The sequence below is a fragment of the Rutidosis leptorrhynchoides genome, chromosome 9, assembly GCF_046630445.1.
Source record: "Rutidosis leptorrhynchoides isolate AG116_Rl617_1_P2 chromosome 9, CSIRO_AGI_Rlap_v1, whole genome shotgun sequence".
NCBI classification, from domain to species: domain Eukaryota; kingdom Viridiplantae; phylum Streptophyta; class Magnoliopsida; order Asterales; family Asteraceae; genus Rutidosis; species Rutidosis leptorrhynchoides.
In genome coordinates this window covers 355,721,903-355,793,991 of record NC_092341.1, presented here as the reverse complement: position 1 = coordinate 355,793,991, position 72,089 = coordinate 355,721,903, and the positions used below count along the sequence as shown (strand labels likewise).

General features: G+C 35.0%; 1 protein-coding gene and 1 long non-coding RNA gene across 5 annotated transcripts; one reads left to right on the top strand and one right to left on the bottom strand.

Annotated features, from left to right (window-relative positions):
• The first annotated feature begins 15,122 nt into the window (after positions 1-15,122).
• On the top strand, positions 15,123-17,814 carry LOC139866193 (uncharacterized). 2 transcript variants are annotated; one of them, XM_071854347.1, is made up of 4 exons: positions 15,123-15,263; positions 16,288-16,438; positions 16,582-16,863; positions 16,947-17,814. In XM_071854347.1, the coding sequence occupies exons 2-4, from the start codon at positions 16,304-16,306 to the stop codon at positions 17,574-17,576; spliced, it is 1,047 nt and encodes a 348-aa protein (XP_071710448.1). In that variant the 5' UTR covers positions 15,123-15,263; positions 16,288-16,303; the 3' UTR covers positions 17,577-17,814. The 2 variants fall into 2 exon arrangements, with proteins under 2 accessions (XP_071710448.1, XP_071710449.1); XM_071854348.1 differs by having other exon boundaries at positions 15,227-15,332.
• Positions 17,815-18,261: 447 nt separating this feature from the next.
• Positions 18,262-30,930, bottom strand: LOC139866194 (uncharacterized). Of its 3 annotated transcripts, none has more exons than XR_011765293.1 (5): positions 30,750-30,930; positions 28,253-28,722; positions 26,708-28,168; positions 18,926-19,070; positions 18,262-18,793 (listed from the first exon to the last, which is right to left on the bottom strand). It is a non-coding gene; the product is annotated as an uncharacterized lncRNA (long non-coding RNA). The 3 variants fall into 3 exon arrangements; XR_011765294.1 differs by lacking the exon at positions 30,750-30,930 and having other exon boundaries at positions 26,708-27,816; positions 27,914-28,168; positions 28,253-29,030; XR_011765292.1 differs by lacking the exon at positions 30,750-30,930 and having other exon boundaries at positions 28,253-29,030.
• Positions 30,931-72,089: the final 41,159 nt, after the last annotated feature.

Here is a 72,089-nt window from a genome sequence, read left to right as displayed (position 1 = left end):
TATTGTTGAAAGTTATAGAAATTGGTTACTTGATAATTTAAGGGTGCTAGTAATGAAATTGGATTATTATGCACATTGAGGAATAACGAAAGGATTGAAGGAAAGTTGCATGTTATTGCTAAAAGAGATGAACTAGTAATGTACATGATTAAAGTTATGAAGTCTAATTGGTAATATTGTTACCTTAGAATAGATGAAATCAAAAGCTATATGTATGTTTGTTGTGTTTAGGGGGTTAAATGAATGTATAAGTATATGAAGATGTAAAGATTCATGAATGTTGTGATTTTGTTTTGAGTTGTGTGATTAATGGGATTAGCTCATGTATAGGTGCTAATCAAGTTAACGAGGCTCCAAGCGATCAAGGAATTTCGTTTAAGCAAGGTGAGTTTATAGGGGGTAAAATGGGTGGGTTAAGAGTGGCTTAGTGTTCTCGGATTGCATCCGTGCAAGAGAGTAACGATTAAGTGCACTAGTCATGTAGCTTAGATAGAATTATTAGGTTAGCCTAATAATTGTATCTATGGTTGATGTTTAGCTTAGGCAAGGTTATTACATTGCTAGTAATCTTGCCTATGGTTTGTTTTAGCTTAGGCACATTAAGTGTCTATGTATGAAATGATGATGAAATGAAATGATGATAGCTTAGGCATTTTTAGTATGCCTATGGTTAGCTTAGGCATGATTACTAGGGTCGGCCTAGTAAGTCATGCCTATGGTATGAATGAATCGGATCCGAAAGTACGCAAGCAACCGATAGGTTGAAGGATAAGTATTGTGATTTATGCCCATTGATTTATGTTTTAAGTTTTATTACTTGCCTATAACTCACTAAGTGTAAAAGCTTACCCCCTTGATGTTTTATATTTTAGGGACTAAAGTTCATCGCGAAGGTAAAGAGCCCATTTGAAGTGTTAGCGGAGCATTGGCAATATAGTAAGTGGTATTGCAAGTCTTTCTTAAAATCAGGCTCTAAGGTTACCGCTTACCAACGCCGAACGTTTTGTATGTGTCATTGATGTCGTCGTTTAACTTTTGGGACCAAATGTGAATTTGAAAGTAAAAACATGTTTTTGTAGTTTATTTGGTCATTGTAATGTCTGATGATGAATTGAAAGTGGTTTATGAGATTGGGTTATTGAAATGTTCATGATTTGTGGTTTAGATAAAATGTTGCAGGTCAGGCCCTGGGCCCGTTATATGTCGCGCCGCGGCAAGAGGCTCCGCGCCGCGGCAATGGCCTAGTATTGGTAACAGAGACTGAGTTAAGAAGTGCAATTTTTCCTGTTATGTACCGCGCCGCGACAGGGCAAGCCGCGCCGCGGCGATTGCCCTGTCTGGGCAGTAACTTAGTTTTTCAAAAAAAAAAAAAAAAAAAAAAAAAATTTTTACTCGTTCTAAGGCGTTAAAAGTTGGTATCAGAGCTGTGGTTTAAGGGACTTGGATAACCCACGCTAGGGATTATCTAGGCTTAAACCATTGTTGTGAAGGGATAAGCGGTTAGGACTTGCATAAGTGTTAAGGTCGAATAGTTGTGCCATGCTCCATAGGGTAGAGTCGTTGACGAGACTTGTAGTATAATGATTGAGATTATGATTGGTTTATGTAAGGAGTTTAATACTCGTTAGCCATGATGTCGTAGTAGACTAGATGTGTAATGAAATGGTGTAATAACTACAGGCCATTGTTATTACTTCATTTTAGTACACATGAACGTCTACTATGGTCATGGTGAATCGAGTTAGGAATTCTTTCGATTTTTTTGGTTATGATGATGATGATGTAGGTATTTGAACTAACGAGTTGAATGTAATTTTCAGAATGGCTATTGTATCACCGAATAGAGGTAATGAGGAGGACGACGAGTACGTCCACACCCCATCCATGGAGTCTATTGAAGACTCTCAAAATGAACCCGAAGAAGTTAACATGCCAAATGACATTTCGGGGCAAATAGGGCAAGCCTTGATACGTTATACCCCAACCTTGTTAGAAAAGATCAAGACAATGATAAACGATCAATTAGACGAGAAGTTAAAGACTCTTATTGCTAATAACCCTACTTTAAGAGGTGAAGGGGGAAGTGGGGTAAGGCAAGAAGAGGTAGAAGCCCCTAAAAGAAAGGATGATCGTTTTGAATATAAGAACTTTGCAAATTGCCATCCCCCTGAGTTTCATGGTAAGGTTGACCCTATTGTTAGTCAAAGATGGATTGATGAGATTGAAGAAACTTTTATGCTATGTGAATGCCCCGAGCATTTAAAGGTAATTTACGCGGCACATCAAATGAAGGGTAGTGGTTATGAGTGGTGGAATTTTATAGTTAAGTCTCATGGGCGAGACGTGGCTACAAGTTTCTCATGGGACAAGTTCCGTGAAATGTTTATGACTCAATTTGCTCCACCCGCTGAGGTTAGTAGGTTGAAATCCGAGTTTATGAATATAGAGCATGGAAGTAAATCGGTGACCGAGTTTAATGCCGAGTTCAATGATAAGTCTCGTTTTTGTCCGGACCTTGTGTCAAGTCCCAAGTTGATGATGGATCATTATCATGAAAAGTTGAATCCCGAGATAAGTGAATTTATCGACAAGAGCACTTATAAGACCTTAGCCGAAATGATGAATAGAGCACTTGTTAGAGAGCATGAACTTAGGAAGAAGGCGGCGTTTAAGCGAAAGTTAGATCAAGACTCTAAGGCGATGCATAATGTTAGTCCGAAGAAGGGTAAGTTTGGTTCTGAATCCCCGCACAAGTCAAAAGGGAGTTTTGTGTCGGGTAAGAGCGGTGGGAAAGAAGCCAAGTCGTGTACTAGGTGTGGTAAAAATCATACGGGTGAATGTAAAGCGGGTACCTCCGATTGTTACTCTTGTGGAAAGCCGGGACATAGGGCCGCCGAATGTCCTAAGAAAGGTAAGCAATGTTATTATTGTTTTGAGAAAGGTCACTTTCAAGCCGAATGTCCGGAATACAAGAAGGATTTAGCTAGTGGTAGTGTTAAGAAAGAGGTTAAGACGGAACCGAAGACTAGTGATAGCCGACCAAGGGCCCGAGCTCATCAGATTACCGCACTCGAAGCGAAGGAGTCCCAAAATGTGGTGTCAGGTACCTTTATTGTAAACTCTTTACCTGCGCATGTTTTGTTTGATTCCGGTGCTACGCGGTCGTTTGTATCATATTCTTTTTGTAAGCATTTTAATATGACCCCAAGTATGTTAGAACACCCATTAGAGGTTGAAATAGCGGATAATAAGACCGTGATGGTGTATAGTATCATTAAGGGGTGTGAAATTATTTTGGATGATGAAAAGTTTGTCATTGATTTAATACCCATGCAAATGGGGGAATTTCAAGTAATTGTGGGCATGGATTGGCTAGATGACAATGAGGGGATAATTTTGTGTCGTAAGAAAATAGTGTTAGTTCAATCACCAAGTGGAAAAGTTATATGGATTTATGGGGAACGAGCTAGGCGTGCAATTCCTATATGCACATATGCTAAGGCTAAAAGATTTTTGTCTCATGGGTGTTGTGCGTTTTTGGCACATGTTGTTGATGATTCGAAAAAGGTTGTTGAATTAGATGATGTACCAATAGTTAACGAGTTTCCGGATGTGTTTCCAAGTGAATTGCCCGGTGTACCTCCCGAGCGAGAGGTAGAGTTTAGAATAGATTTGATACCCGGGGCCACGCCAATTGCCAAAGCTCCCTATCGATTAGCCCCGTCGGAAATGAGAGAAATGATGACTCAATTACAAGATTTGATAGATAAAGGTTTTATACGTCCTAGTAGTTCACCTTGGGGAGCTCCGGTTTTATTTGTGAAAAAGAAGGATGGAACTATGAGAATGTGTATTGATTATCGAGAATTGAATAAAGTCACTATTAAGAACAAGTACCCGTTGCCAAGGATAGACGATTTGTTTGATCAACTACAAGGTGCTAGTTTCTTTTCAAAGATAGATTTAAGGTCGGGTTACCATCAATTGAAGGTGAGGGAAGAAGATGTCCCTAAAACGGCTTTTCGAACAAGGTATGGTCATTATGAGTTTGTGGTTATGCCGTTTGGATTAACAAATGCTCCGGCCGCGTTTATGGATTTGATGAATAGAGTTTGTCGACCGATGCTTGATAGGTTTGTAATTGTGTTCATTGATGACATTTTGGTATATTCTAAGAGTGAAGAGGAACATACGGTACATTTAAGACAAGTATTAGAGACTTTAAGAAGAGAAAGATTGTTTGCTAAGTTCTCTAAGTGCGAGTTTTGGCTTCGTGAAGTTCAATTTTTGGGCCATGTCATTAACAAGAAGGGTATTTGTGTTGATCCGGTGAAGATAGAGGCAATTATGAGATGGGAACCACCTACGAATCCCACCGAGATTAGAAGTTTTCTAGGCTTAGCGGGGTATTATCGACGGTTTATACAAGATTTTTCTAGAATAGCCACCCCACTCACCAAGTTGACTCGTAAAAGTGTACCATGGAAATGGGAAGAAAAGCAAGAACAAGCGTTTCAACTCCTTAAGGAGAAGCTTGTTCAAGCGCCCATATTGGTTTTACCGGAAGGGAATGAGAACATGACGGTTTATTGTGATGCTTCTAAGAAAGGCTTAGGGTGTGTATTGATGCAAAATGGGAAGGTCATAGCTTATGCTTCCCGACAATTAAAGGAACACGAGAAACGCTATCCTACGCATGATTTAGAATTGACGGCCGTGGTTTTTGCTCTAAAGATTTGGCGTCATTATCTTTATGGTGTTAAGTTTTCCATTTATACCGATCATAAGAACTTAAAGTATTTGTTTGATCAAAGGGATTTGAACGATAGGCAAAGGAGAGGTCTCGATTTGGTGAAAGATTATGATTGTGAGATCTTATATCACCCCGGAAAAGCGAATGTAGTAGCGGATGCTCTTAGTAGGAAGTCAAGTCATCAACCGATTAAGATAACAAGCTTGGCTATGGTAATATCACCTCAAATATTTGATGATATTCGTGTTGCACAAGGTGAAGCATTATCGCCCGAAAACGTGAGAAAAGAAAGAATCAAGGGGCAAGTTGACGATTTTGTGGTAGATTCTCGTGGTTTAAGGCTTAGATATGGGAGAATTTGGGTACCTTTGCAAAGTGATGTTAGAAGTGAGCTCCTTGACTTAGCTCACAAGTCTAAGTATTCGATTCACCCCGGTGCTACGAAAATGTATAGAGATTTAAGGAAAGACTATTGGTGGCCTGGAATGAAGAGGGATATAGTTAAGTATGTGCACAAGTGTCTTACTTGTCTTCAAGTGAAAGCCGATCATCAAATGCCCTACGGTAAAATGCAACCTTTAGAGGTACCGGTGTGGAAATGGGAGCATATTACGATGGATTTAGTGACTAAGTTGCCTAAGACCCCTAGACAACACGATGCAATTTGGGTTATTGTTGATAGATTGACTAAGAGTGCATTATTTTTGGCAATAAGAGAAGCTTCGTCGTCGGAAGCAATGTCAAAGTTATATATGAAAGAAGTTGTTGCAAGGCATGGAGTACCGGTTTCCATAGTTTCGGATCGAGACACTCGATTTACATCTCGATATTGGAGAAAGTTTCAAGAGGAAATGGGTACTAAGTTACATATAAGTACCGCGTTTCACCCACAAACGGATGGTCAAAGTGAACGGACTATACAAACTCTCGAGGATATGTTAAGAGCATGCGTCATCGATTTTGGTGGTAGTTGGGATACTCACTTACCTTTAGTTGAATTTTCGTACAACAATAGTTATCATTCTACAATCGGAATGGCGCCTTATGAGATGTTGTATGGAAGGAGGTGTAGAACCCCGATATGTTGGGGCGAAGTAGGTCAACGGGAATTAGGAAGCACGGAAATAGTGCAACAAACCACCGAGATGATTGATCAAATTCGTGAAAGAATGAAGGCGGCACAAGATCGACAAAAGTCCTATGTGGATAAAAGGAGAAAACCGATAGAATTCCAAGTAGGTGATAAAGTGATGCTAAAAGTTTCTCCATGGAAAGGCATCATCCGTTTTAGAAAGAGGGGAAAATTGGGTCCAAGGTTCGTGGGACCATTCGAGATAGTGGCAAAGGTTGGGAAGGTGGCCTACCGTTTGGCTTTACCCAATGAATTGAGTAATATACATGACACATTTCACGTGTCACAATTGAGAAAGTGTTTGGCGGATGAATCAACCTATGTTCCTTTGAATGAAATTGAGGTCTATAATAAGTTAAGATATGCGGAAAAGCCAATAAAGATTTTGGATCAAAAGGCTAAACACTTGAGAAATAAGTCGGTAATATTATTGAAGGTATTATGGCAATTTAGAAAAGGTTCTGAATGTACATGGGAACCCGAAGAATGGCTTATGAAGTATTATCCGTCGTTGCATCAAGAATGGTTCGCGAGGACGCGAACGATCCAAGAGGGGGAGAGTTGTAACATCCCAATTATTTAAGGTATTATTTTATGTGAATTTTATTGCTAAGAAATTAAATGGTAAAGGTTATTTTATTTTAGAATGGACAAAAGTTAAGTTTATTGGTTAAGTTAAGAAGGACTAATAGTGCAAAGTTAGAATTAAGGACCTCCTTAACTATAGATGTGATGGGGAGGGTAGAAAGTGTAAATAAGCCAAAGTTATTTTAAATAAAAGAAATCAAATGCTGGAAATCTAGTTTTATTCACAAAAAAAAAATAATACAGAAAGCCTCCTGTATATGTGTGTGTGTCGATTTTAGAGGGAGAAGAAGAAGGAAACCATAAATTGATAAAAGTGTGTTCATGCAAGCTCAAATTGGTGAAATTTAAGATATTCTAAGCACACTAGCAAGCCTTAATTCTTCTTATTTCTCTTCTTGTGCACAAATTAGGGTTCTTGAACTCTAGAAGACAAGGTATGAATTTTATGTCTAAGTATTGCTTATATTGTGTGATAATGATGAGTTTTATGATTAAGAAGTTGTTATTTGCTGAATTATGCACATTAGTATGTGTTAGAATGAAATTGCTTATGATTTTGTAAGTAGATACATGTACAAACTTGCATTAAGAATTTATGGCATGAATATGGTGAAGTTGATGATATTCTAGTGCAAATTCTAGTCATGCACACCAAGTGTTTGATAAAATGTCTCAATGAGAAGTCATGTGTTCTAGTTAGTAAATTTGATGAAGGATGTTCATGTATGAGTTATTGTTATTGTTGAAAGTTATAGAAATTGGTTACTTGATAATTTAAGGGTGCTAGTAATGAAATTGGATTATTATGCACATTGAGGAATAACAAAAGGATTGAAGGAAAGTTGCATGTTATTGCTAAAAGAGATGAACTAGTAATGTACATGATTAAAGTTATGAAGTCTAATTGGTAATATTGTTACCTTAGAATAGATGAAATCAAAAGCTATATGTATGTTTGTTGTGTTTAGGGGGTTAAATGAATGTATAAGTATATGAAGATGTAAAGATTCATGAATGTTGTGATTTTGTTTTGAGTTGTGTGATTAATGGGATTAGCTCATGTATAGGTGCTAATCAAGTTAACGAGGCTCCAAGCGATCAAGGAATTTCGTTTAAGCAAGGTGAGTTTATAGGGGGTAAAATGGGTGGGTTAAGAGTGGCTTAGTGTTCTCGGATTGCATCCGTGCAAGAGAGTAACGATTAAGTGCACTAGTCATGTAGCTTAGATAGAATTATTAGGTTAGCCTAATAATTGTATCTATGGTTGATGTTTAGCTTAGGCAAGTTTATTACATTGCTAGTAATCTTGCCTATGGTTTGTTTTAGCTTAGGCACATTAAGTGTCTATGTATGAAATGATGATGAAATGAAATGATGATAGCTTAGGCATTTTTAGTATGCCTATGGTTAGCTTAGGCATGATTACTAGGGTCGGCCTAGTAAGTCATGCCTATGGTATGAATGAATCGGATCCGAAAGTACGCAAGCAACCGATAGGTTGAAGGATAAGTATTGTGATTTATGCCCATTGATTTATGTTTTAAGTTTTATTACTTGCCTATAACTCACTAAGTGTAAAAGCTTACCCCCTTGATGTTTTATATTTTAGGGACTAAAGTTCATCGCGAAGGTAAAGAGCCCATTTGAAGTGTTAGCGGAGCATTGGCAATATAGTAAGTGGTATTGCAAGTCTTTCTTAAAATCAGGCTCTAAGGTTACCGCTTACCAACGCCGAACGTTTTGTATGTGTCATTGATGTCGTCGTTTAACTTTTGGGACCAAATGTGAATTTGAAAGTAAAAACATGTTTTTGTAGTTTATTTGGTCATTGTAATGTCTGATGATGAATTGAAAGTGGTTTATGAGATTGGGTTATTGAAATGTTCATGATTTGTGGTTTAGATAAAATGTTGCAGGTCAGGCCCTGGGCCCGTTATATGTCGCGCCGCGGCAAGAGGCTCCGCGCCGCGGCAATGGCCTAGTATTGGTAACAGAGACTGAGTTAAGAAGTGCAATTTTTCCTGTTATGTACCGCGCCGCGAAAAGGCAAGCCGCGCCGCGGCGATTGCCCTGTCTGGGCAGTAACTTAGTTTTTCAAAAAAAAAAAAAAAAAAAAAAAAAAAAATTTTACTCGTTCTAAGGCGTTAAAGTATTATTTTTTAATTAAATTAATATAAAATAATGACATCATCAAATATGTTTTAAAAATTTTCTTTTTTATTTTGAATTATTTTTATGCTTAGAAAATGCTTATTTATGACATTATCATTTTAGAGATTTAATAGATATTAGTGAAATGATCCGTGGAACCACGAGTTTGTTTAAATGGAACAGTTTAATAATATATTTTAAGTATTAAGTGAATGTAAATATGTTAAAGTCATTTAGTTTAATGACCAGTGAGACCACGAATTTCGACTAAGAAAACTTGTCGTTGTTAACTTAATCAGAATAAATAAACTACATTCATTCTCCCACTACCATCTTCAAATTTTCAATACAATTACTATTTTTCTTGTCATAAATGGTACTTATTTAACATTAAAAGAGGGATTGAAAATATCTTGTTCAACCTCGCGAAAATCATGATTATTTTTTAATTCTTCTATCATACTATATACCTTCATTTTAAATAGTCACAATATGATTTGACGTATGTTATCGGTTTTTAGATTCTTGTTGTTTAATAAACATACAATAATAAAACATTCAAGTTGTGATAAATTTTATCATAAAACAACACATAAAAGAGAATAATTGTTTGAAAATATCATTAACAATGACATGAAGGTTTGTACCTGATTTTTGAAAACAAAAGTTTATTGGATAATATGGTGGAGATTGAGAAAAAGAGTTTCCCAATAAAGCACACCACCTGGTTCAATTCTTGGTTATGTCAAATTGTTCAAAAAGAGAGTGTGACTAGAGGGTGCACATAATGCGTAATTCACCCGGTACCAGGTCTCGCGCTCAGGGGGCTTGATTACCCGAGGTTTTACCTTTTATGGGGGAGCCAATGTGCTCGTTCATAGAAGAGTTTTCTCGCTTACCCAAAAAAAAAAGTTGTAAAGGTTGTACATATTGATAAAACAAGTTGCGATATATATGGTGGAGATGCTCCAAGATATCTATATTTATAAAACAGTAAGGCCGTATTAAATATTAAATGATATTTTTATTAATTATTTTTGTCTTTTAAATTGGCATTCATATATTATCGGCATTTATTTCTTTTTATTTGTATCTTTTTTAATTAAAATTAATATAAAATAATGACATCATCATTATGAAAATTAAATGGTAATTAGTGAAATGATGACATCATCATTTTAGAATTTTATATGAATATATAGATTATAGATTCCTCAAACCGTATTTTAGTCGTGTTATATTTTTTAACAATCCATCGTGTATTTGTATATTTATATATAATATAATATATATAATAGAATAAAATGAATATGAGCTTGCTAAACACCTGATTGGGTGTAGAATTACTATATATATATATATATATATATATATATACACACACACACACACACACTAGGATTCGTGAGCTAAATATGTCAATCGATTTTCTTGTTTTTCGTTCTTCACGATATCCACTCAAACGATCTCACTTGAATTTTATTAAAGGCTACATGAGCATTCAAACAATTATCTTGAAACACCATAAGATTGCGATTTTTTCGAAGCATATATCTACAAATCCATTCCATGACTTGCCATTTTCTTACCGTGGGCTGAATTTGTATGAGGAGAAATGCCTCGAAAATTTTCATTGATACTTAGGTTTGTGAAGTTAACAAGGTTCCACCGTTTGAATATTCGCTCCCATATGTCAAACGTGTGTTTATAAAAAATGAGAGCGTGTTCCACCGTTTCAATTCCGTCATCAGAAAGAGGGCAACGAACACTATGAAGATCAAACTCCCTCTTGTCCAACTCGACAAGTACCGTTAATCTTTGTTTCAATGCTCTCCACACGAACAACTCGATCTTTTTTGGAACAAGGTTATTGTGTAATGTTTCCTGAGTCGAACTATGATCCACTAGAAACTTTATCATCTATAAGAGTAGCTAATCTCTTAACTGTAAACAACCAATCATTTGATAAATTCCAACTCCAAGTATCAAAACCCTCGTGATTGAATTTTAACAAAGAAAACACGTTGGTTAGTTCTTCAAGTTCCCCCTAGTGCATCCCTTAGGTGGTCCGCTGCATGTCCATCGTACACAGATCTAACCAAGGCCGGCTAAGGCTATGGGTGAAGCGAGCGACGGCCAGGGGCATCACGCGGTTAGGTGCATCGTTTTGAAAAAAATTATTAATACCCATAGTTTAAACCTCATAAAGATATATGCGTAACTGTTGGGGGCATTTTATAATCATTTCACCCGGAACCGGCCCTGGATCTAACTATATATAAAATTAGTAATTAGGTAAGCGTATTTAATTAACCGTTATGATTATTTTAAATGATAATCTCACATTTGATTTGAGTAACTATGTCATATTTGTCTCTCTTCTATATTTTAAACTATGGATTTGGATTTTAACCATTAATTGAATTTTCAATTTTGGGAGAGCAAGATAAGCGTAGTGCTTCTAAACGAAGCATATAGTAATTAAGTAACCGTTAGATGATTATTTTAAATAACTAGTAGACAATGCCCGTGCATTGCACGGGTTGTCCCCAAATTTCAAGATTTTGATAATATCAATTGTTTTGGATTATTTTACTTAGTTTAATATATAGCAATTGTCCTGTACATATTCATTTGCGCATTACAATTTAGATTCAGGTGTTATTTATAGGTACACTTTATTATTGGACATATAATACATATAATACAATATATAATCATATAAAAATAAAAATCAACCACGAACAATTTTAACAATGTGTATAAAAAATTTGTATCCCTCAAGGATAAGCAAAATCAAGTGTTATCCATGCAATATTAAGAAAAGACCCCATATTTTTTAATGTGCCACTTTAACATTCTTTTTCTTAATACTAACAATAATTAAAAACACAATTATAATGCAAGAATAAAGGAATATATATATGGAAAAAAATCTTCTATGCGCACAGACTCTATGTTATAAAGAATCAAGAACTCAAAATACATTTCTCGTTAGGTATTTAGATGAAAAATTTAAAGTCGATAGAGACAAATGTATCGTTTGTATGAGTAGATCATCATCATTATCATCCAAATCAAAAAATATAGTAAGATTTAAAAATTAGTGTGTTGAAATCAAAAATAATAATGTTAAACGATTAAACATTATTATTATGTATAAAATTATGAATCTTCAAGATTTTACTATAAGCAAACTGTATTTACTACTACTCAACTCACTATCTTAAAACTCAACTTTAAATTATTTTTATAACTTATAGTTACTATCTTGAGATAAATAAATGAATTTATTTATATTTACAAAATAAATGAATGTAAATAAATAAATAAATGTAATTTCTTGCTTTCATCAATTAGAAAAATAAAGGAATATAAAGAATTACTCTTAACCATTATGTTAAGTGAATATATTTTACTTCGTACATTATTATTATTATTATTATTATTATTATTATTATTATTATTATTATTATTATTATTATTATTATTATTATTATTATTATTATTATTATTATCATCATCATTATTATTATAATAATAATAATAATAATAATAATAATTATTATTATTATTATTATTATTATTATTATTATTATTATTATTATTATTATTATTATTATTATTATACATAATGAGTAGTGCATAATTATTACATTTTCATTTTTTTACTACTTTACTACATCATCACTTATCATTTCGTATATGATAATTAATCACAATTACAATAAGGAGTCAATATTAAGTAATATATATATATATATATATATATATATATATATATATATATATATATATATATATATATATATATATATATATATATATATATATTAACTAATTTATTACTTTTTATCTTTATTTATTATAAATAATTTTTCTTTATTACATTAAATCTAAAAAATAAAAGAATAATAAATAAACCTTATATTCTCTTGCAAGTCTTCTTGAACCATACCAAATTTTAATCACAATTCTCAATTATTTCTTTTTATATTAAAAAAATCAATGATAATAATTTTGTTCTTATTATCATAATATTAATATTTATATTATATATATATATATATATACACACACACACACACATAAATTAAACGATTGTTACATATTATGGAGTAATTACTTAACTAATATACAAATACAAAACAAATGCTAATAATATTAGAATGAAATCTAAGAAAGTAAACTACATACATAATTATAAAATAACTTGTATAAAAAATATACATATATAAATGAACTCTAAATTACTATCATTATTGATAGACAATTACAAAAACTGAAGAAAAAAAAATTATCTGAACCTCAATAACATCTTTATATAGTGATATCGCAATATATATTCGATGTTATGTGATTGATGAAATCAACATAAAAAGAGCAAAACAACCTACAAAAACGATGATGATGATGGATTACATTTGAATATGTGAGTAATGTGAAGATGAGAATGAGTATTTATAGGGGAAAAAACTGTAACATCTCATGAAAAATGAAAGGAATAGTAAAATGAGGTATTAATTAAAGGAAAATGAAAAGTTTATAACTATTACTATTATTTAAGATATAACTTCAATAGGCTTAAAATTTATTTACCTTAGGTATTAAATTAGTTAACTTTTTTACTATTAGTTACTATTTACTATTTTAATATTATTAAATATTTGGTTAAAAGTTCTATTTTTTACCTTAAAATTTTTACAGTTTTACTATAATTTAATACATGAGTTAAATTATATTTATGAGTCTAGGACTCAATTTTTAAGTGTCTAATAAAATAATAATAATAAAGATAAGATTATTAATTTTTACCATGTGGTTAAGAGATTATATTGGATAAAAAATTATAGTAATTAAGTTAGGTTAATGAATATATATATATATATATATATATATATATATATATATATATATATATATTTATATTTATAATTAATTATTATATTAATGGCAAACAATAATTTTTTTAAATAAAAGTGATTTATCATGTGGTTAAGTGTTAAGATGGGTAAAAAAAGTTAAATTAATGAAGTTAATGATCTAATTAATGGAGATAGGAGTCAAAATTTAGATATATATAGATAGATATCTCACCATTGATTTAAATGATTATATCATATTTGTCTCTCTTTTATTTTTAAACTGGATATATTTTTAACCATTGATTAAAATTACAACCAAATTATTATTAGTCTCTTAATTAAGGAGACATCCGTAGTTATTCAGCCCTATCCAAATTAATTACTCCGTATATGTTTTCTTTTCTTTTTTTACGGCAAAAAAAATATATATTAATAAAAACCTTCATCGGAACGATGAAGATTAACTAAATATTACAATGCGCGAGGCTTTTGAGCCTAAAAAAAGACATAATCTAGAAAAAAGTAATTACAACACAAAAATTGAAAGACCCTTCCTCTTAATAAGACCATATACTCTTGAAACCCCAAGCCCAAAATTAAATGGGCCAAAGAGCCTAAATCATTTACCAGGCCCATTTGATAATTGGGCTTAAGCACGCCTCAAATACTTAGCCCAATCCATTAAAACAAAAGAAACACCGGCGATGTAGGCAATCTTCCCCAAAATTGAGCTGAGAGCACCAAATTGAACGACATAACCCTAAAAACTCGCCGATTGATTGAAAAAACTCGACATCTTGTACCAATTGAATCGCAACACCTCAAACGATTCGAAGTCTGATCAAACCGACGACCGTTAGAAGACGATTTCACGATTTCATCGTTTAGGAACCTCATAGGTTTATGCGCTTATAATTGAAAGGAAGTATGAATTTTGCTATGTATTTTTAAATTCGATCAGTGTTTAGACTTGAGAGATGATGGAGTTTGTGCGTGATATGTATCCAGATCTGTGAAATGAAATGATTTGATATGGCTCGGAAAGTATAGTTTAGAGTGATCTGATTATGTACAATGTGAATTGATTTTGAATTTTATAATGTTGTTGCAGTTGCCAAGTATAGGGATCAATCCACAGTTCATTACGTTTACTAATGTAACGATGGAGTCAGAAAAGTTTATTTGTGTTCGTGAAACAGACACAAATATGAGAACAGGGATATGGAATGAAAAAATTGAAGGAAAGAGCAGAAGTTGGAGGTTACTACTACATAAATTATTGAGCCGTGAAATTGTAAAGGGTTGCAGAATTCAGATCACTCACCGTTTTGATTTTGGAATTTTAACGAGAGTTTCATCATTAGTCATGTTGCTCATAAGTCATAAGTATATGTTTTCCTCCTAATTAACTATTTATTACTACTAAATATTAATTAGTTTATTAAATATTATTATTAATTAATTATTACTATTAATCCGTCGCCGGTTATAAATTAAATTTTAATTTTAATTTAATATATACATTTTAATTTTATTAAAAAATATTAATTATTAATTATGGTAGCCACCAAATCCTGACCAATATTAATCGCACAAAGTAACATTTGTCAAACGTGGCGTGTGTATAACACGACGTCGTTTATTGCAATAAGGAGTGTGGAAAGCATATTACCCCTTTTGTTTTCATTTTCATTCATTTCATTCTGCATTTGTTCCACCTACTATTTTATTCTTCCTTTGATTCTTTCATCCCTTTGATTACCTAAATAATTAGGTATATAAATTCGCTATTATCTCAGTTTCAACAATTCTTCCGCATCGTCAATTTCTAAGTTATAATTAGGTTTTTTCTGTTTTTTTTACATAATTAATTACTTGATTACGTTGACTTTTTAGTTTACAATTGAATTATTGTTGTAATTTTGATGAAATAGTGAAATTCGAAATTGTTGTACTACGTATTTGATGAGCTGCTGATGTCGTTTTGTTAGAATTTATGTTAGTTTATGATATATGGAGGTATTAGGTAATCCATCCATTTCTGTATTATCATGTAGATCTATCTTTTTGATGAAGCTGAGAGGTAAGTTTCATTGGTTGTAACTTAATTTTATAGTTTTTACTTTTTACAGTAGTAACGCATTGTTTTAATCTCATCCTGCTATTGTGAGATTTAACATATGTAATTTTATGCTGTTAGATTTGTGCATTTTTATGTAAGTTGTAAACTTGTAACTAGGTTGATTAGGTGATGTACTGATTTAGATATTTATTATGTGATGAAAATTTTGATTTTTACCCTTGGAAGATGTATTACTTTATGTGTTTTGTGCTCATGCTAGAGATATGATAGGATTATTATGCTGTTCCCTTTGGTTTTTCGACTTCTCTTATGTGTATATGTATTTTGCGGTATTAACTACGAGTTTGTTAATGCGTTGTTGACGCTTTTCTGTTAAAATAGAGCGCTATAAACCTAAAGTCAATGTTTGTCTATCTTTTTATGGTTGATCTAGGACCACATCGACCTTATTGAGCAACCCTAGAAGTTTACTCTATATTTCTTATCTACTTTTTGTTGTTTCTTTGGATTTTTGTCTAGACATTTTTGAACCAAAACCCATGTGTAGCCACATGACAGAAAGGTCTTGGTATTATGTACAGAAGTATTAACATATTTGTGATCAACATGTGTATATTTTGACCTCCTGTTTGTCTAAAGCAGGAACTCTCGTTCATATGTCTATATCGGTGTGTAATTTGGGTACCTATTTTTGACAGTTGTCTCTAATTTGCAGGCAAGCTTGCTGAGAAATGAATTTTTTCTGTAGTAATATGGCCAATGAATCTTCACCCTCACAGAATGATATTGTCCGTTGCCCCTTTTTGCGCAACATCAATGAACCAACCAACTTCTCATTTTCTCCGTCCATGGCCTTCCCATTGCCTGTAAGTGTCTTATTTCCTTTATCAACTTCACTTTAATTAAATGAACGGAATACAAATAACTCGTCTACATTATTCATATTTGTAATGTCATGGGTTAAAGCCAACTCGGTGCATATGAACTAATGTTGCCGTTATTCTTGTAGGCCCGGGAAACCAAAGGTCCTATATTCGAGGATGGTCCCAATTTTGATATGGCGTATAGGCTCTTCCATGGACAAAATGGTGTCGTTCCCCTTTCTGAGGGATCATTGAAATTTCCCCAAAAGGTGAAGCCCGAAAACGTGTCTCAGCAGTTTAATCCTTTAGCCGCAAAAGCTGCTACTATCAGTCTCGCAGGTTTTGGTGGGGCCTTTGGTTTTGATGCATTCAACGACATGTTTAAGAATCAACAAAAGAAACATAAATCTAAAAAAGACTCTTCTCAGGTATTGGTAGCTACCAGTTATATCACATATTTCTTTTGCCAAAATCACATTTATTTAAATAAAATTAAATAATAATATTACAGAAAGGAGACTCAAACCACGAGGCAATGGGAGAAGAGTGGCTAAAAAGTGGGAATTGTCCGATTGCCAAATCATATAGGGCGGTGAGTAACGTTCTACCACTTGTGGCCAAGGCACTTAAACCTCCATCAGGCATAAAGTACCAGTGTCCGCCAGCAATCGTGGCGGCTCGGGCGGCAATAGCTCGAACCGCCTTTGCAAAAAACCTCAGACCACAACCTTTGCCCGCAAAGGTACTAGCAATTGGAGTACTAGGTATGGCAGTTAATGTCCCATTAGGAGTATGGCGCGAACACACCAAGAAATTTTCACCTTCGTGGTTTGTAGCAGTTCATGCAGCAGTTCCTTTTATAGGCATGCTCAGAAAGTCTGTTTTGATGCCGAAAACCGCTATGGCGTTCACAATTGCAGCGTCTATTTTAGGGCAGGTTATTGGATCTCGAGCTGAACGGTACCGTTTGAAAGCTATTTCTGCTAGTCCTCCTCCAGCTTTGACTGAAACTTATTGTGGGTTTGAGCCGGTAGGGATCAATTTGGGCGGGTCTTATCCAGCCGGAGTTACAGGTGGGCACTGTGGTGAAAATGTCGAGTGGAAATCCACTTCTATACAGGTTGCAAGGCCATCCGCTTAACATGTGTAAGCTTTGGTTGTGTTATGTTGAGTTTTACCTTTTTGTCGAGCACATTTAAAATAATAAAAAATATTGGAATTTGTATGTTGATAAATGTTATCGAAATGTACGTAAAAGGCAGCCTGTAATCGAACGTGAGCAGTAAGCAATGCATGCTACCAGCTTCTGGTGGTTTGTGTGTGTCAAAATGTTTAAAGTGTGTATTCTGTAATGTAATAATAAGCTGCGTTGGTCCTTTTGGTTATGGTCTCTTAAGAAACCAATCAGCCTTGTGACTAGTTCGGTGTAGCATTTTTTTATACATAAGCATGTGTTTTTAACCATATTAGGGTGAAATAAGAACCCCTTTTTTCATGCTAAAACAGGAGCTAATCAGATTGTGATCTATATCAGATTTGATCTGGATTCGATTGTATGACTTGCTAGAAAAAAAATTGATCCATTTATTCAATTAGTGATCCAGTAATTTAGGGGTTATTGACTGAGGTGTATATATTAGTGAATTAATTTCTGTATATGAATTGCCTTTAAAAATTAGTGTTCCAATAAATCAATTTAATAGTAACAGCTCAACAGCTTGAATTGATCCACGATCCGGATGAGTTCACAACAACTTGAATCAAGTTACGGATCGATCTATCTAAAAGTATAATAATGAACTTTTTCATTACGTTATAATCCACATTATATTGAACGGCCAAATTTGTTAAAACTACTCTCTAGAATGGGAATTAGAGCAACAACCAAAAAACTTACAAAGGCAATCGTTCTTAGAAATATTACATTTGCTTCTATAACTTATCCAACTAAACAAAAATTACATATAGAATCAAATAGCTCCGCTTTCGTCATCTTGTTCTCACCAAAAAATCACATTATTCTTGTATCTCCACATTATCCACATGTATGCTACCATAATAATTAACATATTGTTCTTCACTCTAGCTGTGAAATTCCAAATATTTTAACCAAACCAAAACTTGATTCCAAGAGCAAAAATGAGACACATCTACATTAGTCGAGAGTTGAATTCTGGACCATACTTGAGAAGCGATCGGACATTCAAACAACACATGATTTGTTAAATGAATTCAGTCATCTTTGCTTGACGATGGCATGAAACGACATATCAACCAAAACATGCACAATAATATACGTACAATGATGAAAAAGGCAAGGTGGAAGTATAACCAACATTGATGAGAAAAGCAGAGCACCTAAACCATAAAAAAATAAGCAATTCATAAATAAACAAAATCAAAGGTTGAAAACACACTGATAAAAAAGTAACATTTAAAGCATATAAAAGTAACGAATTTAATAAGTTAAGGAAAATCAAAGCACATAACCTCAGGTTCAAGACAATCATGGCTTTCGATTGCGGATGCAAAGAAAGTAATAACCTGCACTGGAACCTGACTGCTGCAGAGAGCACTCAAACAACGAAGGACCTGAGCGTCGAGCCACGACTACAAATGAAAACATAAAGTAAACCTGAAAGAAAAAAACAACACATCACAAACAACCAATATGAATGCCACTGCGAAAACCACAATAAGTAATCCCAGTAAAGTATAGCAAGCATGAAAATAGAACAAAAAATAAAGAAAATACATAGATGTAATAAAAAGGCTTGAAATTAAACAAAGCAAAAAACAATACATGTTCCCATCTACTACCAGTAAACAAAGCAAAAGATAACAAAACACTAAAGATTCTCACATTTTGAAATATAAAATCCGTGAAGAATAAATTAGCAGTGGAAGAAATTGAAAGCTATATCCTAAACACAATGCATAGTTATGTTAACTACATCATCAGATCATCCTTAATTGATACCAATAAAACCTGAATTTTTTTTTTTTTGAAAAGCAAGGTTAATTATTATTAATAAAGGAGTTACAGGACCCTAAATATATCTATACAATATTGAAACGGAAATACAATTATAGGAGGCTATTATATTACAAGTAAACCAAACGAAGACCATAAAAACTAAAGAGGGAATAAGAACTTGAAGAAACAAGCCGGAATAGAGAGGATAACAGTGACGATCTAGCGCCAACAAAGTTACACAAACTATCCCGATTAATCAAACCCTCAATAGAAGAAATGGAATCCGTGGCTGCATATGGTAGTAGTCGGAAGATTAGCCAATCCCAACACGGTGTGTGGTATCCGCGACAAAGAAGGAGGGGTTGATGAGCCATTGGTGCCACTCGATTGTTTTCTTTTTGTAAGATCTTTTGGAAATCCAGCTAAAACTTTGTGTTTGTATTTCAGATAAGATCGAGGCCGGGGACCACGTTTTTTTGGAGAAAACTTTCAAATTCCTATGTTTCCAGATTATGTAGCATGTAATCCATTTGGTTGCTTGCCAAATTGAGGATCCGGGGATGTTGTGAGCGAATGGCTGATTGTTGATGATGGCTTCGTTAAGATTGGATATTAGAGAAACATCTTGGGCCCACCAATCAAGAACAAGTTTCCATAAGAGTGCCGAATTGGGGCACGAACACAGGATATGTTCGGTGGTTTCAACTTCCAATTCGCACAAAGGGCATAAAGTGGAATCGAGATCAATGCCCCTTTTGTCTATTTCAAATCTGACCGGGATCTTGTTTTGTATGGCTCTCCATATAAAGATATATACTTTTTGCAGTAGGAGTTTGTTACGGGGTGTTGACAAGCTTAACGCGTTTTTACCAAACCGAAGGGAGTTGATCAGAGATGCCAAGGACTTGGTAGTGAATATCCCTGTGGAGTCTAAATTGTATTTCCAGGAATCTTGTTTATCGGATAACGAAACAGAAGATACTATGCTATTTAATTCTGTGATTTCGTTTGTGGCCCGACTAGTTGGGTCCCTTGTCCAGCTCCAGTTACCGTAAGAAAGTCCATTGCGGTGTGTAATTCTTTCAGCGATCGAGGCATCTTTGTTTGTTTCAAGCATGTATAATCTGTGGAAAAGTGTGCTAAATCGTTCAGAGCCGAACCAAATGTCATTCCAAAATTTGATAGAAACACCATTCCCGAGACATTTTGTGATGGAGGAAGAGAATGAGGCGCCCGTGCTATCCGCTATTTTTCCAGCTTTAATGATTTCTTTCCAAACCGTGCGACCTGAAATATTCCTGCAAGAAACGTTAGATTCCAACCCCCCCCCACCCCCCCCCCACATAAATACTAGTAATAATTTTTTTCTCGTTTTTGAAGCGCCACCACCATTTATATAGTAGTGAGATGTTTTTGCTGAAGAGTGAACCCACATTTAACCCTCCTTTATCATAAGGTAGTAAAATTTGATCCCATTTTATCCAATTAATTTTATTTTCTGTTGAAGACCCACCCCAGAAAAATTTGCGTCTTTTAGATTCAAGGAGTTTAAGGATGGAAGAAGGTGCATGGAAGAGGGAGAAATAATATAGTGGTATGCTGCTTAGAATAGATTTAATGAGGGTAAGTCGTCCTCCGAACGAGATTGCTTTGGCCGCCCAGTCGGAAAGTCGTTTATCAAACTTTTTCACAATTGGTTGCCAAGAGGAAGGGTGGGATGGAGGCACACCAATGGGAAGACCAAGGTATGTGAAGGGGAAAGTACCGGAGGAACAATTAATATAATTGGCCATTTCTTCTATTTCTTGGGGAGGAATTCCGATACCATAGAGTTTGCTTTTTTGAAAATTGACTTTGAGTCCAGAAATTTTCTCAAAGCATTTGAGGAGTTTGGAAATGTGTTTGGCATTTCTTTTACTCCATTCCCCGAAAAAGATTGTGTCATCGGCGTATTGAAGGTGGGTGACGCAAATGTTGTCATTGCCAACATTGATTCCACGAAGATGACCACTAGATAAGGCCCGTTTAGTGAGTATGTTAAGGCCTTCAGCAACAATAATGAACAGGAAAGGCGAGATTGGGTCCCCTTGGCGAATACCTCTTTCGGGGAAGAATTCGACCGTAGGAGAACCATTGATTAAAATGGAGATAGATGAGGAGGAAAGACATGCACGAATGAAACTGATCCATTTAGGACCAAATCCCATGTAATGCATGGTGTTAAATAGGAAATCCCATTCGATTCAGTCAAAAGCTTTTTCGAAATCGACTTTGAAGATCAAACCTTTGCGTTTTTTACGTTTAAGTTCATCTATAATTTCGTTTGCAATTAACACGCTATCTAAGATGTTACGACCTTTGAGGAAAGCGGTTTGCTCCACCCCAATGACCTTGTGGATGACTTTGGCGAGGCGGTTGGACAGGATTTTGGTTAGAATTTTATAATAACTCCCTATTAGGCAAATAGGGCGATATTCATTTAGGCCGATTGGGTTAGATTTTTTGGGTATTAAGGTGAAGAAGGATGCATTACAACCTTTGAAAATTTCGGAATTGGACCAGAACCAATGTAGTGCTGTGATAAGGTCGTGTTTTATAAGATCCCAATATTTTTTGAAGAATTTCATGTTGAAACCGTCGGGACCAGGTGCTTTCGAGCAATCGCAGTCGTGAATAGCATCCCTGATTTCGTTTTCAAGGAATTCGGATTCTAAAAAGAGGTTGTCTTGCGAGGAGATATAATCTAGGTGAGGTGCATTATCAAGAGGACAATGGTTGTTAAGATTACTGGATTTAAAGAGATTTTTGTAATGAAGATAGGTTTCGTGTTTAATGATGTTTGGATCTTCAATCCAAGTTCCGTTAATCGATAAACCATGAAGATTGTTTTTGCTGTTGCGTTTTTTAATAAAGTTATGAAAATATTTCGAGTTTTCGTCTCCTTCGAGGGCCCATTTAATTCTTGACTTTTGTTTTAACATGTTTGTTTTCTTTTTTTCTTTTTCGAGATGTGAGAATTTATCTTCAAGCCATTTGTTTTTCTCGGATTCGGATAGAGGTCTAGATTCAGCTAGGGCTTCCCATTTGTTAATATTATTTAAATGATCTAGAATTTGAGAATCAAGGTTATCGAGTTGAGCACTATGTTTCTTAAGTTCAGATTTGACGTTTTTAAGCTTATTACGGAAGATACAGTCAGGACGGGTTCCATTCATAGGTAATGACCAGGCTCGAGTGATGATCGAGTCAGCGTCTTTAAGATCAAGCCACGTGTTAAAGACACGGATAGGTTTGGGACCGGAGTTGAAGTATGTGTTCCTAAGGAGTATGGGGCAGTGGTCGGAGAGATCACGATCGAGGGTTTTAGATGAAATGTTTGGCCATATTTTTAAAATGTCATCAGATACGAGGAATCTATCTAGTTTACTGAATTTCATTCTTTTAATGCAGATTCTGGTGAATTTTTTTCCGCCAAGTGGGATGTCTATTAGTCCAAAGTTGTTAATGAAGTTATTAAAGTTAGTGGCCCATTGTTGATTAAACTCACAGTTCATGCGTTCGGAAGCTTTCCTGACTTCGTTGAAGTCACCGAAAATGATGAAAGGGATCGTGAGAGAGTTTACGAGAGAGGATAACTCAGACCAAAGTCTTAGCTTTTTGGACGAGGAATGTGGGCCGTAGACATTTATGAAAGCAATCTTAGCATCATAACCCACCCAAGAACCGCAAATTGCAAGGAAAAATTCACCTTCAATAGCGTGATCGAAGGTGAAAGTATTACAGTCCCATATTGTGATGATTCCGCCCGATGCACCAACCGAGTCTTTTTGGACAAATTTGAAGTCGGGGTTTCCCCAGAATGATTCGATGATGTTGCCTTGCGTTTGTTCACTTTTAGTTTCTTGAAGTCCAAGTATTGTCGGTTTTTCTTTGTTGCAAATTCGTTTAAGCCATGTAATTTTACCCAGTTGCCCAAGTCCCCGAATGTTAAGAGATATTGTACACATTATAATATGATAATAAAAAAAAACGAAAGAAAAGGAGTGAGATTACCGAGAGTTCCATTGGATACCGATGTTGTTTCCAAAATCATTAGTGTCCATGCTTTTGTCAATTGAGGAACTCGATGAATTTTTGTTGTAGCATCGTCCTGGAATAGTGACAGAAACATGGTTGTGCCCAGAAGTGTTATCCTCGTTTATTGATGGTGTTTTGCTACGTTTTGAGAGTTGTGAGAATCGTAATTTTTGACCGCTTCTTGCTAGGTGTTTGATGTAGAGCATGTTTGATCTAGGTCGGGTTTTCGGATTAGGGAGTGGGACATCGGTAGATATGCGAGACGAGTTGTTGGCCTTCAATATGTCATCTTTAACACTTCTCTTAAATGGATGTTCTTTCTCTTTAGGGATCAATTTGGGTTTAAAACCAGAGATGAGCTTTTGTTTGGTTTTGGGTTTGTTCTTGGTGATGTGGAGAAGGTCATCGAGATTGAAAGGGTCGGAAGATGTGGTATCGGTGTTGGATTGAGGTGGGTCGGGCATAAGGTTTATAGGGGATATAGGGTGAGGTTGTAAAGGTGATTGAATGACATTTGGATTTGTATCAGATATGGGAATGTTACTGTTAATTGTCTCTTGTTCGTCCAAAAGTAGAGAAGAATTGATGGTTGGGCTTGGGCTTGTGGAATGTAAAAGGGGATTATTGGGCTGTGGGGTTAGATCAGTGGGGTTGGGCCCAATTATTGGGTTTACAGTTTGTTGGGCAGCAGAAACATCCGAATTAAATGGTTGGGCAGGAGGGGGAGTGGGTAAGGGTGATGTAGGCGTATGAGCATTGGGAAGGGGAGAGGGTTCTGAGTTCGATGTTTCTGAGTTATCATCATTAAGTTTATACTCGTTATTATGCTCGGAATTCGCATGAGTTGAGCCGTTGCAGGATTTATTACCCTCATTAATATTAAAACTTTTGATTTCCATGCGTTTGGTGGAGTGGGAAGCCGAGGAGTTTTCCGGTGTATTATTGACGGAATTATGATCGGGGATGTTGCCGGAGTTAAAAGTGTCCTGAACTTTTTGTGGATGTCTGTTAGCTGGATTATCATCATTCGAGTCATCGTCGTCCATATTGGATTCTTCATCCGAAACCAGGTCATCATTATCCGATTCATTACACGAAGTAAGATCATAGGATGAATCTTCATGACAATTAAACATGGAAAAAATTTGAACTTCCTTGACATATACAACCGTTTGCTTCGTCTCATCATGATTGATCAAAGCTCTTGAATCAATAGGCTTAAAATCATTCGTTTTTATAACAACCGAGCCATGTGAGAGATCCTGATTATCTTCATTAGTGATAGAACAGTTAAATGTTTCGATAACATGACCCCAAATACTAGCAATATCACGAAAGGTGGATTCCAACCAACATGTAATCGGAACACCCAAAATATCAATGTAAGCAAGACGGCCAGATGTGGAATATTCATCAGGATCCCATGGATTGATATTCTCGAGCCAGTTCCAAAGTGGGTGATTTTGGTTGTTAAGCATTTCAAGGGCCGGTCGTTTATCATCATAAATAAGCATGATATGATGGCCACCGAGATATTTAATCTTGAAGCCATCTAAGTTTTCACTTTGACAAATTTCATGAAAGTATTCAAGGAATTCAAGATCCTTGACCTTGCCAATAACAGCGTGACCAAGCAAATCAATTAAAGATTCATTAGGGGTTACCTTAATCAAAGGAATGTTTGAATCGCAAGGTTTCTTGTTCGTGAAAGCATCCATAAAGCTGCGGCCATCTATCTTACTAGACAGATTATTTTTGGGGTAACCAGTGTTGTTAGACTTAGGTGAAGGATGCTGAGAAGGTTTAGTGGTTTCGTTAGGTTTCTTGTCCCAAGCTTTATGGACCTTAAGCATCAAGTCCCCAGCAACAACCAAATTTAATCTTCTGGCCAAAGAATCTTTGTGATATTCAGGCACGTCGATAAATCTAACAAAGCCGAACCTTTTTCCATTTTTTAGAGTTTTTTTAGGGATGTAGACCTCATGGATGTTCCCATAACTTTTGAAGATTGCCCATAAATCGACGGAAGTCCAATTTTCAGGAAAATTGTAAAACAGATAGGAGGTGATACGGTCCTTGTCAATCGGTTTTAGGGGTGTGGATGTATTGGAGTTATGTTTGCCGAATTGCTTGACTAGATTTATTGATGCCTCTCTTTGTCTAAAGTGGTTGTAGATGAGGTTAGATGATGAGTTAAGATTGGTGATTTTAGGGTTAGGGTTATTGGTATTGGTTTTGATATGGGAGGAAGAAGGGTTTTTTCGATTTCCATGTTCTACCTTAACCCAGATGCCCTCGTTGATGGGTCTGTATTGGATGTGATCGGAGGAGGTTCCTGGTTTGTTGTGGCGGTGGTTGGGTTGTTGTGGAGTGAAAGGAGATGTGGGAATATGAAACATGATGAAGAGAACCGAATAAAAATGAAAATAAAGAAAGACAGTAATCGAAAAGAAACGATTGCAGAAGTAAAAGTAATCAGTGTTCGTTACCGGAGCTTAATTCCGGTGAAGAAACGTAGGAGATGAAGAGAGCAGTAGGAGATGAAGAGAGCATTTTTACGCATAAAGAAAGACAGTAATCGAAAAGAAACTAATTTTAATTTTAATGTTAATGTTAAAGTTACCAATAAAACCTGAATGCATCGTCAAATTTATACCAAGTTAGTATCTGATCCAGAGAGAGGAGCTAACAACAAAATACAACAAAATTGCATTTAATTCAAGAAACATAAACGGCATAATGGATTTGGTATAGATTTGGTTGCAAAAACTAAATAAAAAGTTGTTCAACGAACAAACCTCCTAAAGTTATAGATAACATTTTGTTCATTATTTAGGTCAAACAACTTCATTAATGTGCTTAATTTATTATTATTTATGACATACATTAAAAAGATTTGTAACTACAAATTCTTGTAGGAACATTAATATTCTCATATATGTCCTAAACTTCTCTAGCAAAGGAGACTTTTTTAATTAAGCATTCTAATTCAAATTATGTGTAACAATAGAGTCATGTTTTCACCTAATAATAGGTAAAAACACATTAGACACCTTACACATTATAACTACGTCACATAACATATAACATATAACATATAACATATAACATATATCATTATAGCAGCTCGTTTTTATGCTAATCTATTTTTAGCATCATAACATGTAGCTTCGTAAAAAGGAAGAAAGATAATTACAAAAAATAAGAGTAATTATCACCTCGGTAATTGATTGTGACGGCGGTAATGGCAAAAACGGTGGTTATAGTGACCACCACATTGACGGCAACGACTGTAGTTTTATCGCCACAAAACCCTAACTTTTACCCCAAATCAACATTCGATTGTTGGTGGCGGTGGTGTTGAAGCGGTGTTGTTGGTTCGACATTGTTGCTGTCCACCGTTCCCGATAATGGTGATGGATTGATGAGCGATTAATGAATGGTAGGTGGCGGTTTCGAGAAACTGTGCGTGAAACATCCATAAAAGGTTGAAAAGATGACAGGTCTGATTGGATCTAATTTGGTTTGTGGATCGGGTCAAATAGTTATTTGGTTTGGAAAGTTTTTTACCGTTCAAAATAGCCAATCAAATTGGCAAAAATGTACATATTTTGAAGGATAGTTATTTCCAAACCCTTTTTTGAAAGAGAGAACAAGATGGGAGTTTATCCAACTCCACCCTCCACACAAAAATGTTAACTTTGCGAGGAAGAGTGTTAACCCAACGAGTAATATGCCCATTTGAAGGTAACAAGATATTGTCTATCATCATTCTACTGTCATCTTTAACTAAATAATATCCTTCGAGATAGCGCAAGACCACGAATCCATTTGTTCCCTCAAATATAAAAGAATCAATTAAAAACTTCCAATTATCCCTGATGACGACAAGAAGTTAACTGCCGTGACCAGTCCCATCGATGAACCTGTCTCTTAAATCGTACAATCAGCATTATTATCAAGAAAAAAAAAAAAGACGACCAAACCTGGATGCAAGCGAGCAATCACCAATCCAAATATCTTTCCAAAATTTAGTGTTTGCGCCACTTAAGAGAGAGATCATGTAGAAGTGATCGAACCCCACATACCACGCTTATTATGACTGATCTGAGCATCGGAAAAATCATCACCATGCATAGCCTTGATGACTTTAACTCATAACGCCTTGTGATCAGTCAACAATTGCCACCTCCATTTTAACAAAGAAGCTAAGTTGAAAGCTTTTAAGCTCCCCACATTCAGGCCAACTTTAGAAAATGAAGCTACAACTTGTTGCCAATTAACCCACGCCATCTTCCGCCCTTCTTCACCACCTCCCCAAAAGAATCTAGAACGTAAACTCTCCAATTTTTTAAGAACACCAAATAAATGCCCAAGCTACCTAAAAAGTAGATCCACAAGAGAGTATAACATAATATGATTACCTAAAATGATTGTCTTCCAACAACCTTGATGCGCAACCATGATGCCTAATTCCACATCCATAACACCCACACCATAAACATTTGACTTATCTATGTTGATCCTTAAGCCATAAATATCATGAAACAAGGTGAACAACCGTATAATGTTCTCCATGTCCAAAGTATTCCATAATGAAACAATCATAACATCATCGGCGTAAAATAAATGTGACACGATAACATCTGAATTAGCTATGCGAGCTCCCTGGATCAGATCTGAAGAAACATACTCATGCAATAAAATGTTAAGTCCCTCCATCACAATCACAATTAAAAAAGGAAAAAGAAAAAGGACTTAACTAATCCCCTTGCCGTTATCCCCTTTGAATAGGGAATTCACGAGTAGGACTACCATTAATGATAACCGAATATCTGACCGACTTGAGACACATCTCAATCCAAGCTTTCCAAGTTGAACCGAACCCTAAACGCATCATCATATAATCCAAAAACCCACACTTCACGTATCATACGCTTTCTCGAAATCCACTTTAAATAACAACATTTTCTTGTTTTTCTTCTTATACCACTCTATAACTTCATTAAGAATCAACGAACCATCTAGAATTTGCCGACCTCCAATAAACGCCGAGGTTATTCGTGATCAAGTTTATGTCTTATGGTATTTCTATTTGGTGCCTATTTCCATAAACTTGTCTAATGAGCAATACCTTTCATTGTTGGTTGACGTCATGGTATGGTGATGTCTGTGAAACTACGGTTGTGAATTTGTCTTATGTGCCATCTTTACTACTATACATCATCAAGGCCTGCAAAGTGTTTTTCTTAAGTCAATTTAACACTTTTTACTTGTCTCTGGGAAGGTTATTGTTTTAGAGACTCCTAATGGGCTTATATTCAAGAGTAACGTCATTGCTTGCTATGGTGAGGGTTAATGAGTCACTTGAATTGTTGTTGGTGCTCATAGTGGTATGTGGTTGTTGCAGTTACCCGCTTGAACATCGACACTACACTGTTTGAATTTTCACTTATCGAATATATAAGTGTTTGTTCGTGGTGTTCTTGTTCTCTGATAACTTACTATTGATTCTTGGATTGTTTAACTCTTACGAGAATAGGATATTCATGTTTATCTTCTCTTCTAGAAATATAAAATTTGATGTTCATTTAATATCTCTTCGGGGTCAAATCGAGCAATGGGTGAGGCCGAGATTTGGTTTAGCTAATATCTCGCTCCCGTTAGTATCTATCCTATTACTCACATGTGAATGCGTGTTTAATCATACGTTTTTTTTAATATGCTACTATGTGATAAGTTATACAGTAAAGTTATAATATTTTCATGTTTGATCATGCATTCTATGTAATTAATATTACCCAATATAGTTATCATTCTATATAGTTAATAATTTTTGTTTTGAATATGCATGGTAGGTTGAGGAGGCATTCATTGCTGCTTTAAGAAAAGCTCTTCATGTCCTAATGACCGAATCCGATTCTTTCTATTTGCAGTAAATGCAAGGGGCATTACATATCTGTTTTTTTTTTTTTCCGTTTGGGTGCAATGGTTTTACTAGGATCATGGAGAAAACTTCCTCAACCCTCACGTGCCCTTAGACATATTCCATAATTTACTTGAAGTAATTGCAATATTTGATGGACTGCCAAAATGGACCCAAGCCCATTTATCCAAGTAGCGATCTGGGATTTTCCTTGTACGTATGGGCCTAGTAGGAGCACTGCCGTGGACCGGCCCACTATCAGACCCCATATTTATTTCCACCCCAGTTGGGCAGCCGTCCTATAAATACTAAAAACACTAAATCAGTAACCCTAAAAATCAAATCAATGGAGAATCCAAGTTACGATTGTATCATAAATGCTGAAGCTCTCGAATTGATGCTCTCCAACATTAAAGAAGAAGCTCTGTCTGTAGATTACGGTGATATTGTTGCTGTAAATACGTTTCAATAGCATTATGCTGGAAGATGTATTTAGAGCAACAATATCACTGTAATCTACAGACAGAGCTTCTTTAATGTTGGAGAGAATCAATTCGAGAGCTTGAGCATTTATGATACAATCGTAAGTTGGATTCTCCATTGATTTGATTTTAGGATTACCGATTTAGGGTTCTTAGTATTTATAGGACGGCTGCGGGATGGAAATAAATATGGGTTCTTGAAATATAAAATCCCTTTAGAATAAATTAGCAGTGAAAGAAATTGAAAGCTATATCCTAAACACAATGTATAGTTATGTTAACTACATCATCAGATCATCCTTAATTTGTACCAATAAAACCTGAATGCATCATCAAATTTATGCCAAGTTAGTATCTGATTCCAGACAACAAAATTGCATTGAATTCAAGAAACGTAAATGGCATAATGGATTTGGTTGCAAAAATCAAATAAAAAAGTTGTTAAACGAACAAACCTCAAAAAGCTATAGATAACATTTTGTTCATTATTTAGGTCTAACAACTTCATTAACGTGCTTAATTTATTATTTATGACATACATTTAAAACATTTGTAACTACAAATTCTTGTAGGAACATTATTATTCTCATGTATGTCCTAAACTTCTCTAGCAAATTAGGAGACTTTTTTAATTAAGCATTCTAATTTAAATTCTATGTAACAATACAGTCATGTTTTCACCTAATAATAGGTTAAAACACATTAGAGACCTTACATATAATAACCGCATCACATAACATTAACATGTATCATTATAGCAGCTCGTTTTTATGCTAATCTATTCTATTTTTAGCATTATAACATGTAGCTTCGTCTACATACAAAAAAGAAGAAAGTAAGAGTAATTATCACCTCAGTAATCGATTGTGACGGTGGTAATGGCGAAAACGGTGGTTATAGTGGCAACCACATTGACGCCACAAAACCCTGACTTTTACCCCAAATCAACATTCGATTGTTGGTGGCGGTGGTGTTGAAGCGGTGTTGTTGGCGTCGACATTGTTGTTGGCCACCGTTCCCGATGGTGGTGGTGGATTGATGAACGATTAATGAATGGTAGGTGGCAATTTATAGAAACTGTGCGTGAAACACCCAAAAAAGGTTGAAAAGATGATAGGTCTGGTTGGATCTAATTTAGTTTGTGGGTCGGGTCAAATAGTTATTTGGTTTGGAAAGTTTTTACCGTTCAATAAGCCAATCAAACCCTTTTTTGAAAGATTGAGACAAGATGGGAGTTTATCCAACTCCACCCTCCACACAAAAATGTTATCTTTGCGAGGAAGAGTGTTAACCCAACGAGTAATATGTCCATTCGAAGGTAACAAGATATCGTTTATCATCATTCTACGGTCATCTTTAACTAAATAACAGCCCTCCTTCGAGATAGTGCAAGTCCACGAATCCATTTGTTCTCTCAATATGAAAGAATCAATTAACGACTTTTAAGTCTTCCAAATATCCCTTATGACAAGAAGAAGTTAACTGACGTGACTGTCTCTGAAATCATCGTACAATCACCATGGTTATCAAGAGAAAAAGACGCCCAAACCTGGATGCAAGCGAGCAATCACCAATCCAAATATCTTTCCAAAATTTAGTGTTTGCGCCACTTAAGAGAAGGACCATGTAAAAGTGATCGAACCCCACATACCACGCTTATTATGACTGATCTGAGCACCGGAAAAATCATCACCATGAATAGCCTTGATGCGCAACCATGATGCCTAATTCCACATCCATAACACCCACACCATAAACATTTGACTTATCTATGTTGATCCTTAAGCCATAAATATCATGAAACAAGGTGAACAACCGTATAATGTTCTCCATGACCAAAGTATTCCATTATGAAACAATCATAACATCATCGGCGTAAAATAAATGTGACACGATAACATCTGAATTAGCTATGCGAGCTCCCTGGATCAGATCTGAAGAAACATACTCATGCAATAAAATGTTAAGTCCCTCCATCACAATCACAATTAAAAAAAGGAAAAAGAAAAAGGACTCAACTAATCACAATTAAAAAAAGGAAAAAGAAAAAGGACTCAACTAATCCCCTTATCGTGATCCCCTTTGAATAGGGAATTCACGAGTAGGACTACCGTTAATGATAACCGAAGAACTGACCGACTTGAGACACATCTCGATCCAAGCTTTCCAAGTTGAACCGAACCCTAAACGCATCATCATATAATCCAAAAACCCCCACTTCACGTATCATACGCTTTCTCGAAATCCACTTTAAATAACAACATTTTCTTGTTTTTCTTCTTATACCACTCTATAACTTCATTAAGAATCAACGAACCATCTAGAATTTACCGACCTCCAATAAACGCCGAGGTTATTCGTGATCAAGTTTATGTCTTATGGTATTTCTATTTGGTGCCTATTTCCATAAACTTGTATAATGAGCAATACCTTTCATTGTTGGCTGACGTCATGGTATGGTGATGTCTGTGAAACTACGGTTGTGAATTTGTCTTATGTGCCATCTTTACTACTATACATCATCAAGTGACTTCAAGGCCTGCAAAGTGTTTTTCTTAAGTCAATTTAACATATTTTACTTGTCTCTGGAGAAGGTTACTGTTTTAGAGACTCCTAATGGGCTTATATTCAAGATTAACGCCATTGCTCGCTATGGTGAGGGTTAATGAGGTACTTGAATTGTTGTTGGTGCTCATAGTGGTTGTTGCAGTTACCCGCTTGAACACCGACACTACACTGTTTGAATTTTCACTTATCGAATATATAAGTGATATTGTTCGTGGTGTTCTTGTTCTCTAATAACTTACTATTAATTCTTGGATTGTTAAACTTTAACGAGAATAGGATATTCATGTTTATCTTCTCTTCTGGAAATATAAAATTTGATGTTCATTTAATATCTCTTCAGGGTCAAATCGAGCAATGGATTGATTTTGCCTCAATAGAGATTAATACAAATTTGATGGCATGGGTGAGGTCGAGATTTGGGTTAGCTAATATCTTGCTCCCGTTAGTATCTATCCCATTACTCACATGTGAATGCGTGTTTAATCATACGTTTTTTTAATATGCTACTATGTGATAAGTTGTACAGTAAAGTTATAATTTTTTCATGTTTGATCATGCATTATATGTAATTAATATTACCCAATATAGTTATCATTCTATATAGTTAATACTTTCTGTTTTGAATATGCATGGTAGGTTGAGGAGGCATTCATTGCTGCTTTAAGAAAAGCTCTTCGTGTCCTAATGACCGAATCCGATTCTTTCTATTTGCAGTCGTTGCAAGGGGCATTACATATCTGATTTTTTCCGTTTGGGTGCAATGGTTTTACTAGGATCATGGAGAAGACTTCCTCAACCCTCACGTGCCCTTAGACTTATTCCATGATATACTTGAAGTAACTGCAATATTTGATGGACTACCAAAATGGACCCAAGCCCATTAATCCAAGTAGCGATCTGGGATTTTCCTTGTACGTACGGGCTTAGTAGGATCACTGCCATGGACCGGCCCACTATCAGACCCCATATTTATTTCCACACCAGCTGGGCAGCCGTCCTATATATACATACTAAGAACCCTAAATCGGTAACCCTAAAAATCAAATCAATGGAGAATCCAAGTTACGATTGTATCATAAATGCTTAAGTTCTCGAATTGATTCTCTCCAACATTGAAGAAGAATCTTTGTCTGTAGATTACTGTGATATTGTTGCTCTAAATACGTTTTCCAACTCATTGCCTCTGCACGACGACGTCGTTAACAAGGAGAAAGAAGAAGCCAAGAAAGAAGAAGCCGTGAGAGAGGAGGAAAAGAGGATTCTTGAGTATAACATAACTCTCTATGTGGCAATCAAGAATCTTCTTTTCCTCCTCTCTTACAGCTTCTTTCTTAACTTCTTCTTTCTCCTTGTTAACGACGTCGTCTTGAAGAGGCAATGAGTTGGAAAACCTATTTAGAGCAACAATATCACCGTAATCTACAGACAGAGCTTCTTCTTCAATGTTGGATAGAATTAATTCGAGAGCTTCAGCATTTATGATACAATTGTAATTTGGATTCTCCATTGATTTGATTTTTAGGGTTACCGATTTAGGGTTCTTAGTATGTATATATAGGATGAGTGCCCAGCTGGGGTGGAAATAAATATGAGGTCTGATAGTGGGTCGGTCCATGGCAGTGCTCCTACTAGGCCCATACGTACAAGGAAAATCCCAGATCGCTACTGGATTAATCGGCTTGGTTCCATTTTGGCAGTCCATCAAATATTGCAGTTACTTTAAGTATATTATGAATAAGTCTAAGGGCACGTGAGGGTTGAGGAAGTCTTCTCCATGATCCTAGTAAAACCATTGCACCCAAACGGAAAAAAACATATATGTAATGCCCCTTGCAACGACTGCAAATATAAAGAATCGGATTCGGTCATTAGGACTCGAAGAGCTATTCTCAAAGTAGCAATGAATGCCTCCTCAACCTACCATGCATATTCAAAACAGAAAGTATTAACTATATAGAATGATAACTATATTGGGTAATATTAATTACATATAATGCATGATCAAACATGAAAAAATTATAACTTTACTGTAATCGACGATGAAGAAAGCAGAAAATAATGCAGGAGAATTTACGAAAATTAAGAGAAGGATACCTAATTTTGTTTAACACTATATTATAAAAAATAGACCAAAAGAAAAAAAATTGCCACAGCCAGGCATCGATCGTGAGACGTTCAAGAGACAGTCCTGCCAAGCAACCATTGAAGCAAAATAGACAATGGTTAAGAATACAAAGCAACAATTATATAACCACTACAAAAATGGGTTTTTAAAATCAAATTGCAAAATTAAGGATGAGTATGAACAGTAGTAATTGCTTTCCTCTAATTGAATATATAGAATAATATCCAAACCCCCATAAACCTCCACGTGTTTGTCAAATGCATCACCCACTTCTCTTGTTTCATCATACAAAAGTGTGAAATTTAATAAACAACTACCTGGTAAAACATACGTTTGAGCACTTTAAAAAACACTCACCTGCCTTACTCTTACTGACATCACATTTTACAAAGATGGCATATGGAAGATTGAATTCGGAATATATCACAAAAGCTTTTTTCTTTGTAACATTCTAAACAATTTTATCTTTAAAATAAGCAACAGTTGAATTGTATAATACTACTTTGACATCTAAAGTCCAATTATATGTCTTGTTACAGTATGATTAAAATCTTGAAATCAAATTCAACCCAACTAATCAAATAATCACATGTAGCATTATAGCAGCTTAACTTTTATGCTAATATTTTTTGTAGCATTGTTATTATTACATGTAGCTTTTTCTACATACCGACAAAAAGAAAGAATGCATAAAAAACATTAGAAATAAGTGTAACTATTACCTCGGCAGGCAATTGATTGTGCCGACGGTGATGCCGGCAACGGGGTTAAAGTGACGACCACATTGACGGCGACGGTTGTAGCTTTATCGCCAAAAACCCTAACTTTTAACCCAACTCAACAATTGACTGTGGGTGCTTTTTCCCCAAATCAACAATCGATTGTGGGTGGCGGTGGAGTGGAAGTGGTGTTGTTGGCGTCGATGGTCACCCCCTTTGGCGGTGATGGTGATTAAGTTGGGAGGAGATTCAAGAGAACTGAGGAGAGATTATGGTAGGTGGTGGTTTACAAAACCCCTAACTGAAACACCTGTAAAAAATGTTAAAGATGATGGGTTAGTTGGATAATCAAATATAAGTAATGGATATGAATTGGTACATAAAGGATGTAGATTATTTGTGTGGATGAATTGTCTTTTTTTGGAAAGGAAGAAAATGATGTAACCCTAATTTGTTTACCTCTTAACAAAATATGATAAATCACCATGTTTGTTTGTTTATGATATATGAATATATATGAATAATAAGATGACATTGAATTGAATATTGAATGGTTTCATAGATAAATACTCTCTCTTTAAATTATATAAACTACTTATACTTATTACCCCTTGGTTACAAATAGTACCACTTTTAAGCCCTCAAAAGTCAATTCACCCTCTCTTCCCCACTTTCTCATTTACAAGACCCACTTACAAACTGCCACATACAACAAAAACATAGACAAAAATACCCACATACTTGGGCTACTCCCAACGTTGCCGTCCACCAACCCGCCCAGGCCACCTCCCTGCTGGGCGCCGATGGCAGTGGGCCGCCCAGACCTCCGCCCAGCCCTCCGCCCAGCCTACCGTCTCCCATTTCGTGCTTTTATGAAATATTTTAGGACGGTGAATAAAGCTTTTTATTTTATTATTTTTTTATTTTTTGAGTTTAAAAGCATAAAAATGGTGACGATGAAGATGCAGATAGATATATTATGGAGATGATGAAGATGAAGTTAAAAGATATTTTTAATTGTTTATTATTTTTCATGGGTCCCACAAGTTGTGTACAACTCTTGTCTTATTTTTACATTTATATATTGCTCGTTGTTATAATTCAGTAGGCTTATAACTACCTTTAGTGGTTTGATTCTTGATGTTATAATTCAGTAGGCTTATAACTACCTTTAGTGGTTTGATTCTTGATGTTATAATTCAGTAGGCTTATAACTACCTTTAGTGGTTTGATTCTTGATGTTATAATTCAGTAGGCTTATAACTACCTTTAGTGATTTGATTCTTGATTTAGAATACTAATAATGAAGTGTAAGAACAAAGATGATAATGGAGAGAAAGAAAGAAACACTTTGTAAGTGTGAGAAATGGTGCAAGTTTAATGCTTGCATTCATGAGTATTTATAGCCTAAAATCTCAATATAAAAATACATACTTTGTGTACCAAAATTGACTATATGTATACACCAAAATTGACTATCCATATCTATATTATTATTATTATTATAACACTCCCCCTTGGATAGCAATTTTATTTTGTTGAAGATCAACTATAAATTACTGCCTCGTTAAAAACCTTGCTAAAGAAAACCCAGTGGGAAAAAACTTTAGCTAAGGGAAAAAGAGTGCAGCATGGAGTTGACTCCCCCTCAAGTAGACATCGCTTCAGCTGTTACATCTTTTGAACATGTCTCATGCCAATGTTATGAACGTGTGTTCTGAAAATAGCAGTTGGAAGTGCTTTCGTGAAAAGATCAGCAGAGTTTTTGCTAGATTGCACATATCTCATTTCAATCTGGTTGTCCTTAATGAGATTTTGAGTGTATGAGAAGAATCTAGGTGGCATGTGTTTTGTTCGGTCACTTTTGATATACCCTTCTTTCATCTGTGCTATGCAAGCTGCATTATCTTCATAGATAGTTGTTGGACTTTTATCGCGTTCTAGTCCACAAGAATCAGTAATGAGTTGTGTCATTGATCTCAACCAAAAACATTCTCGAGTAGCTTCATGTAATGCAATCACTTCGGCATGATTTGACGATGTAGCAACAAGTGTTTGTTTTTGAGAACGCCATGATATTGCAGTACCTCCATTTAGGAATACATATCCAGTTTGAGATTTAGCTTTATGTGGATCAGATAAATAACCTGCATCTGCATAACCAACCAAATCTTGTTTTGATTCGTTAGAATAAAATAATCCTAAATCAGTAGTTCCTCGAAGGTATCGAAATATGTGTTTGATCCCATTCCAGTGTCTTTTGGTAGGAGCAGAGCTGAACCTTGCCAACAAATTAACTGCAAAAGAAATGTCAGGTCTTGTACAATTTGTAAGATACATAAGAGCTCCAATTGCACTAAGATATGGTACTTCTGGTCCAAGAATGTCTTCTTGATCTTCACATGGACGAAATGGATCAGCTTCAACATTGAGTGATCTAACAACCATAGGAGTACTTAATGGTTTTGCCTTGTCCATATTGAAACGTTTCAAAATCTTTTCAGTATATGTTGTTTGATGTACAAGTAAACCATTAGGCATATGCTCAATTTGTAAACCAAGGCAATACTTGGTTTTTCCGAGATCTTTCATTTCAAATTCTTTCTTTAGAAGTTGAATGGCTTCATGGATCTCTTTATTTGTACCTATGATGTTAAGATCATCAACATAAACAGCTATGATCACATATCCGGATGTTGTTTTCTTAATGAAAACACAAGGGCAAGTAAGATTATTTGTATACCCTTTGCTTATCAAGTAATCACTTAATCGGTTATACCACATACGTCCCGATTGTTTTAACCCATATAAAGATCTTTGTAATTTAATCGAATACATTTCTTTGGGTTTTGCATTTGATGCTTCTGGTACCTTAAATCCTTCAGGTATCTTCATATATATATCACTATCAAGTGATCCATATAGATAAGCAGTCACAACATCCATGAGATGCATTTCTAAATTTTTAGAAACTGCCAGACTGATTAAGTACCTAAAAGTAATTGCATCCATAACAGGAGAATAAGTTTCTTCATAATCAATTCCCGGTCTTTGAGAAAAACCTTGAGCTACAAGTCTAGCTTTATACCTTGTAACTTCATTTTTCTCATTTCTTTTTCGGACAAAAATCCATCTGTATCCTACAGGTTTCACATCTTTAGGAGTGAGAATGATGGATCCGAAAACTTTTCTTTTATTGAGTGATTCTAATTCAGCTCGTATTGCTTCTTTCCATTGAGCCCAATCATGTCTATTTTGACATTCAACCATAGATGTTGGTTCTGGATCATCATCATTATTCATGATGTCATATGCAACATTAAATGAAAATTTCTCATCAAGATTTTTCATTTCATTTCGGTTCCATAATATTTTTGAATATGCATAATTGATTGCAATTTCTGTATTGACATCATCAATCTCCTCTGCAGTAGGAGTACTGATTTGTGGTTCTTCTTGAACACTTTCTTTTACTTCATTATCAGCTGATTTTCTTTTTCGAGGATTTTTATCCTTTGAACCGATTGGTCTTCCACGTTTCTGACGTGGCAAAGATTCATGAGTGACGTTATTGCCAGCTTTTGGAATTTCAATTCGAGCTGGAGTATTTACTGCTGGTATATATGATTTTGTCACCGTTTTTGTATCTGTAAATGCATCAGGCAATTGATTTGCAAGTTCTTGTATATGCATTATCTTTTGAACTTCTGTCTCGCATTCTTTTGTGCGAGGATCAAGATACTTTAATTGAGGTTCACACCATGAAACATCATTTTCTTTATTTTTCATTTCTCCCCCTAATCTAGGGAACAATGTTTCATTAAAATGACAATCAGCAAAACGTGCTGTAAAAACGTCACCTGTCATAGGTTCAATATACCTTAATATTGAAGATGTTTCATATCCAACATATATTCCCAACCTCCTTTGAGGACCCATTTTTGTACGTTGTGGTGTCGCAATTGGAACATACACTGCACAACCAAATGTTCTAAGATGGGAAATATTTGGCTCTTGACCAAAAGCAAGTTGTAGGGGGGAATATTTATGACTTGCACTTGGTCTGATGCGAATCAATGCAGCAGCATGTAAAATTGCATGACCCCATATAGATACAGGGAGTTTTGTTCTCATTATCAATGGTCTAGCGATTAACTGTAAACGTTTAATCAATGACTCGGCTAAACCATTTTGTGTATGCACATGAGCAACAGAATGTTCAACAACAATTCCTATAGACATGCAATAGTCATTAAATGCTTGAGATGTAAATTCACCAGCATTATCAAGTCTCACCCTTTTAATGGTGTAATCAGGAAAATGAGCTCTCAATTTAATAATTTGGGCAAGAAATTTTGCAAATGCCACATTACGGCTTGATAACAGACAAACATGAGACCATCTGCTAGATGCGTCTATTAGAACCATGAAATATCTAAATGGTCCACATGGTGGATGAATTGGTCCACATATATCACCTTGAATTCTTTCAAGAAACATTGGTGATTCTTTCTCAACCTTAAGTGGTGAGGGTCTAGTTATCAATTTTCCAAGAGAGCAAGATGTACATGGAACCATTGTATCATGATGGATTTTTCTATCCTTTAGTGGATGTCCATGAGTACATTCAATAATCCTTTTCATCATTGTTGATCCTGGATGGCCTAATCTGTTATGCCATAAACTGAATACACCAGGATCAATATATTTTTCGTTAACTACCATATGTATTTCTGGTACATTTATATGTGTATAATGTAATCCAGAACTAAGTCTTGGCAGTTTTTCAACCACATGACTCTTGTCAGTGATACTTAAATATTTCTCATTTTCTGTTGTCACTGACTGATAATCATACCCGTTAAGGTATATGTCGGAGAAACTCAATAAATTTCTGCTTGACTTGGGAGAAAATAAGGCATCATTTATTAAAAATTTTGTACCATTTGGTAGTATGAAATTTGCCTTTCCTATCCCTTTTATCAAGTTAGCAGGTCCTGATATTGTATGTATAGTTCCTTCCGTTGGTTTTAGATCAATAAAATATTTCTCGGATTTAAGTATAGTGTGTGTAGTTCCACTGTCTGCTATACAGAGATCTCCACCACTTGATTGATGTTGTATTCCAGCAAAATTCATATTGAACTTCATATATAAGAAATAAATAGCGAGTACATTAATATTACACAATATTTTAAACGCAAATAGATAGTACTGAAACATTTAGCAAACATAATGACAAAGACAGACGATATTAAATCGTTTATTTTTCAAAAGACACACAACTTAAACATTCAAGAAATCTTCATATAAATCAGATGGTTTCTCAGTGACTGTTGGATCAATATTATCCACAAAATTTACTTCCTTTTCTTTACCTTTCAGCGAATCCTGATACATCTTAACAAGATGTTTAGATGTTCGGCAAGTATTAGCCCAGTGGCCCATTCTACCACATCTGTAGCAAGATTCTTCAGAATTTTTAGAAGAATTTTCTTCAACATCTTGTTTAATGGGCTTGTTTTGTGGTTGATATTTATATTTTCGTGGATTACTATTTCTTTGACCACCACGGCCACGACCACGACCACGTCCACGCCCATTACCATTACCATAAGGATGGTTTCTACCATAGTTATGGCTTTTGGCATGATGATGGTGATGGTTATTATAACCACGACCTTGCCCGCGTCCTTGTCCCTGTTTATAATTATTTGCAGTATTTGCTTCAGGGATTGCAAGTGTACCAGTAGGACGGGATTGCTGATTTTTCATTAATAGCTCATCATTTTGCTCTGCAACTAAGAGATATGAATTAAGTTCAGGATATGTTTTGAACTTTAGCATTCTCAAATTTCTTTGCACTGTGATGTTTGCAGCATTCATTGTGGAGAAAGTTTTCTCCATCATGTCTGCATCACTAATTTCATGTCCACAGAATTTAAGTTGTGAACATGTATTATACAGAGCTGAGCTGTATTCATTTACTTTCTTAAAGTCTTGGAACCTTAATGTTCTCCATTGTTCCATTGCAGCTGGAAGTAAAATTTCTCTTTGATTATTGAATCTGCTTTTGAGACCTTCCCATAAAACATGGGGATCTTCTACAGTCACATAATTATTTTGTAAGCATTCATCAATATGTTGATGAATAAAGCAACATGCCGTAGCTTGTTCTTTTTCAGAACAAGTGTTGTTTTCATTTATGGTTTCAAGAATGCCCATTGATTTAAGATGCATTTTTACTTTTATAACCCATGGCATGTAGTTGTTTCCAGTTGATTCTAAAGGAGTAAATTTAAGCTTTTCCAGATTCGACATTTTCTATTATCAAAAATTAAAACAAACATCATGATAAATTAGAGTCAATTTATATTCATAAGTATATAAACATTAAACATAAATTTAATATAACATAAATGATAAGTAGGTGACAGTGTCGACCATGTGTAAGCAATCATAAATAAATGTTATATAACAAAAATATAAATATTAGTAAACATAAATGAAAATTTGGCGACAGTGTCGACCATATATTTTTTCAGGTGGTATAACCGACCTATATCATTCTGGTGGTATAACCGACCATATATCATTTTGGTGGTATAACCGACCATATATCATTTTGGTGGTATAACCGACCATATATCATTTTGGTGGCAGAGCCAACCATATTTAGTATTAAGATTATCGTGCTGATAACGTGTTATAATTCAGTAGGCTTATAACTACCTTTAGTGGTTTGATTCTTGATGTTATAATTCAGTAGGCTTATAACTACCTTTAGTGGTTTGATTCTTGATGTTATAATTCAGTAGGCTTATAACTACCTTTAGTGGTTTGATTCTTGATGTTATAATTCAGTAGGCTTATAACTACCTTTAGTGATTTGATTCTTGATTTAGAATACTAATAATGAAGTGTAAGAACAAAGATGATAATGGAGAGAAAGAAAGAAACACTTTGTAAGTGTGAGAAATGGTGCAAGTTTAATGCTTGCATTCATGAGTATTTATAGCCTAAAATCTCAATATAAAAATACATACTTTGTGTACCAAAATTGACTATATGTATACACCAAAATTGACTATCCATATCTATATTATTATTATTATTATAACACTCGTATTTATTTTTAATATTTGATAAGTTTTAAATTAAATGTAATTTAAAAATTAATAATTCTTTTAATATTATAATTTAAATGAACTTTAATTTTAATTAATTGTAATGTTTTTAATTTTTAATAAAAGTTTATTTTTATTTAAATAATTATTTAATTTTCATAAATAATTAAAAAGGGGAAGGAAGGAGTGTCATGTTTGGGAGTGTTTAGTCATGGGTTTAGTCCTGAGAAGGAAGTGCTGACGTGGCGCTGATGTAGCACATGAGGACTAAGATTTAGGAGTGTCTCCATTGGGAGCACTCTTACTAGCACTTCTCACATATGGTACAACTTCTACAGCACAGAGTACAACACTTGATACCTTCCCACATCAGTTGGTACTATTTCTAATCCACTGAGTACAATATCTTAATGCAAACTTTTAACAACAAAAAACACCATGACAGATATAGAAAAAAAGTAACCACCGAGACATTAAATTAAAAAGGTTGAACATAACTTACAATGATTAAAAATAGCGTAGCGTTACACGGACAGAATTTCGACTTACACCCTTACAATATTCGCTAACATACCCTTATTATTAGGATTAAAATTAAAATTAAAATTAAAATTAAAATTAAAATATAAATATAAATATTTACGTATAGATATAGAGAGGATGGATATATATGTTGGTTTTTGCGATCAGAATTCGTTTGCTTTTATAGGGAGTTTCAGAATTTGGGGCTCCGCGACTCGCGGCCCTTTTTGCCTTCAAACTCCGCGAGTCGCGGAGTTTGTAAATACAGCTCACTCTATTTTGGCTCTTTGTTTACCGACGGTTTATTATATAAATATAATATATATATAATTTATATAATTAATTATATATTATATTATATTTATATACATAGTTAACTTGTAATTTTTAGTCCGTTGCGTCGAGCGTTGAGAGTTGACTCTGGTCCCGGTTTCGGATTTTCGAATGTCCTTGCGTACAATTTAATATCTTGTACTTTGCGTTTTGAATCTTGTACTCTTGTAATTTCGAGACGTTTCTTATCAATAATTGGAACCTCTTTGATTGTCTTTTGTACTTTTGAGCTTTTTGGTCGTTTGCGTCTTCAATTCGTCGAATTTGTCTTTTGTCTTCACCTTTTATTATTTAAACGAATATCACTTGTAAATAGAACAATTGCAACTAAAAGCTTGTCTTTCTTGAGGAATAATGCTATGAAATATATGTTCGTTTTTAGCATTATCAGAGAACGAGCAAGAAATTGCTTTTCAAGTGTTAAAAGAGAAATTGTGTCAAGCTCCGGTGTTAGTGTTGCCGGAAGGTGTGGAAGACATGACGGTGTATTGTGATGCTTCTCTAAATGGGCTCGGGTGTGTTCTAATACAAAGGGGTAAAGTCATCGCTTACGCCTCTCGACAATTAAAGGAACACGAAAAGAGATACCCGACTCATGATCTTGAATTGGCGGCGGTGGTTCATGCATTGAAAATTTGGCGCCACTACTTGTATGGTGTCAAGAGTACGATTTATTCGGATCATAAGAGTTTGAAACATCTCTTTAACCAACGAGATTTGAATTATCGCCAACGTAGGTGGATGGATGTGGTAAAAGATTATGATTGTGAAATACTTTATCATCCGGGCAAGGCGAATGTGGTCGCGGATGCGTTAAGTCGAAAGAGTCATCACCCGGCATTACGATTAGGATTGTTACGTATGATTATTACTAACGATTTTCTTGTAAAGCTTGGCGAGACTCAAATCGAAGCTTTTGTTAACAATAAGCATGAGGAACGAATCATGGGACAAACGAAGTTTATTACCTTAGGTCTGCATGGTTTATTATCTTTTCAGGGAAGGGTGTGGGTGCCTAAAATGGGTGGTCGTCGACGAGTGCTACTTGATGAAGCACATAAGTCAAAGTATTCTATTCATCCGGGCGCGACGAAAATGTATCTTGATTTGAAGAGAGAGTATTGGTGGCTGTGACGATCGCTCCAAATCCATATGGACAATACGTCATTCATTGATTTCATTGCGAGGTATTTGACCTCTATATGATACGTTTTGTAAACATTACATTCTTTTGAAAAGGCACACCATAAATGAATATTTAAATCAAAGGTTTTCGACATCTGATAATTTCTACATATAGACAATCACTGTAAATAATAGTTTACAATAGTACTTCCGTTGACAATGCAGTCAAAATAAGATACATGGTGATGATTTGGTGAATGCAACGTTTCCTTGAAAAATATGCCATGTATGACTCCATGCACATAGCTTGTCTAACATATAAGCAAACAGCGGAAGACTTCTAGGAAACCTGAGAATAAACATGCTAACAAGTGTCAACACAAAGGTTGGTGAGTTCATAGTTTTAGTGTTTCGCATAATCTGTATATAAAAGTGGATCACAAGATTTCAGTTGTTTCATCCAGAAACGTTTATCAATAGATTATATAAAAGTGGATCACAAGATTTCAGTTGTTTCATCCATAAATGTTTATCAAAATATTCTACGAAATTGAGCACCCTGGTAACTAAACTTAACGTATATATAATTTGTACCCTTTGTATAATCATCTTAATAATACACGCAAACCAACGTGTACGCTTCTCAAATAGCATACGTCCGTTAAAAGGCTAGTGCTCTAGCTCGGACGGGGATATCAAGCCCTATGGATCCATATACTACTACTCGCGCCCACCAGTTCTTATAACTGGCAGTTACTAGTTACCAAAGCTAAGGGATTTTCGGTTTAAACTCAGTGTAGAATTTAGTATGTACTTGTATCCATTGTGTTTAAAATAAATTGCATGTATTCTCAGCCCAAAAATATAGATTGCAAAAGCAATTAAAAAGGGAGTAAATGAAACTCACGCATATAAATATTGTATATCGGTTAATAAAGCATTTGCATGTATTCTCAGCCCAGAAATGTAGAGAGTAAAAGGGATCTTATGAAACTCACGCATATAAATATTGTAAATCAGTTAATAAAGCATTTGCATGTATTCTCAACCCAAAAATATATATTGCAAAAGCAATTAAAAAGGGAGCAAATGAAACTCACACATATAAATATTGTAAATCAGTTAATAAAGCATTTGCATGTATTCTCAGCCCAAAAATGTAGAGAGTAAAAGGGATCATATGAAACTCACGCATATATATATATATATATATATATATATATATATATATATATATATATATATATATATATATATATATATATATATATATATATTGTAAATCAGTTAATAAAGGATTTGCATGTATTCTCAGCCCAAAAATGTAGAGAGTAAAAGGGATCATATGAAACTCACCTTAGCAGCACATAAAGTTATTCATCGTAATGTGACCGAAACTCGGAATATCAAATAATCGTAGATCTCAACGTATCAATATTGAGATTCAATATTGTAGGAAAGTACGTAGACGTAACGGAGATGATAAACACTAGGTTTGACTCGTGAATATACCCCCGAACATTTCCCATAACCACCTTGGCAATAACCCATAATTTCCTTAACTCTATCCCGCTTGAAAACCATTTTAAAAGTGACACGCTCATGACTTCGTCGTAGTATTTTATGTATAATACTAATTAATAATACTAATAATAATAAGATTAATAATAATAATAATCTTAATAATAATAATAATAATAATAATAATAATAATAATAATAATAAATATTTACGGAGTAAAATGAATATATAAGTGTGTAAAACTGAGCTGAAATCGATCGAATTTATAGAGAGTGCCTGACCCAGACTGCCATGCGATCGCATGGCCTTCATGACCATTTCCCATGCGATCGCATGGAAAGATTCTCCAGCTCACAACTTGTTTGTAATCTAGTTCGTCGACATAATAAAATATAAATATAATATATATAATTTAAATAATTAATTATATAACATATTATATTTACGTGTATAATTAACTTGTAATTTTGGTACCGATGATTCGTACGTTGTCACTGGACTTATGTCCCGGTTCCGGTTTTTCGAATGTCCCTTCGTACGCTGAGAAAACTTGTAATTTACATTTTGGGACACGTACCTTTGTCAAAATATAATCTTAAATTATCCCTAAATTATATCACTCAAAGTGTATCTTAAACTTTCGAGTGTTTTGGTCATTTACTTCTATAAATTATTGTCTCGTAGTATATACATATACATATATACATTTTCATTTTTAAAATAGTGTTTACTATAGCAAATTTACTTATTTACTGTAGCAAAGTCAATTTTACTGTAGCAATTCACTGTAGTAAAGTAAATTTTACTGTAGCAAATAGTGATTTTTGAAAACACTGTAGCTTTTCGGGTACTGTAGCAATTCGAAAATACTGTAGCATATTAGTGTTTTACTGGTTCATCTTAAACGTTTTAGTTAACTTATCTAAATATTAATCAGATAATCAAACCAATAAGGTTAATGCACAGTATCATTTTCATAACACTTTGTTACGTTTTCAAGTTATAGTATATTTATCTATTTACATATAATTGTTCGCGAATCGTTGAGAACAATCGAAGGGTAATTGAATAGTTCAAAATTTTGAGATTCAACTTCATGGACTTTGCTTATCGTGTCGGAAACATTAAAGATTAAGTTTAAATTTGGTCAGAAATTTCCGGGTCATCATAGTGGCCGGGCATGAAACATGATGTTGTTAAGTATGTTGAACAATGCGTCACGTGTTTACAAGTGAAAGCCGAACACCAAAAGCCTTATGGTAAGTTACAACCGTTAGAAATCCCGAAATGGAAATGGGAGCACATTACCATGGATTTCATCACAAAGTTACCAAAAACGGCGAGAACCCAATTTGACTCGATTTGGGTAATAGTTGATCGAGTGACGAAAAGTGCCTTGTTTCTTCCCATTCGGGAAGCTATATAGTCGGAAACTTTGGCTAAGTTGTTTATCAAGGAGGTGATATCGAGGCATGGAGTTCCTATATCTATTATTTCGGATCGAGATACCCGTTTTACATCTCGGTTTTGGGAAAAGTTTCATGAAGATATGGGTACAAGAGTGAATATGAGCACGGCGTACCATCCTCAAACGGACGGTCAAACCGAACGTACGAATCAAACATTGGAGGATATGTTTACGGGCATGTAGTATTGATTTCGGTGGTAGTTGGGATGAGCATTTGCCTTTGGTGGAATTCTCGTACAATAATAGTTATCATACTAGTATCGGGATGCCACCTTATGAGATGCTTTATGGGCGGAGGTGTCGAACTCCAATTTGTTAGGGTGAAGTGGGATAAAAGGAAATCGGGAGTACCAATTTGGTTTTAGAGACGAATAGCAAGATTGATATGATTCGGGCTCATTTGAAAAAGGCGCAAGATAGACAAAAGTCGTATGCCGACAAACGTAGGCGATTGATCGAATTCCAAGAAGGTGACATGGTGATGTTTAAAGTTTCGCCATGGAAAGGTGTTATTCGGTTTCGAAAACGGGGAAAGTTAGCTCCTCGGTTTATTGGTCATTTTAAAATTTTAGCTCGTGTTGGTGAAGTCGCGTATCGTTTGGAATTACCCGAAGAGCTTGCGAGGATTCATAATACATTCTATGTTTCCTATCTCCGTAAATGTCTTGCGGACAATTCATCGTGGGTGCCATTAGACGAGATTGAGCTAAACAATAAGTTAGAGTATATTGAGGAGCCAATTGCTATACTCGATGAGAAGGTCAAAAGATTGAGAAATAAAGAGGTGAGAACTTTTAAAGTTCAATGGCGTCGTAGTAAAGGTTCCGAGTTAAATGGGAGCCCGAAGAATTTGTGTTGGTTTATCTTCCCTCTTGTCATGCGGCTTGGATCGCGAGGACGCACTCCGATTCAAGTGGGGGAGAGTTGTAAGACCTAAATTATTATTGTACGGCAGTGTAAATATGGTACATAGAGTGTGGGTATTATTGTGTATTGAAACTGAGGTCAGAAACTGTCCAGACCTTCGTGCGCGCCACGCACACCTAAGGGAGCGCGCCGCGCACTAGCCCTTTGCACAGTTTTCTGCTTTTTAATTAAAAGGGTAAATGAAGGGTATTGTGGTCTTTTCACATGAGGACGAGTTGGGTTTGTAAATGCCAGTTGTGTGGTGGTTGAAAACACATTCAACACTACACCAACCTTATTTTCAACCCCAAATCAAATTCTAGAGAGAGAAGAGTGTTCTTGAGAGAGAAAGCTTGAATCAAGGAGGAAGAAGCTTGATCCGGGTTAAAGCTCAAGTATTAAAGTTGTTCATCTAGTCTTTTGCTACGTTTTGCTTGTGGTGGTATGTTCTAACCTTGATTTTCCTATTTTAATTTGTTAAGGGTTAGGGTTTGGGTTAGTGATGAACACAAAACCCATATTTGGTGACTTTGGGTGTTCTTGGGTAAGATTGAGTCATGAAGACTCAATAGTAACTAACCTAGGGTTTCAAATGGTTAATTGGGGTTTATGAGCCTAAATTGGTTAGTTAATTACTAGTACACCTAGATGTTTGGTAAATGGGTGTTATGTGGGTTTGTGGATGACCCGAAATGGGTGTGTTGATCTTAAAGTGGTCAAATGGGTGATAATTGACCTAATTGAAATAGATGGGTATGAAACACCCAAATTATGTATTAGTTAGTGTTGTTAAACCTAAATTGAAATGTCCCGTTCATATTGATTATAAACGTTCCATATTAACTGATTTCGTTGCGAGGTTTTGACCTCTATATGAGACGTTTTTCAAAGACTGCATTCGTTTTTAAAACAAACCATAACCTTTATTTTATCGACAAGGTTTAAAGGACACCACCTAGATTATCAGAAATAATAATCTAAAAAATATCACACTTACACACTACCAATACATATTGGTTTACAATATTAATATGTTACAACAAAGTAAATTTCGAATGTAGTTTTAAACAATATTATACAAACATGCTGACTCCAAATCTTGTCCGTATATTAGCATGCAACAGCGGAAGCTCTTAATAATCACCTGAGAATAAACATGCTTTAAACGTCAACAAAAATGTTGGTGAGTTATAGGTTTAACCTATATATTTATCAAATCGTAATAATAGACCACAAGATTTCATATTTCAATACACATCCCATACATAGAGAAAAAAATCATTCATATGGTAAACACTTGGTAACCGACATTAACAAGATGCATATAAGAATATCCCCTATCATTCTGGTACATCCATCGGACATGATAAAACAACATCGAAGTACTAAAGCATCCGCTACAACAGGTGGGGTTTGTTGAGCCCAATAGATCTATCTTTAGGATTCGTGTCAATTAGTAGACTGGTTTACTAATTCTTAGGTTACCAAGTAAAAAGGGGCATATTCGGATTCGATCGTTCAACCATAGAAAGTAGTTTCATGTACTTGTGTCTATTTTGTAAATCATTTATAAAACTGCATGTATTCTCATCCCAAAATATTAGATTTTAAAAGTGGGACTATAACTCACTTTCACAGATTTTTACTTAGTCGTGAAGTAAGACTTGGCCACTGGTCGATTCACGAACCTATAACAAATATGTACATATATATCAAAGTATGTTCAAAATATATTTACAACATTTTTAATACGTTTTAATGTTTTAAGTTCATTAAGTCAGCTGTCCTCGTTAGTAACCTACAACTAGTTGTCCATAGTTAGATGTACAGAAATAAATTGATATATATTATCTTGACCCAATCCACGACCCAGTGTATACACATCTCAGGCTAGATCACAACTCAAAGTATATATATTTTTGGAATCAACCTCAACCCTGTATAGCTAACTCAAACATTACTGCATATAGAGTGTCTATGGTTGTTCCAGATAATATATATACATGGGTCGATATGATATGTCAAAACATTTGCATACGTGTCTATGGTATCCCAAGATTACATAATATATTAGAATACATGTATAATACAATATAAGTTAGCTAGGATATGATTTGTATAGAATTGTTACAATATTTCCCGTAGCTACAACAATCAAAAAATATCCAATCTTGTTTTACCCATAACTTCTTCGTTTTAAATCCGTTTTGAGTGAATCAAATTGCTATGGTTTCATATTGAACTATATTTTATGAATCTAAACAGAAAAAGTATAGATTTATAGTCGGAAATATAAGTTACAAGTCATTTTTGTAAGAGGTAGTCATTTCAGTCGAAAGAACGACGTCTTGATGACCATTTTGAAAAACATACTTCCACTTTGAGTTTAACCATAATTTTTGGATATAGTTTCATGTTCATAAGAAAAATCATTTTCCCAGAAGAACAAATTTTAAATCAAAGTTTATCATAGTTTTTAATTATCAAATCCAAAACAGCCCGCGGTGTTACTACGACGGCGTATGTCCGGTTTTACGGTGTTTTTCGTATTTTCAGGTTTTAAATCATTAAGTTAGCATATAATATAGATATAGAACATGTGTTTAGTTGATTTTAAAAGTCAAGTTAGAAGGATTAACTTTTGTTTGCGAACAAGTTTAGAATTAACTAAACTATGTTCTAGTGATTTCAAGTTTAAACCTTCGAATAAGGTAGTTTTATATATATGAATCGAATGATGTTATGAACATCATTACTACCTCAGGTTTTGTGGATAAACCTACTGGAAATGAGAAAAATAGATCTAGCTTCAAAGGATCCTTGAATGGCTTGAAATTTCTTGAAGTAGAATCATGACACGAAGACAAGTTCAAGTAAGATTTCCACTCGAAATAAGATTGTTATAGTTATAGAAATTGAATCAAAGTTTGAATATGAGTATTACCTTATATTAGAAAGATATCTTACTATAAATAAGAAAGATTTCTTGAGGTTGGATGATCACTTAACAAGATTGGAAGTAAGCTAGCAAACTTGGAAGTATTCTTGATTTTATGAAACTAGAACTTATAGAATTTATGAAGAACACTTAGAACTTGAAGATAGAACTTGAGAGAGATCAATTAGATAAAGAAAATTGAAGAATGAAAGTGTTTGTAGATGTTTTTGGTTATTGGTATATGGATTAGATATAAAGGATGTGTAATTTTGTTTACATGTAAATAAGTCATGAATGATTACTAATATTTTTGTAATTTTATGAGATATTTCATGCTAGTTGCCAAATAATTGTTCCCGCATGTGTTAGGTAACTTACATGGGCTGCTAAGAGCTGATCATTGGAGTGTTGATGTTAAAGCAGAGGGGTACGAAATATTATTATTTTTACTACGAAATACTACGAAATATGATACAAGTTTTAATTAATTTACAGATGGGATATGCCTAAACCTTGCTATAACACTTGTAGGCAGTGTACCTAATCATAGAGTAGTGTAGTTTTTAGTAAGTCCGGTTCGTCCACAGGGAACTAGCCAAGTTTAACGCTATATTTTTTTTAAACTATATTTGTGTGTGTATATATATATATATATATATATATATATATATATATATATATATATATATATATATATATATATATATATATATATAAGTCGTATTATTATTATTATTATTATTATTATTATTATTATATATATATAAGCGTAAAAATAAATGACGATAATATAAATGACAGAATTTAAATTGCGATAAAGTAAATTACAGTAATTAAAATGACAGTAAATAAAGGTACGATGAAATATGAAATAAACGTATTATGCTTATTTAAACTTCCGTAATCATGATGTTTGACGTTTTAATTTTAATTTATTACCCTGGGTTAATTGTCCTTTGTCTTGGATTATTTGATACCTATTTGGTTTTTGTCCATAATAGTCCATCGGTCATAATTATAAAATGCTCGTCAAATTAACCTTATTCCCGAAGTCAAATATTCCAACTAGTTAGGGATTCAAACTGTAACCAGGTTTTAATACTTTGTTTAATGATTACACCAATTATCCTTGTATGTAATCCACCCCTGTTTTAATGAGATATGAATATTAATTTGCCCACTTGATCAGAATGAATAATCAATTATCCAACCCGAATAATTAATTAAATGATCGTAAAAGATGTTGTATAAACGTCACTAAATAGAACATACAAAATCATTTTAATAATTATTAGATTAACTAATTTGAATATAGGTTCAACAGATTCTAATGAGTTGTCATTCGATTAGACAATACCCCCTATCTATTAATAGTCAATAGTCCAATGTCCACAAGTGTCGGTCTTTTATCCAAACCTTAATTATGGTACAAAATCTAATAACCCCGTCTTAATATTTAGTCTAACATCACGGTTACTTTGGCTTAAATAAGTATAATAATAACTTAGTTATGAGACATTAATTTAAAAAGGAAGAACATAGCTTACAGTGGTGATTAATCGCGTAGCGTTACACGGACAGAGTTTCGACTTACAAAACTTTAAAACATTTCTTACAATAACCCAATTATTATTAATCTTAAATTAAACTTAAAATTATAAATATAAATATATATATTTGATTATAGAGGAAGAAGAAGAAAAAGGTGTGTATATTTCGTGCAGAATTCGTCGCTTTTTATAGCACTTGGCCAGATTCTGATGCCCATGCGATCGCATGGATTTTGTGCCTTCTGGCCATGCGATCGCATGGCCGCCTGGGACAGCTCACATATTTTTTTTTTCTTATTTGCCGACGTTTTATTATATAATATAATATATATATAATTTTAAGAATTATTTATATATTATATTATATTCATGTGCATAGTTGACTTGTAATTTTAGCTCCGTTGTGTCGCGCGTTGAGAGTTGACTCTGGTCCCGGTTCCGGATTTTCGAACGTCCTTGCGTACTATTTAATATCTTGTACTTTGCGTTCCGCGGCTCGTACTCTTGTAATTTTTAGACGTTTCTCATCAATAATTCGAACCACTTGGATTGTACTTTGTACTTTTTAGCTTTTTGATCATTTGCATCTTCGAATCATCGTTTTCTTCTTTTGTCTTCGCACTTATTTATTTAAACGAATATTACATAAAATAGAACAATTACAACTAAAAGCTTTACATACTGGAAGGATATTGTGCCTAAATATATGTTTATTTGGAGCACTATCAAATATCTCCACACTTGAGCGTTGCTTATCCTCAAGCAATACAGAACTTAAAATAAAATCACACTTCACTCGAATCACTTTTTTTATTCTCACACTTTATACATCAGTGATTTTGATACAGTGGTATAAAAAATGATAGTAACGATGTGGTTTACAGTCCCACATGACTTATAAAAATTTAGATCCTTTAAGGAAATTGGATCTTTATGAAAACATTTGATCTTTTGAAAATTCAATCTAGCTTTTACCCTAGATAAGTTTTCCGGAATAACCCTTCACCGGTGTTTGCAAATTGTTTTTGTGGGTTTTGTGGGTTTCAGTTTTGAAAATTTTAGCTCAAAACTTGTGGTTTTGTGTCGCCCACTTGCTAACCTTGTATTGGGAAAGCAACACGTCCAGTTTACTTGCTCCGTATATTATCTTTCGATAAACTACCATCAGGTTGTAAAGAAAAGTGTTGAACAAGCAACTGTTAAGGCAATGCCTAATGACATACAAATGTTCATGGTCTAAAACGTGTCGGATGCAATTACTATCCTTTGTAGGAGCAATAGTAAAGATCACCCTATAATTTTTCGGTCTGGCACAAGGTCCTGTCTTCGACCATGCTATGCAACCACCGTTCTTACAGTTGACACCCGATTTGGTTCAGGTGACCTAATGAATTCCGGTAAAATCTTAGGATTTTACGTTCAATGGTAATGAATGCATTGAAAATAGGTTTTCAGAAAACAAATCGGTTAATAATTTTGATCAAAATATTTTCTCGTTCAAGCTCGAGTTTAGATATCATTGAATTCCATGAGTTTGTAATTCTCAATCTTTAAGGTCAATCTCAAGGATTGAGTGATACCAGGCTTAAAAGCTAATTTTTAATCTTTAAGGAGATTATCCTTTTCTGGGGATCTAATTCATTAGTCTTATCAAGCTAATTTGCACGGCGCCCTCCCCATTTTACGAGATAGATCCTCTCATGGTTAGGATAAGTCTGACCACTTGGCGACCCTGTTTGATGTTGAGGTCCGTGGATTTCCAGCTGATTTTCGATAAAACTTTTCAAGGTTTTTCGTAGACTCTACAACTGGTCTGGACGACAACTTCCTGACCTAAATTAAGAAGCGCGTGTCTTTTTCGGAAGACTTACATCCTATAATGATGGAATTGATTCATCGTGTAGATCCATCTTTCTTTCAAATATATTACAATTTATTAGGTAAAACTAATTAAAATCGTCCAAAACAAAATTACCTGTAATAATCTTGTACAAACATATGAGATATGTGTTTTGAATAACTTGGTAAATTCTTCCCACACTTAGCTTTTATTTATTTTTTTTTCTTTGCCTTTTTATTCTCCTCTATTTCATTTTAAATGAATTCTGACGTTTTGGGTTGTTTCTCCATTTATGTTCTCTCCGAGGTAACAATTATTTCGGTATTATCACCTAGTTTTATCATTCATAAATATGTATAAACATGATTTTGAATTCATTTTATTGAAAATTTTTCAAATTTTCACAAAATTTGACAAATAAACTAAGTGTAAACCCGAGAGATTTTATAACCCTTCCCCATACTTGAGATCATGCAATGCCCTCATTTGCATGAAATCGGACTATAATTATAAATTCATGAGGGTGATTAGTGTAGAAAAGTGATTAAAAATACCGAGTTTGCAAACATATTATTTTATATCACATTTGATATTTTGCGTCTTGTCGTCAATATTAGTAGCTTTTGCTGAACTTAATGTCAGTCTTTGAAAGTGCGCTGTTTTACCCTGTTTTGTACATAAGATAAACTACAAACATACATAATATATATATATATATATATATATATATATATATATATATATATATATATATATATATATATATATATATATACTATAAAACCTTTATTCATTAAAACAATTTAAATGAATGATTTTTAAAATTTTGTTTCCTTTTACTTTAGGTAGTTTCGGTATGTTTACCTAGTCCGTCCCTCGAAAAAATTTAAAATTTGTCGTTTTTAAAGCTATTGTTTTATAAGCAAAGATTTTTGGTTTTTTTTAATTTTTTTTTGGTATACTTTAGATCAATAAAATTAAAAATAATGATAACAAAATTTGTCGCCCCGCCCTCGGGTAAAGCAATTTCGGTTCCATGACCTATTCTTCAACTTACGATGAATTTTAGAAATTATTTTTTAAACTTAATGAAATAAAGTAAATTTTATTTTTAAATTCACACAAAACTTAAATTTAAAAAATGCGTATTAATTTAATACAAAACCTACAAAATAAAAATTCAGAATGGAGGGAGAAAACTAGTTCTTTAGTGTCTGCTAGTGGAAAAGACCAATCGGATTCCATTCTCGGAACTACACGAGAACAGAACAACTAACTCTAGACAACATTTTCTTTTTAGAACATCTGAATCTCCCCACACTTAGGTAGCTGTGGTGTCGAATTTGTGATTAACTTCATTGTCAATTTCTTTTGGACCATAATCAACTTGCATATCTGTGACTTTTGCTTTAAGCCATTGGTCGGATTTCTGTGTAATATCCACAAATTCAACTAGTTTTGCCTTTTCTTTAGGCGATAGATTGGATACTAACCGGTTACATAAATTAAAGTTCCCCTTGGTTCTAGCATCGCGAATCCGTTTAATAAGTTTCTTCATTGAACTATTAATAACGGAGTCATTTAATTTCATATCAACAACAGGGTTCTTTGTTATCAGGTCATCATTAGGTTTTACTTCATCTTCTCCACACTTAGGCGTTTTATTATTGTTAAGCACTACCGTTGGAGTTGATAAAACAATATGCTTCTCATCGATCGTTTTTATCGGTTCAACGGTTTTGGTTGGTGGAGATTTAGCCTTTCGACTAACAAAGGTGATCGATTTTTCATTATTACTAAGTGTCATTCTACCCTCTCTTACATCAAATAACGCCCCGGTGGATGCTAAGAATGGTCGACCTAAAATTAGAGGAATATTTGAGTCCTCTTCTATGTCATTGACAATAAATTCGGCTAGAAATGTTAAATTACCCACTTGAACGGGTAGGTTGTCAGCAATTCCAACTGGGTGCCTAATGGTTTGATCAAATAGTCGAACACTCATTTCTGTTGGACTTAACTCACCTACTCCTAATCTCTTATATAATGAAAGAGGCATAACACTCACACTCACGCCTAAATCTACTAGTGCATCATACATGACACAATCACTAAGTAGACAAGGAACAATAAATTCACCCGGATCACCCAACCTGGGTGGAGGTTTCGGTGGAACTGTCTTCACCGGGTTTATCTTTGCGGTTTTTGTTTCTTGTACTTTCTTATTCTTCTTCTTCTTTCCAGAGGTATCACAAACTTTATTACCTATTACTTGCTCATACTCAACTCCTTTTCTTGGAAACGGGATGGGTGTCTGTATGGTGCCACCACTGGCTTTACATACTCGGGTGGTGGTGGTGGTGTAACTTCTTCATTGTTACTCACATCTAAAACCTTCCCATCTTCTGATGCTGGTTTTTCAGAATTCGTTGAAACCATATTAACATTCTCATTCCGAGGATTTACTTCAGTATTACTCGATAGCTTTTCTTGTTTCCTCTCACTCATCATGCTAGCAAGAGCATCTACGTGTTTTTCTAGATTCAAAATGGAAGCTTGTTGAGTTCTTAATGACTGATCAAACCTCTCATTTGTTTGGGTTTGAGATGTAATAAATTGTGTTTGAGATTCCATTAGCTTTGCCATCATTTCTTCCAGATTTGGCTTTTTCTCTTCGATTTGTTGTGGTGGTTTATACAAGCCAGGTCTTTGTTGATTAAAAGTGTTATTTTGAGTTGGTTGGTTATTCAGACCTTGTTGGTTATACGAGTTATTGTTTGGCCCATTTGGATTGTAAAGAATGTTTTGATTTCGATTGAAGTTTGGCCTTGGCGGTTGATAATTATTTTGATAATTATTTTCCGGCCTTTGGTTCATGTTGGAAACATTCTCACGTTGTTCCATCGTTTGCTCAATGTGACACTCTTTCGTTAAGTGTGGTCCACCGCATTGCTACAACTGATTCGTATTGCGTGAATATCTTTATTCATATTTTCCATTCGTCTCTCGAAAGCATCTATTCTTGCGGAAACAGAATCAAAGTCATGGCTAGAATCGGCTCTAGTCGCTTTAGATGAACGAAAAATATCTTTTTCCTGGTGCCACTCATGTGAGTGGGTGGCTGTGTTATCAATGATTTTGTGAGCTTCGGTACGGTTTTCTTCATAATGGAACCACCAGCTGTTATGTCGATGTCTTTTCGTGTAGCAATGTCGCATCCTTGGTAGAATATTTGTACTATTTGATAAGTGTCTAAACCGTGCTGAGGACATCCTCTCAACAACTTTCCAAATCTTGTCCACGCCTGAACGTAACCATTTCTCCTTGAAGTCTCAAGGCTTTAGATGCCGGAAAGAATTGTTTAAGAAATTTTTCAACTAAGGCATCCCATGTATCAGTCGCCCCTTCAGGTAACGATTCTAACCAATTTTTGGCTTCTCCCTTTAAAGTCCAGGGAAATAACATGAGATATATCTGTTCATCCTCCACTTCTCGGATTTTAAATAGAGTGCAGATCCTATTAAAGGTACGAAGATGTTCGTTTGGATCTTCCTTCGGCGCACCACTAAATTGGCATTGATTAGTTACCATGTGTAGGATTTGTCCTTTTATTTCATAATCTGGCGCATTAATGTCTGGTTGAGTAATTGCGTGACCTTGGCCAGTGCGTTTAGCTCTCATTCGGTCTTCCATACTTAGAGGTTTCAGATTTTCCATGATTGAATTTGTTGAATCTGAATCACTAGAGGATTCTGACTTAATGGTTTCTTCTCGACAATCTCTGGATGAGTGATTTGTGGTTCAGGAGGAATGATTAGTGGTTCAGGATCTCTGAATTGTCCCTGAATATCCTCCAGTTTCTCAATTGTGAGGTCGGGTTCAAAAAATGGATTATCGGAAATTTGAATTGGAGTACTTGGTCGACTAGATGACGATTCTAAAGAAAAATCAACGGCGACAATATTGGCTAGATGTCTTGATCGAGTTACAGGTGGTGAACGTATGAAAGGTGGTGAACGTTTTGCTCGGTGCATTCACTGAATATCCTATTAGTTATAAAAATAAAAATTATATAAGCTATCAAATTAATAGACTTTTCTGATTTTGCCCACGTTTCGAATAGCCAATAGATGCAGCAGGTAGCCAGGACCCTTTAAATCGGAAGCCCACAACTCGCCACTAACAAATTCAACTATTACTACGAACCAGAAAATTTGGATGTCTATCAATTTTACCGCTTAAAATAATTTTTCGTCGAAATTTTGAGGAAAAAATCTATGTCCTAAAAACTAGAGCGTCGAGAAATAAGAAAGAAAAAGAGTGCGTCGAAAAACGTCAAAAAAAAAATCGAAAAATAAAAATAAGAAATAAAAATAAGAAATAAAAACGTCGAAACTTAAAAGTCTAAAAACTAAATCTAAAAAGTTGCGCCTAAAGGTATTAAAGCTTAAAAGGAAATCTATATCCAAAACGGCAATAACTTAAAAGGCACTAAAATATATAAACGGTGTCGCAAAATTCTAAAGCGCCTAAATCTTAATTCTAAAGAAAAAGCACTTAAGGGATTTTACGGCAAATCCTAAAATTCTAGAAATATAAAAATAATTACGGCAAAATACTAAATTTAAAACTAATTACGAACTATAGATATATAAATTACAAATTAAACTAATAAAAAGATACAAAGTATAAAAATAAAACTTAAATTATAAAAATATAATTTTTATAAAAAATATTATTTTTATATTATTTATTTTATAAAAGTATTAATTTTTATATATTAATAAAACTAATTATAACTTAAAAATACAAAATAAATAAAACTAAAACTAATTAATATAATAATTAACCCTAATTAGGGTTTAATAATAATAATTAAAATTATTAACCCTAATCCGTACCCGCAGAGGGATCAGACCTGTCAGACACGCTCATGCGATCGCATGAGTTCTACGTTTATGGGCCATGCGCTCATGCGATCGCATGAGTTCTACGTTTATTGGCCATGTGATTACATGGATTCGGATACCAGGCCAAATTTGGGCTGCTACAGTACTCGGCCCTATTCTTTTTACTTATTTATTTTTTATTTTTTATTTTTTATTTTTCTATTTTTAATTTATAAAATAAATAAAAACTTAATTTTAAAAACTAAAATAGAAATAGAAAAACTTTATATTTTAAACAAACTCTTAAAAATATATATATTTTGTTTTTCTTTTTATATTTTTGTATTTTTAATATTTAAAACGTATTTTTACAAAAAGAAATTAAAACTTAATAAAAATCTTTTTTTTATAGCGTTTCGCTTTCGGGTCCCCTGCAGCGGCACCAAAAACTTGATGTTAAAGCAGAGGGGTACGAAATAATATTATTTTAAATATGATACAAGTTTTAATTAATTTACGGATGGGATATACCTAAACCTTGCTACAACGGACAGAGTTTCGACTTACAAAACTTTAAAACATTTCTTACAATAACCCAATTATTATTAATCTTAAATTAAACTTAAAATTATAAATATAAATATATATATTTGATTATAGAGGAAGAAGAAGAAAAAGGTGTGTATATTTCGTGCAGAATTCGTCGCTTTTTATAGCACTTGGCCAGATTCTGATGCCCATGCGATCGCATGGATTTTGTGCCTTCTGGCCATGCGATCGCATGGCCGCCTGGGACAGCTCACATATTTTTTTTTTCTTATTTGCCGACGTTTTATTATATAATATAATATATATATAATTTTAAGAATTATTTATATATTATATTATATTCATGTGCATAGTTGACTTGTAATTTTAGCTCCGTTGTGTCGCGCGTTGAGAGTTGACTCTGGTCCCGGTTCCGGATTTTCGAACGTCCTTGCGTACTATTTAATATCTTGTACTTTGCGTTCCGCGGCTCGTACTCTTGTAATTTTTAGACGTTTCTCATCAATAATTTGAACCACTTAGATTGTACTTTGTACTTTTTAGCTTTTTGATCATTTGCGTCTTCGAATCGTCGTTTTCTTCTTTTGTCTTCGTACTTATTTATTTAAACGAATATTACATAAAAATAGAACAATTACAACTAAAAGCTTTACATATTGGAAGGATATTGTGCCTAAATATATGTTCATTTGGAGCACTATCAAGTGTATATACCAATAGTACATACATCTAAAAGCTGTGTATTGTACGAGTACGAATACGGGTGCATACGAGTAGAATTGTTGATGAAAATGAATGAGGATGTAATTGTAAGCATTTTTGTTAAGTAGAAGTACTTTGATAAGTGTTTTGAAGTCTTTCAAAAGTGTATGAATACATATTAAAACACTACATGTAAATACATTTTAACTGAGTCGTTAAGTCATCGTTAGTCGTTACATGTAAATGTTGTTTTGAAACCTTTAGGTTAACGATCTTGTTAAATGTTGTTAACCCATTGTTTATTATATTTAAAGAGATGTTAAATTGTTACATTATCATGATATTATGATATATAATATATCTTAGTATGATATATATACAGTTAAATGTCGTTACAACGATAATCGTTACATATATGTCTCGATTCGAAATCATTAAGTTAGTAGTCTTGTTTTTACATATGTAGTTCATTGTTAATACACTTAATGACATGTTTACTTATCATTTATCATTATTAAACATAGTGTATCAATATCTTAATATGATTCATATGTATTTAGTAAGACGTTGTTATAACGATAATCGTTATATATATCGTTTCGAGTTTCTTAATTCAATAAACTCAATTTTATGTATATAACTCATTGTTAAAATACCTAATGAGATACTTACTTATCATAATATCATGTTAACTATATATATAATCATATATATGTCATCATATAGTTTTTACAAGTTTTAACGTTCGTGAATCAGCGGTCAACTTGGGTGGTCAATTGTCTATATGAAACCTATTTCAATTAATCAAGTCTTAACAAGTTTGATTGCTTAACATGTTAGAAACACGTAATCATGTAAATAACAATTTCATTTAATATATATAAACATGGAAAAGTTCGGGTCACTACATAAATCACTAGCTTTTAGTGATATGTGGTGGTTTTGACCTTTAGGGTTGGTTTTGATGTAAATGAGGCATTTAATGCATTTAAGTCATTTAATGCACATGTGTAAGTTGTTGGCTTTTAGCTCAACTAGTTGGTGTGTTAATCGAGTACTTATTGTATTAGGTACTTTGCTTTGAGGCTTGCGGAAGTTAAAATCGTCACCGAATCGTTAAGGTGAGTGGAATAATTATTCGTGTATGTATATGGCGTATTTATTTGTGAGTGTTATGGTATGAACCACGAGCCGGTAGTACCATAGCATGTATGTGATGTATCATGATGTGAACCACGAGCCGGTAGCATCAAGTGTAAACCACGATCCGGTAGCACTATAAACAAGTGTGAACCACGAGCCGGTAGCACTATAAACAAGTGTGAACCACGAGCCGGTAGCACTATAAACAAGTGTGAACCACGAGCCGGTAGCACTATAAACAAAGTGTGAACCACGAGCCGGTAGCACTATAAAAGAGTGAGACTCAAATGCGTATGGTGTGAACCACGAGCCGGTAGCACCATAGCATTATGGTTAACCATATTATGTTGTTGAACGTTATACAAGCATGCTATATATATATATATATATATATATATATATATATATATATATATATTGTGTTGTGTATATGCTAATGTGATGTTGTGATAGTATACGAGTTGTTAGCATTATGAGTAAGACGGCATGCTATTTGAATTATATTCTCGTATGAGGTATTTGGTGGGTGCGAATGCAAATAGATGGGTTATATATGTGTATGTATAATTGTTGCACTCACTAAGCTTTACTTACCCTCTCGTTGTTTATCTTTTTATAGGCTCCAGTGGAGACAAGGATAAGGGCATTCGTATGGATTAGAGATCCCGCTTGGTTTGTAGGGGACGCTTTTGGATGTTATAGCTTTTGGGGTTTGACCGAGATTTGGGTAGTTTAATCCCCAAACACCATGCTCATAGTGTCGTTTGGAATTTAAACTCTTATGGTCGAACTTGTATGTTTTGACGAAATTCGTAAAACGGCTGATGTGGGACCCGATTTGTAAAAATCATTTTATGATTGAATCGTATGAGTTTTTCATATTATAACATGTTGTGAAAATCGTTTCGTCTAAAAATGTCGGGAAGTGGGAGATCTTTTTACGGAAAATGGAAAAAGTGGACAGCGGGCTGCCAGGCCCTGCGCGCGCCGCGCACAGGTGGGGCTGCGCGGCTGTTCAAAAAAAAAAATTATTTCGCGATTTTGGTTGGTTAACGGGTTGGGTTGTTACATAATAATAACAAATAATGAAACTAGAATCAATTGAACTATGCAATTAGAATTGACACGGGAAAGAATGAATAATAGAGAAGATAATTGATATTGAATTGGTGATTGGAATGAATTACAAGTACTCTATTTATAGATTTGAGAAACACGCTTCTCAAATCTTCTCAAATCTATTTCAAAACAAACATAGCTAAGTAAAAGGAAACTAGATAATATCATATATCTTCAATGATCTTCTCATAGAAATCAGAGATATTCGTTTAGATGGAATATCTTCATTCTTATCTTCAATTATTTCATGCGTATTTGAATTGATCTTTATCTCTTTTCAACACCAATAGAATCTGTATTTCTTGTAGAGCAGAGCCTGTGTTCTTCAATCTTCCAGACTCTAAATGTTATAAACTCTAAATATACAGACTCAAATAATACAGACTCAAAATACTTTTCAGCTAAGACTTCTTTGACTAATCAGATTTACAAAATTCCTAACAATCTCTCCCTATCTGATGATGTCAAAACACGTAAACAAAAATATAAGTTGAGTTGATCTGTAAATACAAAAACAAACTTACAGACAGACTCAATTATTTAGAACTATATAGTTTTTCTCTTCTTTCCTCCATCTTTTCTTTGACTTGAAGATTCAGTTGTTACTCTTTTCTTCTGAAGCTTTGCATACTCATCCTTGATTTCATCACTCATAAACCTCAAACTTGAATTACCTTCAATCTCAGTCAAATTTAAAAACAAGAATTCCACCAATTTTCTTCTGAATGGCAGACTTTGTTTAGATTCACACTTCTTAATAAGTGCAATCAGATGGCTTAGTTGTGTGTCCTTAAACTTGTTCACTTTCATCAAACACTCAGTATCTTTTTTGTCTCTATACATTAGCCCTTCAGGATCAGATATATAAACATTTTCTTCAAACCTTATATGACTTGGAGCTTGAAACATTGGATTCTTTTCATCTTCAAAGATCAGATTTACCCCATCAATTTTTGTTTTTTCCTCCTCTGAATAAACTCTGCATTATACTTTATATTCTTCTTCTGCAATCATTCCCAGTTCATATGAAACATGAACTAACATGTGAATCTGTCTAAGTACTTCTGGTTTCAAATCCCACTCTTGCAATTTCCTAACACTTCTTGCAATAGCTTTACAGTCAAAGAAACCTAAAATGAACAACTGATCCAAATTAATTACCCTTTTGCTTTTATCATCTAAGATCATCTCAACACATATAATTCCATCATCATTCCTTCTTAAAATACAATCAGCAATTGTATTATCTTTAAAATCTCTATAAGAAAATCTTTCATTCAACTTCTCAGCCAGATTCCTTTCTTTCTCTAATCTTTTCGGAACAAACTTCTCAGCTTTAGAACTCAACTCTTGTTCCTTTATCATCTTCTAATTTTCAACAGACATTCCTTCTACAGCATCAGCTTCTCTCATTAAATCACCAACTGCTTCCTCTGCATGACTTAACTTTCTTTTACCAGCAACTTTTTCTCTTCTTTGCACATTTGAATATGTACTTTGTTTAACAGATTCTGCTCTCTTTTCTGCTCTAGCTCTTCTTCTTTCTACCTTGTTCATAGCTTAAACAGCAATCATATCATCATCATTATCATCAACATCACTATCATCATCAGACTCAATACTGATTACACTTGGTTTACACCCTTCATCCTTCTTTTTCCTCTTTGGAATAGATTTCTTCCTTGAATATAACTTAGTGACTTTAGGTTTATATTGTTGTTGTTGTTTCTCAGTTTTGTTCTCCCCCTCAAGCTTTGACTTCCCCTCAGCCTTTGACTCCTTTTCAACCTTTGTAAAACCTCCAACACCTACTATCCAAGAAATCTAGTCACATGCACCATCATTCACAAATTTAACCCTTTTACCTGGATGCTTTGCAATGAATGCATCAATTTCTTACTTCCTGTTGTTCTCCCCCTTTTGACGTCATCAAGCTCTTCATCAGACATTGGTGGAGGATCTATGTGAGTAATGTGATCATAGATCCTCTCTTGGAAATCTTTGATGGTTCCTAGCCCTGTAGATAGACCAGCAACCTCAGAACGAAGAATATCAACCTCCTTAATAGCTATCTCCATTGAATCTAACCTCCTATTTATAGTCTGTAATATAGCATTGCTAGAACATGAAGTGGTTGCCTGATCTTTCTGTACCTTCATCACCACACCTGACAAATTTCCAATCAACCTCTTTACCTCCTCCAACTCGTTCCTGGTTGCCAAGTTATTATTCAAGTTGTTAAACCCATCATGCACACTTGTCAGCTTGTCTATAATGAGAATCTTTTGAGTCTGTCTGATATCTTGCACATAAACATGTGGCAAACATGAACGTGTGGCAAACATGAACGTGTGGCAAACATGATATCAGATCTGCTAGCAGTTAGGTATAGTAATGAACCAATCATTTCCCTATAAGTCTTTTCACAAACAGATTTTCCAGATTCATCTTTACTCAATATTTCAGACACACTCATAGGAGTTTTCAAAGTGGAACAATTTCTAAAACCATATTTTTACAACAATATTTTGCATTCAAGTATTTATATACATTATACAGTGTCATGGTTTTTAGTTGGCATTTATGACAACATACTTTAATGTTTGTTTTATCTTTGAAAAACTTACTACTGATATAGATTTCCATCTTTGGCAATTGTCTTTAATAAAATGAATGCAAATGTTTATTTCAAACGTTCATATAAAGGTAATAACTGAGCCGTGGGACCTAGTAAACGTTGGTTGTCAAGTGATATTTGACATGACGTTTCACTCTCAATGATAACGGAAGCGTATGGAGGTTAAAAAGTGGACAAACTGAGATTTGAAAAATTAAAGTCTGCCATCCATAAAGGAAAATTGTGTCGAAGTAGAGAAAAGTGATAGAAAAAAAATTAAGAATAATAGATTGTAAATCATATGTTTGCTTATGTGACAAATTGATATTGAAATTTGTTAGTTAGATGTTTCTCATAAATACTTTGGAGGTGTAAGATAACATAATTGTATATTATATCAGTAATAACTCACAGTACATATAAGTATATATTTAGGGTCATTGTAACGACCAAAACCTCGTTATACCAAAAACACACCAAAAAAAAATGGATCAGTACATCTGGACGGCGTCCAGCTATCTGGACGGCGTCCAGCTCTGAAGGCCAGGACAGCGTCCAAACATTTGGGACGACGTCCCAATGAACTGCCAGTTTCTGCTCCCCGTGCTCAACTTACGTGAGCGGAAAATCCGCTTCCCGACACTTTCAAACGAAACCCTTTTTACAACATGTCAATATAAGTAAAATTAAAAGATTTCCACAATAAAATCAAGTTTTACAACATCGGGCCCACATCGGCCGTTTTGCGAATTTCATTCAAAATTTACGAGTTTCGACCATAAAAGTTTAAATTTCAAATGACACATAGAGCATGGTGTTTGGGGTTAAACTACCCACATCTTGGCCAAAATTCAAAAACTAAACTTTCCAAAAGCGTCCCCTTATCCAAAATGAGCGGGAGGCCACTAATCCAACCGAACACCCTTACCCTTGTCCACGCCAAAACCTAAAAGAGTAAACAACGAGAGGGTAAGCAAAACGCTTAGTGAATGAAATAATTATACGCATACATATATAATATACCTATTTGCAAACACTTACACATATACCGCATACAAGCTAGCAACACAATTAGCTTATCATCTCAAATACAAAGCTATTAACCTCCGATACCACAAGCTAGCACAACAATAGCATATATATAGCTCGAACAATGTAATATGCTTACTCTACAACACAATAACCATGGTTAACCAATCGTACAGGGGAATGGCGCTCGCGAAAGGCTATCGGTGTTCACAACATCCGTTAGTGTACTTAACACCTCGTATCACTAAACCCTCGGGTGGCATCTTAACACCTCGATGTTTCACCCTTTATCTTACGGAGTGGTGCCTTAACACCTCGGCACTTCACTCCTAGGTGGCATCTTAACACCTCGATGCTTCACCCCTTTAACTTACGGAGTGGTGCCTTAACACCTCGGCACTTCACTCTTAGGTGGCATATTAACACCTCGATGCTTCACCCCTTTAACTTACGGAGTGGTGCCTTAACACCTCGGCACTTCACTCCTAGGTGGCATCTTAACACCTTGATGCTTCACCCCGAGTGGCGTTTTAACACCTCGACGCTTCACTCGTCATGTGAAATGTGGTGTCTTAACACTTCGACACTTCACATCTCACGCTACAACAAATAAATACATTATATACCTACGCATATAATTATTCCACTCACCTTAAGGTCTTTTGTGAAAGATAACTGAGCTTGCAACCTTTAACGTAACGTACCTATCACATTATGTACATAATCAATCTCAAACTCAATTTGGTCAACCAACTTGCTAACCATCCTAATGTCATTTTGACCCTTGGTGCAACTTCGACCCATTTGCACACTTACCCCTAACATCGGGTCAATTTTGCCAAAACCCTAACACTAGCCAAATATGGTCTTAAAACACATTTTAACACAAGGTTATCGCGTTTTCACATTCATAAGACAACTTGGGCCATCAAAGACTCCCTTGACCCATTTCAACGTTTAAACACCCATTCGGGTCACCACATACCCAAATAGCACCCCACTTACATAACATCTAGGTGTGCTATTAGTTAACTAACCAATCTAAGACTCATAACCACATTTAGTATTTCAAAACCCTAGGTTATTCATCTTTGAGTCCTCATGACCCAAACTTACCCAAAAACCCTCCAAAACATTAACAATTTGGGTTTTATATTCATCACTAACCCAAACCCCAACCCCAACCCTTAAACAATTAAAATAAGGAAATCAAGGTTAAGGCTTACCACTACAATCAAAACATAGCTAGGGAGTAGATGAACAACTTTAAAACACGCACTTTGATCTGAAACTAGCTTATTCCTCCTTGGATTGAGCTTTCTCACACTAAAACCCTTCTCTCTCTCTCTAGAATTTATGTGGAAAGGAAGTGGTGGTTGAAAATGGAGTGATGACACTCAATGAACTGATCTAGGGGCCTTAAACTCGTTCCATAAGTGAAATTACCAAAAAGTCCCTTTAATATAACCAAAGTAAGATAGCTGGCCCGCCAGTACATCTGGACGGTGTCCAGAATACTGGACGGCGTCCAGTCCTTCAACACAGGACAGCGTCCCACACATTGGACGGCGTCCCAACCATATGGGAAAACATGATGTTACAACTCTCCCCCACTTGAACCGGATTGCGTCCTCGCGATCCAAGCTGCATGACAAGCAGGAAGATATACCAAAACAAACTCTTCGGGCTCCCACGTAAACTCGAAACCCTTACTACGATGCCATTGAACTTTAAAAGTTCTCACCTCTTTGTTTCTCAACCTTTTGACCTTCTCATCGAGTATAGCAATTGGCTCCTCAATATACTCTAACTTATTGTTTAGTTCAATCTCGTCTAGAGGCACCCATGAAGAATCATCCGCAAGACACTTACGGAGATGGGAAACATGAAATGTATTATGGATCCCCGCAAGCTCTTCGGGTAATTCCAAACGATATGCAACTTCACCAACGCGAGCTAAAATCTTGAATGGTCCAATAGACCGAGGAGCTAACTTTTCTCGTTTTCAAAATCGAATAACACCTTTCCATGGCGAAACTTTAAGCATCACCATGTCACCTTCTTGGAACTCAATTTGTCGTCTATGCTTATCGGCATAAGATTTTTGTCTATCTTGGGCCTTTTTCAAATGAGTCCGAATCATCTCGATCTTGCTATTCGTGTCTAAAACCAAATCGGTATTCCCGATTTCTCTTTGACCCACTTCACCCCAACAAATTGGAGTTCGACACCTATGCCCATAAAGTATCTCATAAGGTGGCATCCTAATACTAGTGTGATAACTATTATTGTACGAGAATTCCACCAATGGTAAGTGCTCATCCCAACAACCGCCGAAATCAATAAAACACGCCCATAACATATCCTCCAATGTTTGATTTGTACGTTCGATTTGACCGTTCGTTTGAGGATGGTACGTCGTGCTCAATTTCAATTGTGTACCCATATCTTCATGAAACTTTTCCCAAAACCGAGATGTGAAACGAGTATCTCGATCTGAAATAATAGATATAGGAACCCCGTGTCTCGATATCACCTCCTTTATAAACAACTTAGACAAAGTCTCCGACGATATCGCTTCTCGAATGGGAAGAAACAAAGCACTTTTCGTCAAACGATCAACTATCACCCAAATCGTATCAAATTGGGTCCCCGCCGCCTTTGGTAACTTTGTGATGAAATCTATGGTAATATGCTCCCATTTCCATTTTAGAATTTATAACGGTTGTAACTTACCATACGGCTTTTGGTGCTCGGCCTTAACTTGCAAACACGTGACACATTATTCAACATACTTTACAACATCACGTTTCATACCCGGCCACCAATACTCTTTCTTCAAATCAAGATACATTTTCGTCGCGCTCGGATGAATGGAATACTTTGACTTATGTGCTTCATCAAGTAGCACTCGTCGGAAATCTCCTATTCTAGGCACCCACACTCGTCCTTGAAAGGATAACAACCCATGCAGACCTAAAGTAATAGACTCCGTTTGTCCCACGATTCGTTCCTCATGCTTATTGTTAACAAAAGCTTCAATTTGAATCTCACCAAGCTTTACAAGAAAATTGTTAGTAATAATCGTGCGTAACGATCCTACTCGTATCGCCGGATGTTGACTCTTCCGACTCAACGCATCTGCGACCACATTCGCCTTACCCGGATGATAAAGTATTTCACAATCATAATCTTTTACCACATCCATCCATCTACGTTGACGATAATTCAAATCTCGTTGATCAAAAAGATGTTTTAAGCTCTTGTGATCCGAATAAATCATACACTTGACACCATACAAGTAATGGCGCCAAATTTTCAACGCATGAACAACCGCCGCCAACTCAAGATCATGAGTCGGATATCTCGTCTCGTGTTCCTTTAATTGTCGAGAGGCATAAGCGATGACTTTACCTCTTTGCATTAGAACACACCCGAGCCCATTTAAAGACGCATCACAATAAACCGTCATGTCTTCTACACCTTCCGGCAACACTAACACCGGAGCTTGACATAACTTCTCTTTTAACAATTGAAAAACAATTTCTTGCTCGTTCTCCAAATTAAATCTTGCGTTCTTTCTCGTCAATTTCGTCAATGGAGAAGCGATCTTAGAAAAGTCTTGGATAAACCGACGGTAATAACCGGCCAATCCGAGAAAACTTCGGATTTTTGTAGGCGTAGGCGGTCGTCCCCAACTTTTCACCGTCTCAATCTTCCCCGAATCTACTTGAATACCATCCTTGTTCACAATATGGCCAAGGAATTGAACTTCCCTTAGCCAAAATTCACATTTGGAGAATTTTGCATATAACTTCTCCTTCCGCAATGTCTTCAACACACCACGCAAATGATGTTCATGTTCCTTCATACTCTTCGAATAGACAAGTATGTCATGAACACAATCACCGGCTTGTCCAACATAGGTTGGCACACTCGGTTCATAAGATCCATGAATGCCGCCGGTGCATTCGTAAGACCAAAAGGCATAACTACAAACTCAAAATGCCCATAACGCGTTCGAAAAGCCGTTTTCTCAATATCTTCCTCACGGACCCGCATTTGGTGATAGCCGGACCGTAAGTCAGTTTTAGAGAAATACGTCGCGCCTTGGAGTTGGTCAAACAAATCGTCAATCCGAGGCAATGGATAACGATTCTTGATCGTCACTTTGTTCAACTCCCGATAATCGATGCACATCCGCATAATACCATCCTTGTTCTTCACAAATAAAATCGGAGCGCCCCACGCGCGAAGCACTCGGTCGAATAAAACCGTTCTCAAGCAACTCTTGGGTTTGATTTAACAACTCTTGCATCTCTGTTGGTGCTAAACGATAAGGAGTTTTATCAATGGGAGTAGCACCCGGAACCAACTCGATGCGAAATTCAACTTGTCTTTCCACCGGAACACCCGGTAATTCATCCGAAAAAACGTATTCAAATTCACTAACCACCGGAATTTCACGAATGGATAGTGGCTCGTCACGAGTATCAACTACATGAGCAAGGAAAACCATGCCACCACTAACAAGAAAACGACGTGCCCGTGCATAAGTGTATAATGGCACAAGTCTTCTCCGTCTCTCGCCATGAATAATTAACTCTCCCCCACTTGGGGTCTTCACACGAATAGATTTTTCATGGCATGCAATATCGGCTCTATAACGATCGAGCCAATCCATACCAACGACAATATCAAATTCACCCAAGGTCATCGGGATAAGATCAATTTTAAACGTTTCAGAACCAAACACAATATCACAATCATTACACACATCAACCCCTAGCACCGTCTTACCATCCGCTATTTCAACTTCTACCGGATGACTTAACTTAGCTAGCGGTTTATCAAGCTTAGACACAAAACTTGGAGATACAAATGATAAATTAGCACCGCTATCAAAAAGAATCCTTGCTGGATTAGAGTTAACCATGAAAGTATATGAGACAACTTCATTTGATTGCTTGGCCTCATCATGGGTCATTAAGTAATTTCATCCCCGAGCCATACCCGCCGCCTTCTCTAACCGTTTAACATGATCGGTGTTCAAATCGGGACACTCCGACTTTCGGTGTCCTTGCTTTTGGCAATTGAAACATGTGAGTTTGTTTCTGAAAGATGGGTTCGGATAATCACGAGCCATATGGCCCATTTGTCCACAATTGTAGCATGTATAAGAAAAACCCCCGGAAGCACTCTTCTTCACGCTATTGACACTCTCAGAACCCTTCTTGCTCTTGCTCTTTTTACTTGAAAAGCTCGAATGAATCGAACCTTCAAACTTTCTCTTAGAAAAAGAGAAATCACTTTTTTTGGAACCTCCGGCTCGAAACCCCGAGCTAACTCAAACAACTCATCAAAAGACTTAGCCATTCCCCGACTAATCTTACTCTTCAACT

Coding starts and splice junctions, on each gene's coding strand:
- LOC139866193 (XM_071854347.1), top strand. CDS start 16,304: ATGAATTTTTTCTGTAGTAATATGGCCAATGAATCTTCACCCTCACAG. Junction 16,439..16,581: donor CCATGGCCTTCCCATTGCCT/GTAAGTGTCTTA, acceptor TTATTCTTGTAG/GCCCGGGAAACCAAAGGTCC. Junction 16,864..16,946: donor CTAAAAAAGACTCTTCTCAG/GTATTGGTAGCT, acceptor ATAATATTACAG/AAAGGAGACTCAAACCACGA.